Source organism: Cricetulus griseus, chromosome 8 (assembly GCF_003668045.3).
Source record: "Cricetulus griseus strain 17A/GY chromosome 8, alternate assembly CriGri-PICRH-1.0, whole genome shotgun sequence".
Classification (NCBI taxonomy): Eukaryota; Metazoa; Chordata; class Mammalia; order Rodentia; family Cricetidae; genus Cricetulus; species Cricetulus griseus.
The window spans coordinates 13,784,270-13,837,811 of NC_048601.1; the positions used below are offsets into that span (position 1 = coordinate 13,784,270).

At 45.9% G+C, this 53,542-nt stretch overlaps 1 protein-coding gene and 1 pseudogene across 1 annotated transcript; both read left to right on the forward strand.

The window, feature by feature from the left end:
* Window positions 1-9,804: 9,804 nt before the first annotated feature.
* On the forward strand, window positions 9,805-35,179 carry Hebp1 (heme binding protein 1). Its single transcript, XM_027429895.2, has 4 exons — window positions 9,805-9,990; window positions 21,218-21,356; window positions 23,430-23,610; window positions 34,641-35,179. The coding sequence occupies exons 1-4, from the start codon at window positions 9,913-9,915 to the stop codon at window positions 34,813-34,815; spliced, it is 573 nt and encodes a 190-aa protein (XP_027285696.1). The 5' UTR covers window positions 9,805-9,912; the 3' UTR covers window positions 34,816-35,179.
* A 7,501-nt stretch (window positions 35,180-42,680) lies between these two features.
* LOC100752220 lies at window positions 42,681-48,049 on the forward strand (annotated as a pseudogene).
* The last annotated feature ends 5,493 nt before the right edge of the window (window positions 48,050-53,542 follow it).

The following is a 53,542-nucleotide window of genomic DNA, read 5'->3' on the forward strand; positions in this document are numbered from 1 at the left end:
CCTCAGATACAAGTGATCCCCATGCCCTGTGCCTAGTGTATCTGGACTCTATGCGCTAACCTCAGCCCCCCCTCCCCCAGTAGTCCTGTGGTGCCTGTCTCATTATCAAATCATCTGTTGTGAAATTGTGATGCATGTGTTCAAATAACCTTTATTCTACTTAGTAATGGCCTCCAAGCACGAGCAATTCAGCTGACCAACAAGAAGCTGTATGTTGTACGGTTAGTTTTGTGGAGTTGATTCTCCCCTTTCACCAGGAATCAAACTCGGGTCACCAGGCTTGCATGGCAAGCACTTTTACCCACTGAGCCATCTAGCTGCTGCTTCTTCTTCTTCTTCTTCTTCTTCTTCTTCTTCTTCTTCTTCTTCTTCTTCTTCTTCTTCTCCTCCTCCTCCTCCTCCTCCTCCTCCTCCTCCTCCTCCTCCTCCCTCCTCCTCCTCCTCCTCCTCCTCCTCCTCATCCTCCTCCTCCCCCTCCTCCTCCTCCTCCTCCTCCTCTTTCTTCTCTTCGTTTGTTTCTTTTTGGAGACAGGATTTCTCTGTGTAGCTTTGGAGCCTGTCCTGGAACTAGTTCTTGTAGACCAGTCTAATCTTGAACTCACAGAGATCTGCCTGCCTCTGCCTCCCGAGTGCTGGGATTAAAGGCATGCACCACCACCACCTGACCTGGCTGGCTTCTTTATTGTTGCTAATCTCTTGTTATGCCTTGTTTATAAATTAAACTTTATCATAGTTGTACATGTGTCTGAAGACACAGAGTTATATAAGATTTGATGCTCCAGGGTTCCCCAAATCTATTGGAAGTCTTGAGACATACTCTCTGTGGATATGGGGCGGGATGGCTACTATACCACACCTGGAAAGAATTAAAGACACCTTCAAAGAAAGAAAATGGGCAGTGATCATGGTCTTCATCATATCCTTTTTCATTTGCCTGTTTAGCTTTGAAAAAAGGACGGGTGGGGGAGCCTGTCTCCCAGAGCAGTGGCGGCTCACACTTTAATCCCAGAATTTGGGAGGCAGAGGATACAGACCTCGAGTTTTAGGCCAGCCTGTTCTACAGAGCAAGTTCCAAGATGACCAGGACTACAAAGGAAAATCCTGTCTCAAAAAACCGAAACCAAACCAAACCAAAACAGAAAAGCCTATCTCTGGCTTTTTGATACTACTGGGAACATAAAGACGGAACCAAGCAACAGCGCCCTCGGCTTCTCCTCCAGAAGTGTGATGTAGTAAAAGATGACAATGCATCTCCTGTTTGTTTGAAATTCACAGTTGGTCTGGCACATGACTCCTTTGCTCCCAGAAATAAAGTGGACCAAAGTTTAGATTTGTGTGTGTGCACGTACATGTGAGTTCGAGTGGACGTGCATGTGTGCATTCTTCCATGTTCTCTCTCTCTCTCTCTCTCTCTCTCTCTCTCTCTCTGTGTGTGTGTGTGTGTGTGTGTGTGTGTGTGTGTGTGTGTGTGTGTGTGTGTTTTAATGTAGATGAACATGGATGGATGTGCATGATGACCAGGGCTGCTGTCCTACCCAGCAGGGTACCAGGGATGTTGCATTGTGGAGCTGCACTGTCACCCTGACCAAGACTCAAGTCAGATGAGGTGTATCTACTGCTGAAGGACTGCAAGCTTCCTTCATGACCACAAGGCGTGTCAGGGGAGCAGTGATAACATCCCAAGTCAGAGTTACAGCTGGTACCCCACTCTGAGCTTAAGAGCATTGAGAGTTTGCTTAAACTACTTCCAATCTTACACACAACTCTTTTGGCTGGCCCTGATTTGGATCCACACATGGAAGGGAATCCTGAGAAAATGTCTGTTTAGCTAGAGTGTTAACTGTCTTAAGTATAGCAGAAATTATCCGAGAGTATAACTTTCAAACTCTATTGTGCAAAAGATTTACCAAACATTTTGGTTGTCATAGCTGTGTGATGAATCTTCCTCAAATGAGTCTCATAAAACAACAGCCTTTTTCTTATTCCCAGGGATCCTACGAATCAAGATTCAGTCTAAACACAGAGAGAATAACATTTCTTTCTGTATTTTTAAAGGTTTACCATTCATTCATTCATTGAAACATGGTTTCACTGTGCAGCCATGGCTGTCTTGGAACTCACTCTGTAGACCAGGCTGGCCTCAAACTCAGAGATCAGCTTGTCTCTGCCTCCCGAGTGCTGGGATTAAAGGCATGCACTACAACACCTGGCTGAGGATAGTTTCTTTGCTTCCCAGTGGTGCCATTGAAAAAATTAAATCGTTGAGATTTTCTAGATATTTGAGAGACAGTGTCCTTTAAAAAAAAAAAAATTCTGAGACAGGGTCTCAGGTTCTCCAGAGTGAAGCCACTATGCAGTTAAGCAGGACCTTGAACTCCTTCCTGAGCCTCCTGCCTCCCACTTCCTAAATGCTGGGACTGTAGGCATGTGTCACTACATCTGCGCAAAATAAGAAACTTCGGGGTTTTGTTGAAGTTTTGTGTATTCCAGGCTGGTCTTGAACTTGCTGTGTAGCTGAGGCTGGCCTTGAACTCCTGTCATCCTGCCTCAACCTCTTGAGTGCTAGGATTACAAGTATGAGGCACCATGCCAGGCAATTCTGTTTTTCTTTTTAAATGTTTTTAAAACCTTTAAAAACTCATTATCCAAGTACCTCTGAAAAGGTGTGAAAATCTGGGCTTTGGGGCATCCCCTTATGGCCTGGGATGGGTGTTTCCAGGGTTTGGGGTTCTCACTCAAAGAACTGAAATAAAGGCTCACACAAATTTGCAAAAACTAACAAGGAGACATTAAAACATGGTGATAGGCTGGGTAGTGGTGGCACACACCCTTAATCCCAGCACTGGGGAGGCAGAGGCAAGTGGATCTCTGTGATTTCAAGGCCAACCTGGTCTACAAAGTGAGTTCCAAGACAGCCAGGACTGTTACACAGAAAACCCTTTCTCGGAAAACCAAAAGTAAATAAATAAATAAACAAATAACATAACATAAAATAAAAATTAAACATAGTGACAGAACAGATCAGACACACTGGAGTAAGATACTCAGGGGCTCTGGGTGTTTAAAGTCTCCTTGTATGGGGTTCAAAGAAGGTTTGAGTGCTAAAGGCATAGTTCCGGTGGTTTGCTATTTTTTGTTTTTGTAAAGATTTTGTTGTTGTTGTTGTTTTGTTTTTCAAGACAGGGTTTCTCCAACCATCATTCCTTTGTGCACCTCAGCTGCAGGCAGTCGTGACCCAGAAGCGAAGGTGCATGATGGGTGGGCCGCGGGAGGCGCACTGCACTTCCTGGGTAATGCAGCTCTGATGAGTCACCTCCCATGCTAAGAGTAGGCTTTTCAGTCCACAGCTGCATGGGAGTCGTCCACGCTCCCGCAAATAACCTCACTGTTTCAGCACGCTGGGCTTAGAACCCTTCTTGTGCTCAGTCTGCACCCTGTGGGTGGATGGATGCTTCTTTGTGTTTCCCGAGGAAAAGTCATGCATCGTACATCCTTAGTATATTTCCTTCCTTCCTTTCTCTCTTTTTCTTTTCTGACAGTGTTCCACCATGCCCCCCTAGCGTTCACTGTGTAGATCAGGCTGGCCCCCAAATTCACAGAGATCCACCCGCTTTTGCTTCTTGAATGCTGTGACTAAAGCTGCGCACCACCAAACCCAGCTTATTTGGAAATGTGTATTTTCTTTTTTATAAACATTTCTTTCTGATATATTTATTTAAAGATTTATTTATCTATTACATGGTGTTCTGTCTGCATGTGTCCCTGCATGCCAGAAGAGGGCACCAGATCTCATTACAGATGGTTGTGAGCCACCATGAGGTTGCTGGGAATTGAACTCAGGACCTCTGGAAGAGCAGCTAGTGTTCTTAACCGCTGAGCCAACTCTCCAGCCCCAAAATGTGTATTTTCATCCAGGAAAAAAAAAAATGAAAAAAAAAATCTGGGTCCAGACCAGCCTAGACTATACAAGACCCTGTCTCAAAAAGTGTTTAATTGGTTAATTAAAACAAAATTTCAATTTCCCTGTGGCCTCTTCCCAGAGATTCTGATTTGTAGCCCAGGAATCTGCATTAAATCTTCCCAAGTGATGCTGTTAGCTGTGTTCCCTGGACACGTCCAGAGGGTCCCAAGTTCTTGTATCTTAGAGCAAAGAATTGGGCTCATGAATAGAAGCAAGCACAAAGAGAGACTTCATTAAGAAAAGAAAAAGAAACCTTGTTCTAGATTCCCAACTGTGGGGGAGGGGTTCGAATCATTATTTCATTGTTTTCTCAGAGAGAGAGAGAGAGAGAGAGAGAGAGAGAGAGAGAGAGAGACTGCTGAAGGACATAGACTAGAACAAAATAAAACTATAATCTCAATGGTGCTAGCACACTAAGGGTTGAGGCTTTTCTGTCACATAGAGTGAAGGATTTTGGTCACTGGCACAGCATGGGCTTTTCATCTTTTAAATTATATTTTATTTGTGAGCGTGTATCCACATGTGTTTAATGGAGAGGCCAGGGTACATGCCACAGTGTCTGTCCCCTCCCTCATTTTCTTCAAAATGTAAAGGAGTCACTTTTTTCTTTATCAATTTCTGCTTCCAGATTTTGTTGAACTTTGGGGAAACTGAACTGCTAGGTTTATGGATCTATGCATCCCGTAACAAGCACACCTCCACTGATCGTATCAGCTTTCCTGGGACAGGAGAATGGGACAGAGGTTAGGAAGGGTTTGCACAAAGGCTAGAAAATCACCATACAAGAAAAGCCAGCTGGTAAAGAGGAGGGCTGGAAGCCCTGAGGTAGTAACGGGGGCCTTCAATCCCAGCACTCAGGAGGTACAGGAGAGAGGATCTCCGAGTTTGAGGTTAGCCTGGTCTGCAGAGTGCTAGCTCCAGGACAGCCAGGGCTACACAGAGGAACCCTGTCTCACAAACACCACCCCCTGGGGAGTGCTGGAATACACACACACGTGCACACACACACACACACACACACACACACACACACGCACACACACACGCACACGCACACGCACACGCGCACGCACACACACACACACAGCCCTCAACTGAGGCCAACAAGAACAGGCTGGAGCCACCCACTCAGGAACAGATGCACCCACCCCAGAGTGTCTGAAGGTGAACTGTGCTCATTACACTACTAACACACCCCTGGTGAAGACTTACGGCAATGAAATATGCAATAAATGAAGTCATGTGCAGAACAACATGGAACAGAGCATGCACAAGAAAGCCCACAGGATGCAAACGACCTCAAAAATGCATGTACTATAATAGCCTAAACGTCAAAAGCCTCAGTGCAGTATTTGCTGCTTTCTTCTTCTCCGAAGCAAACCTGTTTGCAGTAAACCACCCCTGCTTGGCTATTATCAATGTGGCTCTGTCCAGTTCCTTGTTCCAGGACACAGGACCTGGAAGTCCTCTGGAGATGCCCATTAAACCCCCTATTTGCTTATATTGTACCCTTACTTCCTCATTTGTGTGAATGTTTTTTTATTTTTCCTTTAAATCCAATTTAGGAAATGACAACAATGGGACAGGGTTCCCTAACTCAGTCCTATTTAGGGGAAAGGTTATAAAATGGCACACCCTCAGAGGAAGGGATGATTCTGAGACTCAAGTCAGTGGAAGAAGGCTAAAATCATCACACAGGGCTGGAGTTACAGACAGTTGTGAATCATTCATCGTGTTGGTTGGCAGTGGGGATTCGAACCTGGGTCCTCTGGAAAAGCTGCCAGTCCTCTTAACCCATGAGCCATCTCTCCAGCTCCAACCATGAACTGCCACTAGTCCTCAAGTTCCTCTAAGACCAATGAGACCCTGCCCTACTAACTCCTACCCCACCCGTGATGAAATGTTGAGGAACCCATTCTTTTCTTTCTTTCTTTCTTTCTTTCTTTCTTTCTTTCTTTCTTTCTTTCTTTCGTTCCTTTTTAAAGACAGGGTTTCTCTGTGTAGCCCTGGCTGTCCTGGAACTTATAAACCAGACTGACCTCAAACTCAGAGATCTGAGTCTGCCTCTGCCTACCAAGTGCTGGGATTAAAGGCCTATTGCCACCACATCCTGCTGAGGGACCCAATCTTATGCTGGTCTTGTGCAGATAACCACAGTGCATTCGTTCCTCGGTGCAGCAGCCTTGCTATGGTCAGAGGATATCTTACAGCTGTGCCTTTTCCCATCCTCGGGCTCTTAGGAGGGATGCAGTTGTCCTCATAGGTTTGAGTCCTCTGCTATCATGTCTCTGTTGCACATTGGTCAGTTACGGTTTCTGCATTAACTGCCGTCCACTACAGTAAAAAGCTCGAGTGAAGGCTGAGCAGGACACTAATCTATGGATATACACATGAGCATTTAGAAGGCATGAGGATAAACTCTTACAGAATACCTAACATGTTCAGGCTTTGTGGCTGTCTTTGGAGAGACTGGATTCCAGTTTCTATGACTCAAGTAGGGAAAGGCTTTCCGGTTTCTAAGGTTTGCATCAGAGGAGGAAGTGTGAGAGCCTGGAGGCCGGCAAAAGGTCAGGGAGAAACGTGGCTGCAGAAGTCTTCATTTGCAGCTACCTTTTTCCAAACTCTCTCCATGTTAAACTCTCTCCACACATCCAGCCCCTTGTTTCCTGAACTCACATTTCTCCCTGAGTCTCATTTCCAAGGATACACCCAGGTTCCGTTGTAGCAGTTACTCTGATCAACTGCAAGCCTCTTCGTTGCTCTTTGTACCCTAGGTACTTATGTTAGTTTCAAGGGCAGCCAGGCTCTGGCCCTACAGCATCTTTATTTGCATCCTATCATACTATTGACTTTTCTGGTTACTGAGACAAAATACCTAACATAAGCAAGTTGAAGAAGGAAGGAGTCGGAGCATGGAGCTGCTGATCGTTTTGTGTCCGCAGTCAACAAGCACTGGGAGACGAATGCTTTGGCCCAGTGCCGGTTCTCCTAACCCATAGCCCATGGAATGGTGTGCTCACATATAGAGTAGTTCTTCCTGACTCACTTAATCTAATCTATACACGTTCTTACAAGACCCACCCAGAGGTTTATTCCCATGGTTATTCTTAAACCCATGAAACTGTCAATCAAGATTAGTTCTTAACCACTGAGACATCTTTCCAGCTCCCAAACGTCCCATTTTTCTTAACAGATTAGTTTGTAAGAAAGGAGACATAACCATGAGCACAGAAAAAAACATTTTTTTAGTTTTATTTACTTGTTTATCGTTTGGACTTATTTGTTTTATGTGTATGAATGTTTGGCCTGCATGTATATCTGTGCACCACGTGTGTGCCTGGTGCCGCTGGCCTAGAAAAGGGGACTGGGATTGAACCCCAGTTGTCTGTAAAAACAAGTGCTCCCAACTGCTGAGCCAGCTCATTTATTTATTTATTTATTTTTCTTGTTTGTTTGTTTATGAGACAGAGCCTAAAAAAATATAAATTAAAAAAAAGAAGAGACAGAGCCTCACTTTGTAGTTTAGGCTGATCTGAAACTCACTATATGCCCCCAAGATGGGTTGAACATTCAGCAAACTTACTGCCCCACTCTTCAGAGTGGCAGAATTTCAGGCATGAACTACCACCCTGGGTTTTCATGAATCAGTTTCTCTGTGGAGTCCTGGCTGTCCTGGAACTTGCTCTGTAGATCAGGCTGGCCTCTAAAGCAGAGATCGGCCTACCTCTGCATCCCAAGTGCTGGGATTAAAGGAGCACACTACCACTGCCAAACCACAAATAAATAAACCTTAAAAGCAATGTAACAAGCTGGTCATGTGATACCCATCTGTGATCCCAACACCTAGAAGGCTGAAGCAAGAGAATGAAAAGTTTAGGGCCAACCTGGGCTACATAGTGAGACTGTAGTTGAACCAACAAACAAAGCAACACGGCGATCTCTTATAAATCAGATTATAATTTAATGTATGTAGGTGCATTTAATAGTCAATTGAATGTCATAGTTTTACTTAGTAACATTTTGTTTCTTTCTTAATGGTACTTAAAAATATTGCCTCTTAACAATAAGTGGCACTTTAGAATCAAGAAAGTATGAAGTAATTAAACAGCAACTTGTTTTACACTGATGTAGAAATATCTGTCATCAAGACATGGGAAAGCCCCTTTTGTGTGCAGTTAACAATGTGAATATTTCTTCCCACCAAACTTGAGGGCATTGTTACAGTCATTGTCACTGTTTCTGCTTAGCTCAGGATCCACTTCCCTTTCTCAGGAAGGCGATACATTCTCAGCTGGCTCAGCAGCTTCACACACCAAACATTCAGATAACAGCTCAATAGCAGCCAGCTTATCCATTTCAGCCATCAGGTTTAAGGTGGGTGAACAAATGTCATATGGGCAGGGCATTAGAACAAAGGCACCTGTCCTAGTGTCCATAGAGACAAAGAGTTTGAAGGGTCTTTTCAGAGAAACCAGATACCAAGGGGTCAAAGGGTATGGTCCTGAAGGGTCATTAGTTAGGGTTTCCATTACACCAAAAGCAACTAAACTATTTCTTCTTACAACTCTCAAGACACACTCTAGCACCTAAGGTTGGAACCTGGAGGTGGAGACTGAATCGAAACCCATGGAGGGGTGCTGCTTACTGATTTGCTCCTCATGTCATGCTCAACCTTCTTTCTTAAACAACTCAGGACCACCTGGCCAGCGGTGACACTGCCCACCATGAGACGTGCCCCCAACATCAATCATAATCAAGAAAGCGCCCCACAGACTTGCTGACAGGCCAGCTGACGCAGACAGGTTCTCAGCTGAGGATCCTCTTCCCAGACGGCTCTAGCTTGTATCAAGCTGACAAAAATAACGAGGACAGATAGCAGATGAAACAGTGGGTTTCAGGGTGACATTTTTACATATAGCATTTGCATATATTTGCACATATCGTACTTCGCTCATATTCCCTCCCTCCCTCCCATTCCTCCCCCCCTCTATAAGATGGACTTGTGTATGGGAATGCCTGCTAGCGATACTAGGAGTACAGATAATATTGTAAAGTACGTAGCGAGAAACGGGCACTCACAAAATCATAATAAAATCAACTAGGCTATGAATGACTGAATGAGCTGCTGTTTGGATAAGGAACGTGGAACTTGTGGTTAACACACAGTGTCAGGACTGGAGAGATGGATCAGCGGTTAAAAGCACACACTGCTTTACAGAGAATCTGAGTTCGGTTCCCAGCACCCACCTTTGGGACTTCCTGGGATGTCCTCCTGTGAGATTAGCAAGCCCAGCATTCCGGAGGCTGAAGGGGGAGGATCCTGAGGCCAGCCTAGACTGCATAGCAGGACCCTGTCACAAAATAACAAACACGGATCTCTTTTTAAAATCCTCTGAGCCAGGCAATGAGGTAGGAAGATGGTGACTAAAGAAAGTATACCCTGTTGGGAAGTGGTGGCTTTAGGGTTTTAGCACTTCTGAGGCAGAAGCAGGTGGGTCTCAGTGAGTTCAAGGCCAGCCTAGCCTACAGAGCTCTAGTTACAGGACAGCCAGAGTTACACAAAGCTTGTCGCAAAAAGAAAGAAAGAAAGAAAGAAAGAAAGAAGGAAGGAAGGAAGGAAGGAAGGAAGGAAGAAAGAAAGAAAGAAAGAAAGAAAGAAAGAAAGAAAGAAAGAAAGAAAGAAAGAAAGAAAAGAAAAGAAAGAAAGAAATCAAACTAAAAGTGTATGTGGAGTGGAATGAGGTGCTGCAGGCCTGGACCAGCGCCGCATCCAGGAGTCAGACCTCTTGTGTGGGTGGGGCCTGCAGAGATCCCGCCCCGGCCACGCCCCATACCGCCGCAGCTCCGCCCCAGTCCCCTGACTGCTCACTCCCAGCTCGCCCTGTGAACCCTGCTTCCCTGCTCGGCCGGCCAGAGTGACCGTGCAATCGTCCAGATCCCTCGGCGACACCATGTTGGGAATGATCAGAAACTCGCTGTTCGGCAGCGTAGAGACGTGGCCTTGGCAGGTTCTGAGTACCGGGGGCAAGGTAGGCCCGCATGGCTGCATAGAACCGGAGGACTGCGCAGCCGTCCCCACCCTGGCCCGGGTGGAGCCGGGGTTGCAGGGCTGTGGGTGGGACTGACTGTGACCAAGCTGCGTTCCTGGGGCAGGCGCTGGCCCTGGGAAGGAGGGGAGAATGCGGTCGGGCTCGGCTAGAGCAGGTCACGAGAAAGGATCCATCTGGGCGAGCGGGACACCGCCTGTTGAATGCCTTCGTCCACTTAAGCATTCTAAACCGCCTGAACTTTCTCCTCTCTTAGCACAGAGACCCACTCTGTCCCAGGCTGGCCTGGCACTAGCTGTGTAATCCAGACTGGCCCTGAATTCTGTGGCAATATTCCTGCCTCAGCCTCCCGGGTGTTAGGGTTACAGGCTTGAGTCGCCATGCCTGGCTACATTCTGAACAATTTTGTTTGCAAGAGACTTGGTTGCAGAGTGACTGACAGAACGAGCGCAGAACGACTGACCACCCCCCCCCCCAAAAAAAAAAACTAGCAAGCAAAAACAAAGCAAACAGCAACAAAATGCAAAATAGGAATAGAAACGGAGTGTGCTGCAGGCGTGTAGGTTTGGGCGTGCAGGCTCCTGCTAGGGAGCCACCAGGGACCCTTCAACCTGTCTTGGCTGTGCAATGCAGCGTGTGTGGGAGTCCACAGTCAGGAGCGTGCTCGGAGGCTCAGAGCTATGCGGTTGCTCATGGCTTATGGAATTGTTCGTGTTGGATGTGTAGAATGCGTGAGGAGACATAATCACTGTGTTCGACCTAATTTGCCTCAACACTGGAGTGGGCAACGCGTCTGCTTTCCTGAAAATTGGGAGTTGGACAGTGTTATAATCCTGCAGGTGGATATTGTTTTCCTAAGCTATATTTGATTATCGATTGGTTGGTTGATGCTGGGAATTAAACCAACATCATATACTGCTTCACCGCTGACCTATACCCTCAGTCTGACAAGTGTCTCTGTGCAATCAATCTTTATAATAGTTCTGGGTAAAGGCCTGTGTTACTTGGGGGCCAAGTTCTAGAACCTACTACAGTGAGCCTCACACATAAGCCCAGAACACCACTCTAGACTAGGCTCAGTCATCCAGATGCCCAGCAAGCCTTCAGTCCCTCTCTGAGAGTCTCCCCAGCTGTATATAGAACAAGCAGTTGAAGAGCTAGCTGATCACAGGGGAACACACATTCAAAGGTCTTCACCAGGCAGGCCGATAATGAAAATGAGTGGGACTGGCTGGTTAGATTATAGGGCCTGATGGCACTGAAACTTGTTGAAAATGCTTTACCACCAAGTGACTTCCCAGGACTGGAGTTGCCAAGTTAAGAAAAGCCAGACGCCCAAGTTTTCTGTGAGAAGTCCCCCAATTTAAAATTAATGATTTTAACAAATAGCACTCTTTTCTGTGCCAACTATGTGTGGGCCATGCACCTTGAAAATGAATAAAGAGTGGACAAAACCAAGCTGCATATGATGGCCCATGCCTACAACCCCAGAACTCAGGAGGCAGAAGCAGGAGGATTGCCACAAGTTTGAGGCCAGCCTGGGTTGCATCGTTGAGTTCCAAGCTGTAGCTGTATAGCAACAGAGTGAATCTACCAAGGAGTTCTGCCTTCACAGAGCTTTTGTTCTAGTGGCTAATGAGCAAATAAGAGATACACACTATGGGGTATGCAGAGGACCTGAGTTCAATTCCCAGCACCCACATCAGGCAGCTCACACCCAAGTGGTAGGTATCTGCCCAACGACTTGGTGTAGTTATCTCACTGAAACTTCAAAAGACTTTGTTAAGACTTGAACTAAGCCAGGCATGGCTATGCCTGTCTGCATTCCAGAACTCAGGAGTGAAGGCAGGAGGATAATAAATAAGTCACTTACACCTCAGCCACTCTAGCCCTGGAGTCTTCAACTGTAAGGAAAGACTAACACTGCCTTTGTGACATTTTATTAAATGTTCAAAGATACATGGAAGCTTTGTTTTTGACATACAGAATCAGGGTCTGGGTCAAAATCCCTTGTCTACACCTCTGGCAGGTGGAAAGTGCACTCCGGGGGCCCCTTGTGGTTTAGCCATCCACATGTTCAGGACTGATTCCAACCAGTCCTTATCAGGCTCTTCATTGCTCAGGGAGGGAGGGAGGGAGGAGGGGGCCCTCTGGTCTGGGTTGGGTGGGTCCTGAGAATACTTGGAGCAGGTCTGATAGGAATTACTGGTGTCCTTTGGTCCAGCCTGTACAAATATGTCAGGACCAACAACCTGGGTTTGAGTCCTGCCCCCCCCATCTTCCCACTGTGGCCTGGTACTTAACCTCTTGTTCCCCAATACCTCTAAAAATGAAGATTAAAGCACTAACCTCCCATGGGCTTGTTGGAGACATTGAATGAATTCATGTTAAGTGTTTCAAGTAGTATCAATACATAGAAAGTTCTCTTTTGGGTTAGTAATCCTTTTTTTTTTTTTTTTTTTTGGTTTCTCTGTGGCTTTGGAGGCTGTCCTGGAACTAGCTCTTATAGACCAGGCTGGTCTCGAACTCACAGAGATCGGCCTGCCTCTGCTTCCCGAGTGCTGGGATTAAAGGTGTGCTCCACCACCGCCTGGCTTGTGTTAGTAATCTTAACACTTCCTTCTCACCAGAGAGTAGGCTTCTAAAATCATCACAGGGACCAGAAAAAAAAAAAAAAAGACCTTTAGAGGACTGGAAGAGCCCAGAGCAAGAGGCAGTCTTGTATGGTCTTTGGAGTTTGCCCCTCACCCAGTTTGCACAGGTTGTTGAATATCGGTGTTTTGTGACCACGGGTGCAGATCCTCACCCAGTATCTGGTTGAGAGCCTCGCCAGTGGGAGGTGGAGAAGGAGGGTGTTATGTTCCATGGAACAAGCAAACACTCTGGGGTGGGATAATAAGAATTCAACGTTGACCTACAGACCATCCCCTGAAGCCCCAGACACACCTGCAAAAGCTGTAGTCAATTGCAGAGTCAGTTGAATTAATTTAGAGTAGTCAAAACCAGTAGGCCTTCGGTTCACCATCACGGGGCTCAAGGCTGTGAAAGCCAACTGTTCCAACAGTCCAAGGTTTCTGTTGGTATTGTCAGCCCTTCTCTCTTGCCACATCCTACTAGACAGTCTTTGTTCCAGCCACAGCCACTTACTCAACATTCTTCTTCATGGTCCTACTGTTCTTTAAAAACATTTTTAGAGATTTTATTTATTTTTATGTGTATAGGTGTTAGACTTGAATGTATGTCTGTGTTCCATGAGTGTGTGTGCTGCCTTCAGACTAGAATTACAGATCACTGTGGGCTGCTGTGTGGGTGCTGGAAACCAAACCTGGGTCCTCTGGAAGAGCAGCCATACTGTTAACCACTGAGCTGAGCTGAGCTGGGCCATCTCTCCATCCCTGAGGTACTGGTTTTTTGTTTTGTTTTGGTTTGGTTTGGTTTGGTTTTGGTTTTTCGAGACAGGGTTTCTCTGTGGCTTTGGAGGCTGTCTTGAAACTAGCTCTTGTAGACCAGGCTGGTCTCGAACTCACAGAGATCCACCTGCCTCTGCCTCCCGAGTGCTGGGATTAAAGGTGTGCATCACCACCACCTGGCTCCAAGGTTCAGTATCTCTAATCATCAGCATTTTGGTACATTTTAGAATAACTGTTTGTAGCCAGGAGAAGTAGTGTATTGCCTTTGTTAGAATCACTCCAGAGACTGAAGCAGAATTACAACACTTCAAGGTCAACTTGTGCTATACAGTGAATTACAGCCAAGGCAGCCTGGGCTATAGAGAGATACCCGGTCTCCTAAGAAGCAAAATAAACTAACTAACTAACTAACTAACTAACTACAACTAAACAAATTTCTGATGTCTTCTCACTATCTACTCGTAAGTCCTGTCTTAATAATGTCTAGTCTCAAGTCTGCAGCATCTGCCAGAGGTTTGCAACAGGGTTTATTCAAAGAAACAAACAGTGAACATCCCAGTGAAGATCTGGAAGTCCCCAAAACGTCACTGTGACCTACTGGAACAGGAAAGCACGCATACAGAGCCCCCAGACTCTCCTAAGTGGCCCTATGCTGTGATTTAACACTGGCTTGGTGCACTGTACCCCTTCAGATGACAGCCTGCTATCCTCTGGCTTCCCTTTTGCTAGACCCAGTCTTTCCTGATATCAGAAACTATGATGACTGGGAAGATGGTAGAGTCATCCATTGTTTGCCTTACAAACATGAAGACCTATGATGTAACCCCCTGAACCCATGTAAAGCACATGTTTATGGTCCCAGAACTAGGGAGACCAAAATATGAGGATCCCTGGAATTCACTGGAAGCCCTACCTATGCATACTTATTGACTTCCAGGCCAATAAGAAACCCTGTCTCAAAACAAAAACAACCAAGAGGCCTGAAGAGGTGGCTCAATGGTTGAAAGCAGTGGTTGTTCTTGCAGAAGACCTTGTTCAGTTCCCAGCACCTACATGATGGTTCACGGCATCCGTAACTCCAGTTTAAGGGGATCCGATGTCCTCTTTGGTTGTCTGGGTACCAGGGATGCATCTGATAGATATATAAACATTATTCATGCAGCCAAACTCTCATACACATACGTAAGTAATTTTGTGCTTTTTTTTTCCCAAGAGTTTCCCTGTGTAGCCCTAGCTGTCCTGGAATTCACTCTGTAGACAAGGCTGGCCTCAAACTCAAGAGATCTTCCTGCCTTTGCCTCCCAAGTGCTGGGATTAAAGACATTTGTCACCACCACCCAGAATAAATTTTTTAAAAGGCATTTGGATCCTGATAAATGGTATCTGAGATTGTCCTCTTATTTACACACACAGAGAGAGGGGAGGGAGAGAGAGAGAGACAGAGAATATGAATAAATCCAGGTCCTTTTGCAGGATGATTCAGTCCATAGCAAATATTCAGTACCTGCTGATTATTTTCATAGAAGGAGGAAAGAAAGCCCAAATAATCAGTTGTCTCTTTTTCCAGTAAGTTCTTGCTGTTAGCTTCCCCACTTGTTACAGAAGTTAAATGAATAAAATGGATTCTGAGACTTTCTTCAGAGTTCGTCACCAACATACAAATGTCTGACCCAAATAACACAAACACTGGCTCAAGAGAAGCAGAGTGCCGAGTGTGTCCCCACAGCCTTGGAGTCCTGAAGGAGCACCAGAGCAGGGGTTAGGAGCAGAATTCTATTTCTGGTTCCACCTTTTAGCAACTGGGTCTTCTTGGGCAATCCAGTCTGTCTGATTCTTCATTTCCTTCTGGGTAAAAATAGTTAGGAGAACTTCACAACCATTTGCAGTTCTGAACCTCTGAGATTCATAGTTGAGTTTCGAGAAATTAAAACATGACAAGTAGCAGAATTAGGGTGTGAGGGGGTTCACAAAGAGAGGAGTGCCATAGAGTGCTCTGCTGTGGTACTCCCACAGTTAGCTCTGGAAGGCTGTTTGCAAGTGTCAGTCTTACCAGGTGGGAGCTTTGTCATGGGTCCTTGGTGTTACCAGATGAGATGGCCCAGGGTCAAGGCTGTTTAGCTGCCCCTTGATTCTTAGTTGAATGAAGTTCCCCTGTCTTATAGGAAAGGGTTTTCTTTCTTTCTTTCTTTCTTTCTTTCTTTCTTTCTTCCTTCCTTCCTTCCTTCTTCTGTCCTTCCTTTTCTTTCCTTAATTCTCTGGCATTTGCATGCATGTATATAATTAGTCCCAGTTCTTTGCATTCCTGTTACCTTGTCTCATCCTCCAGTCCTCTTCCCCAAAGTGCCCTTCCTGCTTTCACCTCTCTCTCTCTCTCTCTCTCTCTCTCTCTCTCTCTCTCTCTCTCGTGCTCGTGTGTGCATACACGCGCACACACACCCCCAGCAGGGTTTAAATAGCATGGGTGGAACATGGCATCAGTGGCTACACCACGGAAGAAAATGATACCCCTTCCTCCAGCCACCATGAACTGTCAGGGCATGAGAAATATTTACTTTTGAGGCAGATCTCAGGCAGCCCAGGCTATCCTTGAACTCAAGTATCTGCTCCTCCTGCCCCTGTTTCCCCAGTGCTAAAATTGTAGGCAAGTACTACCACAGCTCTGGAAATGTGAGGCAAGCACTCTACCACTGAGTTACACCCTCAGCCTCTGAACGGGAGCTTGAACATGAATTCAACCCTCAGAGTTTGCGTTAAATTCTCCTGGCTCTGGGCGTGGTCAGCGGTATAAGTATCCAGAATCTCTCCCTACAGTGGTGTACGCCTTTAGTCCCAGCACTGGAAGGCAGAGGCATGTGGGTCTCTGTGAATTTGAGGCCAGCCTAGTCTACATAGTAAGTTCAAGACCAGCCAGGGCTACATAGTCCCCCCACCCTTGGCCAAAAAAAAAAAAAATATTAAGATAAAATGTCCCTGCCCTCTTTCTCATTACTCACTCACCTACCTTTAATTTATACTACTAAAACAATAGGAGTTTTGCATTAACAAATAGGAGTTTTGCATATGACATTAAAGTATCAAATATACTTGTTCAAGCTACAGAGGCTTCTCAGCCCCACAGTCCTTCCTAAATTCTCTCTTCCCCTCTTTGAGCTCTAGGAGTCAAAGTCTCCCTGGTTGAGAATCTTCATAGTAGAATGGTACAGGGAACCCTGTACCCTTTAGTCAAATAAACACCTAGTGATTTACATGATGTGAAATTGTGTGGTCTAGCTCTTGTCCACAAAGTCTTTATTTTTCAACTACAACAGTGTCCTATTGCCATACAGTAAAATCAAAAGAGGCAAACTTTAGTTTTAGTGCACTGAGATAAAATTCACTCAACCAAAATAGAAGGGAAAAAGACTAGAAAGAAAAAGTAGCCAGGCAATGGCGGCGCACGCCTTTAATCCCAGCACTCGGGAGGCAAAGGCAGGTGGATCTCTGTGAGTTCAAGACCAACTTGGACTACAAGAGCTAGTTCCAGGACAGCCTCCGAAGCCACAGAGAAACCCTGCCTCGAAAAACCAAAACCAAAACCAAAACCAAAACAACAACAAAAAAAGTCATGTCCGTCACTATGGGTGAAGTGTTGTTTCTGCAGAATGTTGGTTCAGCTTCATGTATATTCATAATAAAACCTGACGTCGAAATATTTTTCTTTTTGTGGATTGTAATTTTTTAAAAGTTTGAAGAACAAGCACAAATAAAGTTTGAGAAATGCTGATTTCCTGGATGTCCAGGAACACAAAATGGTATCGTAGAAGACATCACACGGCAAGGTGAAGAGGACAGGGTGCAGAAGGAGAGCCGCATGTTTGCCCTGAGTCTGAACACCAGGGAAAGGTTAATGGCCAGAGGGCAGGGGCTCCGAGCAAAGGACAGAAAGTGAGGAAAGGCTTTGTGTGGGAAGAGAGATTGCAACACCTTGAGGTGTGAGCTGGGGCGGCTGGGAATGCAGCTCTGTGGTAGGACTGTTAGAACAGCATTGAAAGCCCACACAGGAAAACTGTTGCCCTTCTAGTCCAAAGATCGGGACCTACCCCTGGAGCCATGCCACTGTCTCTTCCTTAAGAGCGCATGCAGTTGGGCAGGCTAGCCACCCAGGCCAGGGGCCAAGGGACCACCCTCCGGAAGACAGGTTTGCCATAAACCATGCTTAAGAGATTGGAGGAATACTTAACGCTTTAATAAAATAAAAACACACTTTTCCTTCCCAGAATTCCAGCCCTGAGTAGCATACAGAGCTGTAGTCAAGCCTGCCCACTCTTCTGGTTTACTAAGAAAAGCACAGTTTCCATCCAGGCAGTGGTGGCTCAAGCCTTTAACCCCAGCACTCTGGAGCCAGAGGGAGGATGTTTATGAATTCAAGGCCAGCCTGGTTTACACAGCAAGTTCCAGCATAGCCAGGATAACACAGAGAAACCCTGACTCAAAAAACAAACAAACAAAAAAAAAACAAAAAAAAAAAAAAAGGAAAAGAAAAGCACACCTTTCTCTTTACTTCTCTGTCTCTCCCCCCAAACATGTTTTCCCTTTGGTTCAACCGCGCTCCCCTCCCCACCATGTGAATGTGTAGTACTCTCGTTCTCATCAGACTTTCTTGTCAGGACCCCCAGCCCCCAAATAATGACATGGAAACTTATTATTAGTTAAGAAAGCTTGGCCTTTAGCTTAGGCTTGTTCCCAGCTAGCTCTGATAATTTAATTTAACCCGTTTCTATTACTTGATGTATAATTTAAGTTAACCGTTTCTATTACTCGATGTTCTGCCATGAGACCTTTACCTCTCTCCCATTCTGTGTGTCCGACTAACTCCGAATCTCACTGGCATCTCTCACGTGTCTAGCTAAATTAATCTCCAGTTCCTCTCTCTCACAGAAGTCCTGCCTGTTCTCTCCTGCTTAGCTATTGGCCATTCAGCTTTTTATTAAACCAACCAGGAGGTTCATTGGCAAAGATATATATTCACAATGTACAAAAGGATTAGCCCATAACACAGATGGCCTCTGTGTGTGCTTAAGTCAAACTGGTATGGCTCTTTCTTCATTTTCTGCTCTGTCTTCCTCCTTCAGACTGCTGCCAAGAGTCATAGCTCACCTGCCCTGGGGTTTTTCTCTTAAATGCCACTAATCAGGCTTCCTTCAAGTCTGTTTTTAAGTTCTTTTATAAATGAGTCTAAGAACCTCAAGAAGGGACCCCCACTTCTTCAGTAATGTGGCATCACTAATGGGGCATCACAAACTTGATGGTTACAACTTCTTGGGTCCCAGCTCCAGCTCCAAAAGAAATAAATACACAAATAGAGAGAAGAGGGGCAGTGGCTAGCTCAGTGTTAGAGCTTCACACACACACACACACACACACACACACACACACACACACACACGGCCCCAGGCTCCCTCTAGACACCAAAATAAACAAAACGGAGTTAGCAGGTGTTATTGAGTAGAAGTTGTTGAAGAACATAGGTGTTGCTTGTGATAAAACTGAGGGCCTCACCCACAATAAGCAAGCACTGTACTGCTGGGCTGTACCCCAGCCCCCTATCTTTTCCTGACTCACAGCTACACGGCTGTACTTGGGGTTGTCCGTTTTTGGAGGACTCTAGACATTGATGCTTTTTTTTTTTTTTTTTTTTTTTTGCTTGTTTTCTCCTTTCTGGGCTTTTCTTTACTTTTCCTGGCATTTCCTAAATATTGAATTTATTTAGTAGTGCGTGCGTGCGTGTGTGTGTGTGTGTGTGTGTGTGTGTGTGTGTGTGTATTTAAAGCTGGATTCTGCACAAACGAAAGCAAGATAGCTTGTTTTCACCCTCTTCTACCCTCCTTTTAGACCTCTTCTTCATCTGTAGTCCCCGTGCATGTCACGTGTGTATGCAGTTCTTATATAATTAAATTTAGATGCCACACGTGAGGAAATGTGATCTCTCTCTCTCTCTCTCTCTCTCTCTCTCTCTCTCTCTCTCTCTCTCTCAACATTGTGAGCTCCACTTCCATGCATTTCCCTGAAAATGTTGTTGATTCCCTATTCTTTACTGCTAAGTAAGACCGTTGTCTATACCACAGGCTCTGTGTCCGCTGCTCTGTTGGTGGGCACCTAGGCTGGCTCCCTGTCAGGGTTACTGTGAATACCGCGGTAACAGGCACCGGTGTGTGGATGTCTGTGGTGTGCTGACCTGGGTTCCATCAGGCGTATTCCCGGGAGGCGCATAGCTGGGTCGTGTGGTGTTTGAGGACCCTCCACACTGGTTTCCACAGTAGCTGAGCCACTTTGCCTTCCACCAGCAGGGTAAATGGTTCCTCTTCCCCTGCATCCTCATCCTTGCCAGCGTATGCTGTCATTTGTCATTTGCTTGCTGCTGCTGCTGCTGCTGCTACTGCCACCTCCTCAGCTTTCCCCGTGTTTATAGCTTCTTTGGTAGTCTTATTTGGTAAAAGGGAGCATTTGGGGGGGGGTGTTATTTTTTTGGTTTGATTTGTTTTAATTATTAGTTTGGCTTTTGAGACAGGATATCATGTAGCCTAGGCTGGCCTAGAACCCCTGATCCTTCTTCCTATACCTCCCAAGTGCTGGGGTTATGGGAGAAGCCCAGACTTCACTTCTTCTCTTGCTAAATCCCTTATCTCCATCTCCTACATTGTTATTTTCTTAACTTTCTGGTATGTTCCCAGCAACATTGTCTTCTAACCTTTCTAGGGATTTTTTTTTTCATATCAGCAGAATTTTTTTTTGTTTTTTGTTTTTTGTTTTTTGTTTTTTCGAGACAGGGTTTCTCTGTGTAGCTTTGGAGCCTATCCTGGCACTCGCTCTGGAGACCAGGCTGGCCTCGAACTCACAGACATCCGCCTGCCTCTGCCTCCCGAGTGCTGGGATTAAAGGCGTGCGCCACCAATACCCGGCAGTTAGCAGATTTTTAAGAGATTTATTTATTTATTTTTAATTATGTGTATGTGAGTTCAAGTAACTCCGGAGTCCAGAGGCATTGGATCCCCTGGACCTGTAATTAGAGAGAGGTGTGAGCTGCCCACATGGATGCTGGGATGGAAACTTGGGCACTCTGTAAGAGCAGCACACTCTCTTCACACTGAGACCCCTCTCCAGCACCCCATTTTCCTTTATTTCTTTCTCTTTTTTTAATCTGCAAAAGCTTTTGATCTTTTGGTGTTCCATTTTTGCAATGTTTCCAGTATTCCGAGGTCCAATAGCTTCTCTAGCTCCCTTAGAATATCAATCATAAAATAATCTTTTGTCTGTTGTTGGGGGGTAGTGGTTTTGCCTTGAGACAACATGTCATGTAGCCCAGGCTGGCCTTCATCTTGTTATGTAGCTGGATAACTTTGAATGCCTGTTTTGTCTCCTCCTCCCAGGTGCTACAGTCACAGGCATGCGCTATCCCTTCCTATAAGATTTTTAAATAGCTTCTGACATTCTACATTTATAAAAAAAAACCTCAGACTCAGCCAGGGAGAGGGCCCATGACTTTAATTCCAGCACTCGGGAAAGTGATGTATCTCTGAGTTTGAGGCCAGCCTGGTCTACACAGTGAGTTCCAGGACACTAGGGCTACGCAGACAAACCCTGTCTCTAAAAGAAACAAACAAACAAAACAAGACAACAACAACAATAATAAAAATCTCAGAATCTGTTTCTTATGGCACTTCGTATGCCGTCTGCCTGCACAGTCACCGCACCCACTCTGAGGAGTTTCTTGCTGCTTTGAGCTCCTTTGTTCCCACTCACCGTGTCTCCTGAATCTCCAGGAAGAAGTCTCCTATGAGGAAAGAGCCTGTGAAGGGGGGAAGTTTGCCACTGTGGAAGTGACAGACAAGCCTGTGGACGAGGCTCTCCGGGAAGCAATGCCCAAGATCATGAAGTATGTAGGCGGTACCAATGACAAAGGTGAGCACCCCAGAGGGACAGGGCTCTGTGTGAGCGCATGTTTTCCCAGGAAATACCAGGGAGTGGCTACAAATACCTGTACCTGCCCGTTCCAACGTCACATGCAGGAAATTCATGGCAGGAAGCCCCGCTATCAGACCGGCCTGATGTCAGCCCGGCCTGCCTCTCACTTTTCAGTGTTCTCTGTCACTCAATTCGTGGTTCTTTCCAAGTACAGAGAGCTAGGTGTGCACTCTTCTTTTTTTAACACTACAGTGTTTGTTGTGTCCTTGGATTGGGTAAGTGGGCAAAGCACTCCCATAGGAAGTTGAGCTCCATACAAGGCATGGTTTTCACCTGACTGGAAACTGCTAGCACCAGGTTGGAAACCTGTCAGCCCTCAGGCTGTTAGCTGTGAAGGCCGGTTGAGCTGTTAGTGCTGCAGCCCCAGACTCAGCTCTGATGGGTGAAGATCTGTGGACTCTTAAGCCAATCCTGGCTTTGGGACACAGCAGCCCTTGCTGGCTGCCCCTCCTCTAGCCCAGTTTCTAAAATGATTGGGCTGAAGTTTCATGTAAGGTACAGCATGGGAGTGTAAATTGTAATTTTACTTTATTTCTTTTTGGAGGGTAGGAGTATCGAGGCGGGGTTTTTACATAGCCCTGGCTGTCCTGGGACTTACTGTGTAGAGCAGGCTGGCCTCGAACTCGCAGAGATCCACTTGCCTCTGCCTGCCGAATGCTGAGAGGCCTGTGCCACCACACCTGCTGGTAAAATGTTGGACTCACAAGCAGCTTTCTGACTTCAGTGACCTGTGGAGTCCCTGCAAACTAGTTATGGGTTTTAAAAGAAAATGAAAATAGGGACACTGGGTTTGATTTTTTAGTATTTCTCATGTTGGTAGTTGGAAAGATGGTAAAAAAACTGTTTTTAACCATGGTAATATTTCCTTGGAGCAAAGTAAGCAGGCTTTGGAAAGTAAGTTGACCTGCTAGAGGTTAAGAAAATGTTTTTCCTTCTTAACTGTTAAAGTATCTATGTAGGTGAAAACATGTATCAACACAACACAATGGCTAATTTCCTCTCCCGTTCTAGCTCACACACTGTTGTGTCTCTTTAGAGCTTCGAAGTGCTAGGGGGTGGAACCCAGGGCCTTGGGTGTGCTAAGCCAATATTTTACCAATGAGCTATATCCTCAACACTTGGATTCTGAGTCAGGATCTTGCTGTATAACTCAGGCTGCCTGGAATTCCTCTCCAGTGCTGGGATTACAGGCGTGTGGCACACATCAGGCCCTTTGGGAGGCCTTTTAATATAAACAGAGTATTCCTACATTGCATAGTTTGTCTCTTTCACTTGTTTTGTAATTGTACTCTGTGGTTAAACAGTCTTTAAGCATGGTTCCTCATACCTGCATTGTATGGCATCATGTGTCCATAATTTACTCAGACTCCTGTTTTGACCAGCTGCAAACTATGCTGCAGGCAATGTCCTATCACCCATACTTTCCAGTATTTTGTGCTTTCTCTCGAATATGCAGATCCTGCTGTATCCATTCTTGTTATGTGTCACCAAATAGTTTTTGCTTGTTTGTTTCTTCAAGCACGGGTGCTGAGAGATGGCTCACTGTTCAAGATTAATTACTGCTCTTGCAGAGAACCCAAACTCAGTTCTCAGCCAAAGGAAAGGCGGGAGAGATGGCTCAGCCCCTGAGAGCACTGGCTGCTCTTACAGAGGAACAGTGCTCAGCTCGCAGCACCCACATGGTGGTTCCCACCCATCTGTAACTCCAGGTCCAAGGGATCTATCTACCACCCTCTTCTGGCCTCCACAGGTGCTTACACGAACGTGATACATGTAAGCTCAGAAGGCACACATACAAACATATAAAAATAAATAGTGCCATCATACTCTTATCTCCAAAATATAAAAGTAAGAGTTATTTATAAGCACAAGTCTAATTATATATTCTTAGTGTCTGAAATGTTTGTTGCTCATTAAAAAAAAAAAAATTGCCCTGGAAGAGAGATGAAATTCATGGCCTTCAGAGGCTCTGTCTAATGCCTGCTTCTCTCTGTGTTCTGATGTCTTCAGGAATTGGCATGGGGATGACAGTGCCAATTTCTTTTGCCGTGTTTCCCAATGAAGATGGCTCCCTACAGAAGAAACTGAAAGTCTGGTTCCGGATTCCGAACCAATTTCAAAGCAGCCCACCGGTTCCTGGTGATGAAAGTGTGAAGATCGAAGAGCGGGAGGGCATAACTGTCTATTCCACGTAAGGAGACACTTCTTAGCATTCACCTGCAGCCTTTTCAGTGAATGTTCATATTGGTTTTTCTCTGTTGCCTAATTCATTTCAACAAAGAAACCCTGAATCGTGACAATAACCCGCTTTAATTTCCTCAGGCCACAGCACACATGCATTTGCAGTTTATCTGGATAAATGCTTTGGCCTGTTGCAATATTGATAGGTAGGACTGGTCCCCCCATCCTAAGCTTAAGATGAATACCCGCCCACCTGCATTATCCATAGCAGGGTCTCAGGAAAATCACGGGATATGTAAGTCAATCGTAGCTTGGGCCCATGGATACTCAGGATATAATAGCTGGGGAACAAGATTCACACCCCACACTTCCTTTAAATGAAGAAGGGTAGGGGTGTTTGTCAGAGCTGAACAGCCAGGCCCTGCTTGTCCCTGGTCTGTGGCCCTTTAAGCAAAGAACACATCCACTCACTTGTCCTTCTGGTTGTGTTTCGAGGACTCCCTCACAGTCACATTTCTTCGCTGTAGTAAGTGGGGGGCGGGCAGACTGTTGCCTGCTTCTGTTTGTTTTACTTTCTTGGTGCCAGGAATGGAGCCCACAACTCCGTGCTTGCTAAGCTTGTACTGTACCACCCTGCTACTCACTCCGGAGCCTGGTGCATGGTCCCTAACCTGCCCTGTGAGTCAAGTCTCTTAAATGACAGATGACTCCCCGTTTGTCAAAATCGCACTGTATGATGGGTGCAGAAGACCAGAATCCTCTTCAGTAGTAGCCATAAGTTGGGGGTTGGGGTCTGCTCAAGACCAGCTTCATAAAAATCAACCATACAAGTGATTTGTGCTGCGCAGAGTTTCTGTCCACCACAAGCCCACCACCCGGTGCAAATGTGACCAGTAGGCTTCTCTGTTCCAGTTCTTCCTCTGAGGGTGGGACTTCCTTCCCCAGAGCGAGCTTAGACTCATTCCTTAGAGCAGGCTAGAGTGTGAGGACGCCTGCTGTGGGCGATCTACGGCCGGGTGAACAGAGCCCCCTAGAGGACAGAGGTGGAATGCAGCCGTGCTGCTGCCCATGGAACCTATTTTCTTTCTAGTCCTCCTCGTTCAGACTCGCTAGTCTCTGTGCAGAGACATAGAGAACTCTAAGCTGAGTCAGGACTAAGGTAGGTAACTGAGGGACCCAGGATGCAAAAATTTAAGGGAACACTTATTCCTACAGTCACCCAGGTCCAGGGTGAGCGCCAAAAGTAAGAGCTTCCTTAAATTTCAGCCCTAGATGTCTACTGGTCTCACTGACATATCCAGATCTGTCTTGCCCATTCTCCTCCCTGCAGTTTGAGAGATGGCCTGGCGCAAAGTGTGATTCTCAGTTCTGCTACATAATAGCAAGATCGTGCTTTAGAAGTCACTAAGCCTCTTTAAGGCTTAGTTTCTTTCCCCATGGGTTAAGCACTGCTGATATAACCAACATCCTGGGGTTACTGTGAAAAACTGCCTATTGGTACTCTCTAAACCTTATTTGTAAGTTATTTGATGCTGTGGCCTATTATTCTTTATCTACTAATTATCTGGAGATTGACACAATCCAATCAGTTCACCCCTCACCCCAGCCCCAGTGCACGCCTTTTATCCTATGGTCCAGCCCTGTCTCAGAAGCCACATCTCTTCTGAGTGACTGGTGACTCCACATTTGTTAAAATCCAACTGTGACAGGCACCTAACCATTACAGAGGAGGACAAGCATCTTCAGCTGTGGTAGCCATGGTTGCAGATGTGGCTAATCTCTAACCATGGGTCCACCCAGACTCAAAATGATGAGTCCGTACTGTATAGTTACTGCTCTGTTGCTGTGATAAAATCCCAGGGCTGGAAGTGACTTATGAAGGGAAGAGTTTATTTTGTCTGATGCTTCCAGGGGGAGAGACCATAAAGGTAAGTTTGCATGGCAGCAGGAGGCCGTAGCTAGAAGCTGAGAGGTCACAACCTCAACAGAAAACACAAAACAGAGAAGTGGATGGGACAAGGCTATATACTTAGAGCCCACATCCAGTGACATCTTTCCTCCAGCAAAGTTTCACAATTTCCCCAAACGGCACCACCAACTAGGGACCAAGTGTTCAAATACCTCAGCCTATCAGGGGAACATTTTGCACCCACACCACCACAGTATAATTGGTTTTGTCTCTAAATATTTTATGGGAATTTCTATTCTAAGCATGCTCTCCTGCTGAGCACAGCCCCAGCCACCTGAGAAAGATAGAGAGCGACAGATAGTGAAGGCATTTGCATCCGCCACTCACTGCGGATGGTCAACCCGGGGACAATTTTGTGTCCTATGATGACTCAGAAAACACCCTCAATTACTTTTTTGAGTAATTCCAGGCGTTGTATGATTTCATCCATTAAATATTTTAATGGGACTACTGAATTTTTCAAAAATGTATATAACCATTATACCATACTATTTCTAAATGTTAACAGTAATTTGTAAAATTCTAATAATATAAGCTAGTTATTTATCTAGGTGCCAAGCCCTGGCAGGGATTCCTGTGTCTCTAGGTACTGAGCCCTGCTGGGAGCTCCTGTGTCCCTAGGTACTGAGCCCTGCTGGGAGCTCCTGTGTCTCTAGGTACTGAGCCCTAGTGGGACTCTTGTCTGCTAAGCTCTGTTCCCTTGGAATTGTCTGCTAAGCCGTAGATGTTCCTGCTTATGTGCCTGTCCCTTTGGAACTTATTAAATGATGTCCTTTGTTAACATCTTCAGTTATCAGCTGCTATACCTGGACAAACGCAAGGGTGCCCTCTTCTCCTATCTGGTTTTACAAAGATAGAGTCATATGGAAAGAACAGGATATGTGATTGTCACCTTCTCTTCCTTAACTAGTTTCTAGAACGATTTTTTTTCCTTGATGTCTTCCAAAGGCAGACATCTTCCTCTCTCTGCTTTTTGTTTGTGTGTTTTGTTTTTACTATCCACAGAAACATACAGCTTTAAACATGCTGGATGCATTGCACTGCTTTGCACTTGTTCTTTGTTGGTTTTTTGTCGTGGGTATAAATGTAGGGATGGGTATACTGTGGGGAGAGTGTGAAGGTCAGAGGACAGCTTCGGGTGTTGATCCCTGGTGGTCTCTTTGTTTAGGACAGACTTTCTGCTCTTTTTCCACTACACACACCAGGCCAGCTGGCCTGCAAGCTTCCTGGGAGTCTCCTGTCTCCACTTCCTGTCCCCCCCACACTGATATTACAGGTGCTCTTGCTATGTGCATCTGTGGGGAGTACAGAGTCAAACCCAGGATCTCGTGTGAGCACTTTTTACCACTAAGCCATTTCCCTAGCCCCTCCCTCCCTTTTCGTGACAGAGTATAGGATCCCACATTGGCCTTGAACTCACTATGTAGCCAGGGATGACCTTGAACTTCTGCTCCCCATGACTCCACCCTCTGAATCCCAGATTACAGGTGTGCACCACCTGTAATATCAGGCTCCACCTTCTGAAGATTACAGGTATACACCAGCATATCAGGCTCTGAGGATTTTATTCTCGTTGACGCTCAAACTCATTTGGGGCCAGGAGGAACCACATTTTGGTTTCACGTGGGTCTCTTCATTCTTTTGACACACCTCTCATCAGCTTCGGCATCTTCCTTGCTCTCAAGCACATCTTAATATTTCTTGCTCTCAAGCTAGAGATAACCACCCTCTAAGGAACCTGGTTCCTTATGATGGAAAAGGGCATTTAGGTAAAAGGCAGATTAGGACCACAGAGATGGCTCAGAGAGTGTGAACATTAGCCCCACAGCCTGCTAGCCTAAGTTTAGTTCCCGGAACCCACATGGAAACACAGTGGCAGTGGCAATGCCTCTGTAACCTCAGCACCTCTGTGATGAGTGGGAGGTGAAGACAGGAGAACCATCTAGACGCTCATAGCTCTACACAGTAAAGCATCAAAATCAAGAAGCCGTCACCTCAACAAAGCGGAAGGAGAGAATCAGCTCCCCAAAGTTGTCCCCTGACCTCCACATGTGCAAATATGCGCACACATACACAGCACACCTGTGCACACAAATAAATAGATATTAAAGGGTTGACTCGGGGGCTGGAGAGGTAGATCGGTTGCTAATGTTGCTTGCCATGTAAACCCGAGGACTTGAGTTCGAATCCCCAGCACTTAGCCAGGTGCTGCAAAACACATTTTTAATTCCAGTGCTGAGGAGGCAGAGACCTCTGGTGCTCATTGGCCAGCCACTCTAGCAAAATCGGTGACCATGTTTAGTGAGAGACAATTCATAAAATAAGGTAGAGAGTAATAAGGAAAAGAGCCTGTGTTACCCGCTGGCCTTCACACGTGTGTGCATGCACACCAGCATATCCAAACGTGAGCACACATACAAAGTGAATCCTCAGAAGGGAGGGAGGCAAGGAGGGAAGGACGAAGTGAGCCAGGTCTATGGATTTCTGTGAAATCTAAAAACATAAAGGTGGCGTGTTATCTATAACCCCATCACTTGGGAGGATTACGAGTTTGAGGCTAGCCCAGGGTACACAGTGAAACCTTGCCTCAAACAAACCAAAACAAAATCTAAAAGTACCAAATATTGCATGGATTTATCCTTGCTCCATGAATGAATGTTTGTATAACTGAACATAGAATTTTAACTTATCATGAGATTATTCCTAGGTTGGCCACATGGTGTCGCTACAAATCAAATGTGCCGGAAGCAAGGTTGACAAGACAAAGAGCAGGACTTTCTAACCCAGAAGCACTATTTCAAATAATGCAGGGAGGATGGTTGATGGCTAAATTCTTTTTCTACAGCCGTATAAGGGTGTCCACAGAAAGATTACATATTAATTAGCAGGACTTTTTAGAAAAATGCCTTAGGAAAAAAAGTAACACTATCTGAATACTTTTTTTTTTTTTTTTAAAGTCTTTGTGTGAGACAGGGTCTTACCATGTAGCCCTGGCTAGCCTGGAACTCACTATGTAGCCTGGAATTCATAAGAGATTAAAAGTATGCACCAGTATAACTAACTCTCTCTCTCTCTCTCTCTCTCTCTCTCTCTCTCTCTCTCTCTCTCTTGCCACACACACACACACACACACACACACACACACACACACACACTTGTTTGGAGTAGAGGTGTGCATGCAGGGTCAGAATTCAGCCTTCAGGAAATGGTGCTCTTTCCACCACGTGGGTTCTGGGGATTGAACTCAGGTCACTGGGCTTAGCAGCAAGCACCATTACCAACTGTACCATCTCACAAGCGCTATCCCAATAGTTTTAGGAATAGAATTATCCTCACACTAGCACCTGAGGTGACCTTCCAGACTATTGTCCCTGCTTTGTCCACCAAGGTGAAAGCTCAGCCCCCACAACTGGACTCTCAGCAAAGACTGACAGCAGAAGAAACTGGTGACATTAGTGAGACTGTCACCATCTTAATGGTGTCACCATCTTAATATTTGCAGAATGAAGTGTTGGTGCCAGGGGTACTGGCTCATGCTAGTCACACAACACTTAGGAGGCAGAGGTAGGAGGTCCACCATGAATTTGAGGCCACCTGGGCTACATAGTTAAGTTTACTGCGCCATCCTGGGCTACAGAGTGAGACACTGTATCCAAAAAGAGAAAAGGAAAGAATAGAAGTTGGAAGGGCAAGCGGTGTGGCTCAGTGATAGAGAGCTTACCCAGAATGAGCATGGCCCTTGGTTTGCTTCGCAGCTCTGCAAACAATAAGGAAGAGAGAGGGAGCTGGGAACCAGGAGTTTGTAGTCAGGTGACCAACATTACAGTCCCAGTTCACTCAACACTCATGACCACAGAACTGATAGCATATGGTTCATACGGTTTCCATGTCTGTTTGACAGACGTAAAGAATGCCTAGCCTGTTGTAATGATGAGATAGGATCATATATGTAAATGCCCACACATCACCAGTTATATTGTGTTCCCATCTAATCTCTGTCTGACCGAACAGTGAAAGCTGATGGCCAGCACGCTTCACTTCAGAGCTGAGGTTCTCAACCTTCTTACAGCTTTCACACTCCGGCCTGGGCTTTGTGCTCAAGGATGTGCCTGCCACCCACTTGTTCAGTCTGCTTGAATGAAATGCCCCCTTCCCTGTGAACTGAGATAGAAAGTTACTCTTCTGTACTCTTCATGCCTGCTACATAGCTGCTGCATAGCTGCTGGTTAGTTTTTGTCAACTTGGCACAATCTAGAGTCTCCTGGTGTCTTAGTTAGGGTTACTATTGCTGCAATGAAATACCACGGCTGAAAACAAGTTGGGGGAGAGAAGGGTTTGGTTTGTTTTTGATTTGGGTTTTTTGTTTGTTTGTTTGGTTGGTTGGTGTTTTCTTTTGGTTTGGGTTTTTTTTGGGGGGGGGTGGTTTTTCGAGACAGGGATTCTCTGTGTAGCTTTGCAGCCTTTCCTGGCACTCAATCTATAGACCAGGCTGGCCTTGAACTCACAGAGATCTGCCTGCCTCTGCCTCCCAAGTGCTGGGATTAAAGGTGTGCGCCACCACCCGGCTGTGGGAAGGGTTTGTTTGGATTCTGCTTCCCCCTTGTAGTCCATCACTGAAGGAAGTCAGGACAGAAATTCACGCAGGGCAGGAACCTGGAGGCAGGAGCTGATGCAGAGGCCATGGAGGAGTGTTGCTCTTCACGGCTTCTACAGCCTGCTTTCTTATAGAACCCAGAACCACTTATATAGCCCAGGGGTGGCCCCATCCACAATGGACTGGACCCTCCCCTATCAATCATCCATTAAGAAGAGGCCCTACAGGCTTGCTCTTCTCTGATGACCATTGCTTGGGTCAAGCTGACATGAAACTAGCAAACACACCACCTGGGAAGAGGGAACCTCAATTGAGACATTACCTCCATTAGATTGGGCTGTAGGGAGGTCTCCAGCAATTTTCTTGATCAATGATTGATATGGGAGGGCACAGCCCACTGTGGGAGGTGCCAGCCCTAGGCTGTTGGTGCTTGGTGCTATAAGAAAGCAGGCTGTGTAAGCCATGGGTGGCAAGTCAGTAGGCAGGATTCTCTATGGCCTCTGGTTCAGTTCCTGCCTCCAGGTTCCCATCCTCCCTGGGTGATGGACCGTGATGCTGACAGACTGTCATGCTGACAGACTGTCATGCTGACAGACTGTCATGTGGAAGTGGAAGCCTTTTCTCACCCTTTTCTCACCAAGTTGCTCTTGGTCAGTGTCTTGTCACAGTGACAGAGGGAGAAAGAAAAAGGAGGACAACAGCTAGCTCTCTGCAAACTGGTGTTGACCTCTTAAAGGTTTAGATATTAGATGGTCAGTTTCAGAGTCATTCCATTTTTCCTTCCTCACTGCCTGTTAGCATCAAGGCACCCTGAAAGATAACATGGGGTGCATATCAACCCCTTGACCGACAGAAAGCCTGCCTCTTAGCCACCTCCTTACTTCCCTAGTCTTTTTAGTTAGTCCCTTATTTCTGGAAGTGTGTGTGTGTGTGTGTGTGTGTGTGTGTGTGTGTGTGTGTGTGTCTATGTGTGTCTGTGTGTGTGTCATCTGTGTGTCTCTGTGTATCTCTGTGTGTCTGTGTCTTTTGCTTCCATGGTAACCGCAGTCTCTATTCTGACGTTGGCTGAGAAAAATACAGTGCCCTGGAGGACAACTTCTTTGAAAACAAGGAGTTAGAAACGTATTAAGAGGCTTACAAAAACAATTGAAGCACTGTATTTCCTTTTGGGAGCTGGGAGACTTTACGAGCATTCCTTAGAGCACACTCAAGCATGTTTATGAACTCAGAGAGCTGTGGACACTGAGTTGTCATCCTGCAGGCAAAGGCGAAGCTGAGACTGGCAGAGATGAGGTACTTGTTGGTGGTGACAGGCTGAGTCAGCCCATGCTGGGCCTCCTCCGTGAGAGGGGCTGTGGTCCTGGGAGGACCTGGCTATCTGGCTTGTTTGTGTCTTTCTGTGATGGGGCCATAGTGAATTGGTCAAATGAGAAGAGAGCACATGCCCGTGTTTCTAGGACCCTCCCTGTTTGTTTTCTAGTCGTTTCCATGGTGAAGCAAGAGGGAACTTTTACTTTTATTGCAAGCATCATGTTTTGCCCAGGAATAAATGTGAAGAAGCGGGGGTTTCCAGGAGTGAACTTATTAAATTCCTGAATGACAGCATTCCCTTTGTCACTCTCAACTGGGTCTCCTACTCCCAAGAGTCCTTTGGCAGGTCCTATCCCTATAGACACCACTGAACTTTTCAGCTCTCCATGCAGCATTGGTACCTGGAATCACTCACTCCTCCCCGTGACTGTAGCCAAGACCACCTGAGTCGAGACACCTGTGCTTCTGCTACCAAACCCAGGGCTTTCCCAGTGAGCATCTCTGAGTCCTGGTCTTTGCTGTGTCTACGATTTTCACAGTGTGTAATAGCTTCCTTGCTGCTGTCACAAAATACCGGACAAAAGCAACTTACGGGAGGAAAGTTTTCATTGGCTCAGTTTGAGAGGCAACACAGCCAGCCCATCACAACAGAGAAGGCTGGAGTCAGGGGTGTGAGGCGTATGGTCACAGTGCTTGCATGCAGTCATTGAGCCGAGAGAGGTGGGCGCCTTGGATGCTCAGCTCGCTTTCTCTTTTCTTCCCTTTTGATTCAGTCTGTGAGGTCACACTGCCCTTGCTCATTTCCTCCTCAGTTAGACATCTCTAGAAACATTCTGACACACACACACCCTAAGGGGTGTCCCCTGGTTGATTCAAATTCAGTCAAGTTAACAAAAGTTAGCTGTCGCATGGTGACAGACATTCAGATACTCATGACAGACAGACATTCAGATACTAAGCTAGGAAGTGCTACGTGAGGGCTTTTGAGGTGGTTCCGATGGTAAAGGTGTTGACTGTCAAAGCTGATGAGTTTAATCCCGGGGATCCACACTGTGAAAAGAAAGAAGCAACCTGGACAAGTTGTTCTCAGCCCCCACACACCGTGGCACCATGCGAAGCACATGCGCGCGCGCACGCGCACACACACACACACAAACACACACACACACACACACACACACACACACACACACACAGTAAATAAATAGATAGATAAAGTATATGAGAAGATGACATGGGGACATATCCAGATACTGTACCTTTTGCATAAGTGACTTGAGTAGCTGCAGATTTTAGTATTTTTGCATGGACCTAGAATACCTCATAGACAGCAAGGGACAACTGTCACAGTGGTACCTAACTACTGGCACTTCCCCTAGGCAGTCTGAAGTCTTTTCTCCCTTAATTTCTCCAGTTGACTCTCAAGATTGGCGCTATCATCATCCTTACTTAACAAAGGACTCAAACATTCAAGATACTAAAGAACTTGACCTTGACTGGGAGCTGTAAAGTGGCAGGGCCGACTGGGGCGTGCACCCTAGGACTGGAGCGTGCACGCAGCTATTTTGCAATTAAGAACAATACTTCTGGACCCTTCAAAGGCAACCCTTTGGTTTTGATTTTTGTTTTTACGATTTTATTTTACATTTAATTAAGCATGGCTGTGTGTAGTTTTGTGACTTTGGGCATAGGATCTCCTAGAGCTGGAGTTACAGGAAGCTGTGAGTTGCTATGCGGGTGCTGGGAACTTAACTCAGGTCCTCTCAAGATCAAAAGGTGCTCTTAACCTCTACGTCACCTTGCCAGACCACCCAAAATTGGTAGTTGGGAGGGCATGAATTCATCTGTTTTCACAGAGCAGTTTCATATCAAGGCATAAGTAGAGGCTGTGGGAAGCCTACCACACAATGTTCCCATTGCTAGATCCTCTTTTATTTTTTTCACACAGGCAATTCCCAAACACAGACATTACAAAACTCCAGTGTCTCACGGGCCTTTATTGCTAGAAAAGCCCTTGAATCTTATCTTCTGTCTGCTAATCCAATTTCTTCCCCAGTGAGGCTCAGTGAAGCAGATCTCAGCTGTCTTCATCTGCTTTCTGCCCTTCCGTCAGCTTGCGTGAACCACGTTGCATTCAATTGAAATTGGTTTCATCTCCAATGTTCTTTGGCTGTTGTTTGGACATTAGGATGAGCAAACCCTCACAGATGAAGTCCTGGGTGACCCTGTAATCACCAGGCTGAATGCTTGCTTGCTGAGCGTGACTAACCGCTCATAAAAGAGCCAAGCATGATTCAAAGAACTCCACCAAAAATAAAGTATTATTTGGCCTCGTCTTGGCCTGGTTCGAAGTCAGATTTTTGAGTCACAAAGCCCATTAGCAATGCGGGTGTATCTGACTCTAATAAAGAGGTTAGTGTAGCCCAGATGTAGAGTGGTATATTTAGAGCTGGCTGCAGGATGTTTTGCTGTGGAGGCGATGACACAAGGAAGGGTCTAACCTGGAAAGGGACATCTTCTCTAGTCCCCATTTCTGTCACCCAGTCTGTGAGGAGTCCTTACTTCCTAGGAAAAGAAGGTTTCCCTAGCTTTGCAAAGACGAGGGTGGTCAGAAGAGGCTTCTTCGTGGGGAAAGCATGTGCAGCTTGCTTGCGTGGGGTCCCTGTCAAGACATCCTTGGGTCCCAGCTTTGGTCAGCTCTGATCTAATGAAGCCACCATGTGTCCCTGTTAGGATGTGCTCAGTTGTGACAGCTGTCTGCTTAGAAGACATACAGCTGCTACCCCCACCATGACAAGGCCACCATGGCTCTCCCTTCCTGCTGGTGACAGACAGGCTGAGGCAGCAGAGGGAGCCAGAGAAAAGGGTGACAGGCCCTGGGACAGTCAGCCTCCCATAAGGAGCGCTCGTATTTAGCTGCACCTGGTTCTTCGAGTTACGGTTTTTTAGTTGCCATGTTGCATGCAACACTCATAAGTGGAAGAACAGCAATCTTTGCTTGTTTACAGAGGAGATGAATGGGACCCCACGCCCACTCACCCACCCCACCCCTGTCTCACCTCTGTGGCATGCTTATCCTACCCATGGTCTTGCCTTCTCCCTAAAAGACTTGCCTTCCCTGCAAGATCATGTCCTTTCTTACCAGCTCTTGCTCTTCTATGTTCAGGCAATTCAGTGGTTATGCCAAGGAAGCAGACTACATCGCTCACGCCACCCAGCTACGTACTGCCCTGGAGGGCACAACAGCCACCTACCAGGGTGACCTCTACTACTGTACCGGCTATGACCCTCCCATGAAGCCCTATGGACGTCGCAATGAGGTCTGGCTCGTGAAGACATGAGTCATTCACTGAACTGAGAACGCCCTGGAAGTGTGCCACTGTGTCCCCTGTCTTGGGGTCAGGAGGGAGCAGTGCTTCTCCAGTTCCAACTTTCCTTCAAAACCCCTCACTGCCGGCTTTCTAAAACGAGCCGAGATTGGCAGCGTCATTCTTGTTGAGTTTTAAAATTCTGTGGCAGATCAGGAAATTCCCAGCAGGATTCTCTCTGCCATCTGGGTCACTGGAAACTGATTTTTAAAAATGATCTAGTTTGTATTTTTGTTAGTGAGGGAACATGTGATTTATGCATGAGCTTTTCATCTGTAATTCTTCTAAGAACTTTGTCTAGGGAGAAACCAAAAATACAAATCTTTGACATAAGCAGCAGAGACAATTCTAATTATTTCCTGGGTTCTATAGTCCCTTAAAAAAATATTTATTTGTGTGTGTGCGCGAGTGCGTGCTTGTGTGTGTGTGTGTGTGTGTGTGTGTGTGTGCGCGTGCGCGTGCTGGTGTCCTCAGATCCCGTAAGAAGGCCCAATGGAGCTGGCGTTACCGGAGACTGGGAGCCACCAGACTTGACTGCTGGGAACTGAACTCCAGTCCTCTGGAAGAGCAACAAGCACCACTGAGCCACCTCTCCAGTCACAAGGTCCACAGTCTTAACAGAGCACTGTTGATGGCGTCCACTGTATTTAGGGATCTGCAGAGCATCCTCCGGGGGTCCCAGAGAAAGAGGCAATCTCTGAGTGGATGTTTACCAGGGCTTCCAGGCAGCACATCTGTGAACAATAGCTGAGGATCGGGTTTGCAGCTGTGGTCCTCAGGGGTTTGCAGAAGTTTACAAAAGCAGATGGGAAGAAAATCACACTCCCACACACAACCAGCCCTGGGGGCAGGAAATTTCACCAGGAGGATTTATTCAGTGCGATGAGATGAGCTCAGAAAAGGCTCTAGTCCAGTTTCCTTAACTGAACAAGACAGGAATGAAAGATGAGTAGTTTGGCCTGTGGAGAGGGAGGGAGAGGGAGGAGGCTATGGGCGGGAAGTGGGGAAAGCAGCTGAGCTGGAGCAGGCTGTGGGTTAGGCAAGGCGGGAGCTTCGGGATGGAGAGGTGCAGCTCTAACTTAGACAACTGTAAAGATCACCCAGGAGAGAGTCAGGGGGCCCCTGTCAGGGTTTGGGGTTACTATGGGAACAGCAGGGGCTTTGTGCAGGGCTTAGCAGGGAAAGAAATAGATAGGTGGGCACAAGTGGGAAGTAAGGAGAGACAACAGATGATGACATGCTTGCTGGAGGCCTTCCGGGTCGCTTCTGGACTGCAGCCTTGACGGCCTCGTGCACTGTGCATGTACTCTGATGCTCACTTCACACACCCACTCTGTATTAAGGGTGGTGTCGTGACTCTCACACAGATGAGGAGGTAAGGCCCACGGGCAGAACAGAACCTGTCACACAGACGAAGAGAAGGGTGGTACAGGGCCCTTAGGTCATGTCAGTTTTAAGGTGGAAGCTTCACCCCAGCCCCTGGCATCCATACACCCAAAGAGTCTGGAATGTTATGGTGGAAGTTCACACAAGTCCCCCCATCTCCCTCCAAACCCTGCTGCATCTCAGAAAGCCCGCCAAATGATGGGCCCCTCCCCCAGAGATGCTCAAGACCACTCCCACAGGGGATTTAAACTGTGCCCCAGAGAACAGACTCACGGTGTTTCTGGTCTCCCTTTCCTGTCTCCTCCTGGGTGGCTGGAAGGCCATCCGGGAGCTTTGTATCCATTAAACGTGGGCTTTTTCTAACTAGGTTTGATTTGGTCTGATTTGGATTGCTGCATCAGTGGAGAGGTTTATCGGGGTGTGGAAACTTTTCAGTCAGGAAGGTGGGAATTTTATATATGTATGGTGTGTGTGTGTGTGTGTGTGTGTGTGTGTGTGTGTACACAGAGGCCTAAAGATGGTGCAGGAATCCTCATGACTGAGCAGCAAGTACTTTTAACCACTAAGCCACCTCTCCTGCCCCTGTTTGGATTTTGTCCTAAGCAAAATTAAAAGTTCTCATGTGGCATTAATGGGGAATGTGACCCCATCATATTTTAGAAGAAAATTTCCGTCCACAGTGCAGAAAATATAAGCAGGAGTGCGTGGCTGAGTCAGGAAGGCCAGCTTCATTGCTAAGGGAATAAACACAAGCCCCTCTCACTGTACTAAGACAACCGAAAGTGTCTGTGACCTGCACAGCCCTGTGTGGCTTGATCTCTACTTCCCCAGTCTCTAGTCTCTTCCTCACTACAGTCCAGCCTGAGTGACAGCAAGTCCTTTGTCACCTTTTCTGGTGGCTGGGTCTCACCGTCCCATTGATGGTACCTTGACCCCCTACCTTTTCAAAAAGGCCCGGAATGCCCCTGTCTCTAAATTACCCTATTCCACCCCCCACAACCGAGATATAATTTAGGAACAGTAAGTGTTAGAAGAAACTGGTGAAGTTTTCTTTTCTCCCACAGCAGGAAATACACACGTAGATTGGATTGAATGGCAGGGACTTGCTTTTTGTCTCAGGGTTGCAAGATGGCAGAAAAGGCCCAAGGAGAGGAAGCTGCACTTGCTGCACCGGAAGTCTCATTGTGTGAGAAAACAAGAACATTTTCCAGAGTTCCCACAGCAGAGTTCCACTAGCTGGCAAGGCCAACTTAAGCTGCAAGGTGTGTGAGCAACTTGGGGAGTGTGTGCAACTTGGGGAGTGTGAGCAACTTGGGGAGGTGAGCAACTTGGGGAGCGTGTGTCCTTGTAGCTGGGAAAGTCAGAGGCATATGAGACAAGTATTCAGAATGGCTTTGGGAGGACAATCAGCAATGACTTCAGGCTGAGGGAGGAAGGGAGGGAAGGAGGGAGGGGGAGAAGGAGGGAGGCAGGGAGGCAGGGAGGGAGGCAGGGAGGGAGCATTGTGCCTGGGGCAAGTAAGAGAAGGTTGGAGAGCTGTGAGGTGGATGAGGTCAGATCTCAGATCTCAGGTTTCTCCACCTCCACCCCTAGTCCCTCTTCACCTAGCTCTTCTCCCTCCCTTAGGAAAGCCGGAACTGGGGAGCACAGTCACAGTGGAGGGGAGGAGGAGGATTTTAGTCACCTACCTCACACTGAAAACCCAGGGTGTCTATATGACAGTGATGGAGCAAACAAGACACGAGAGATAAGAGCTAAGGAAGTGAAACACGTTTACCCCAATCTGTATTTAATACTGAAAATGGCATCGCGGTGCCCTCCTGCAGTCCCTGCCCTTCAGAGGCAAGAGGAATGGGAGTTCAAAGCCAGACTCGAGGAGATAAAGAGTTTGAGTGTAGTCTGTGCTACATGAGATTCTATTCCAAACAGGGGAAGCAAACAAATTAACAAAAACCCAAAACAGGCCAGGCAGGATTGCCACAAGTTCAAGGCCTGCCTGGACTGCATGCACGGTGAGTTCCAAACTGAGCTAAAAGTGAGATACTGTCTCTCAAAGAAAAAAAAAAAAAAAAAAAAAGAGGGAGGGAGGACAGAAGGAGAAAGAAGAGGGGGAAGGGAGGGAGGGGAAGGGTGGGGAGGGGAGGGGAGGGGAGGAGGAAAAAGTAGCTACCGGGCCCCAAATTTTTCCCATTGCCAATCTACAAATGAGGAAACTAAACAGTCCTGCCCCTGCCTACTCTCATCAGTATCATTGCCAAAACAGAAGCTGATTTTAAAAACTTTTGGTCTCTTCTCACTTCTCTCCCTGGAGTGCTGGAGTAGAGCACGTGGCTAACATTTTAAATGAGTGAGGCCTACCCTGGAAACAGTGACCGGAAGAAGGTAGGTGTCAATGACTAACTCCTCTCTAGGCTCAATGCTCAGAGTCACAGCTCAGGGCTACAGCTCTCCTGAACTGCGTGCACAGACAGGCTCTGCCTTCTCCCAGAAGCCACCACCTTCCTGTGGCCTTAATATTCCTTGCATTTTTGTGCAAGCTCTGTCCAATAAAATTTGTTCTGTGTGTACTGTGGGACAATGCCACACTCTTAAGCTTACATAAGAATGTCCTGGGGTCATGGGGTGATTCTATGCACAAACACAGGGAAGCCCTAGGTGAGCCCAGAGAGTTAGTCATTCGGGGAAGATCTCCTTAGTTTACACTTGGCTTCTCCACTCCTGAGCAATGTTCTTTGATCTTAAGCACAATAATTACAGTTTCACAGCAGGCCACATCGATGGGTTTATATTGGGGAATGCCACCGCACACACCACATCCATAGGTTTGTGTCAGTGAATGCTGTAGACTTGGCCTTTGAATTTATACCCTGAACTAGCCTTTCCCCAATTTTTGTTTCTATTGCGACATCACTCTATAAGAATCTGGAGAGAGACCTAAATAATAGCCACAAATGCAGGATCAGGGACTAAGCTCCTAAGGTAGAAATGACACAGTGGCCTGTGAGTGGGGCAAGAATTGGTGTTGTCTGTGAAGAGACATCACATAATCCAACTGTTAGACTGTTTTGTCTCTACAGTGAATAAGCTACACCTTCACCAAAAACAAACAAACAAAACACATCCTGGAGCTGGAGAAAAAGCTCAGCGTTTTCTTAAAAGCATTTGCTGCTCTTGCAGAGGACGGGGATTCAGATCCCAGCATCCACACTGGGCAGCTCACAACCGTCTGTAACTCCTCCAGCATGGGATCCAACTTCCTCTTCGGGCCTCTGTGGGCACACACACACACACACACACGCACACACGCACACACACACGCACACACACACACACACACACACACACACGCACACACACACACACACACGCACACACACACACACACACACACACACACACGCACGCACGCGACGCACGCACGCACACACGCACGCACGCACGCACGCACGCACACGCACACGCACACACACACACGCACGCACACGCACACACACGCACACACACACACACGCACACACACCACACACACGCACCACACACGCACACACGCACGCACGCACGCACGCACACACACACACATACACACACCACACTCACACACACTCACACACACACACACACACACTCACACACACACACACACACACACACACACACACACACACACACCACACACACACACACACACACACACACACACACACTCACACACACACTCACACACTCACACACACACACACTCACACACACACACACACACACACACACACACACACACACACTCACACACACACACACACACACACACACACACACACACACACACACACACACACACACGATCTTTAAAAATGATCTTTAAGAAATCAGTAAGTTGGCTCAGGCCCAGCCTCCTCTAACCCGGTTCTCTTCCTCCCTCCTGGGCCACCCACTCTCCGAAAGCACCAGGTGACCAGGGGTTCCCCTGACGTGCTCCCCCAGGGCCTCCTGCCCAGCTTCACTGTGCTCTCTCTGCTGGAATCCCCATCCCTCTCTGTCCTGCCCAAGGTCCAGCTTCAGCAACTTCAAAGTCTTCTCTGATTCCTCCGTAACAACCGCTTTCTCTGTGATTTCTGATCCCCACCTCACATCTGCTTCATAAAGATATGTTTGCTCTCAATAGAGTTTGGGGTGTAGCTTTATTGGAAGAGTAGCTGCCTAGCATTCATGAAGCCCTGGGTCTCATCCCCATCATCACATAAACTGGGCGTGATGGTACACACCCGTAATCCTAGCACTGAGGTGGTAGAGGGAGGGAGATCAGAAATCCAAGGTCATCCTTAGCTTCATAGCAAGTTTGAGGATGGGATACGTAAGACTCTCTCTCTCTCTCTCTCTCTCTCTCTCACACACACACACACACACACACACACACACACCACATGCACAGTACATAATGTACATAACTTTTTTTGATTTTTTTTATTTGAGTTACAAACAAGATTGAATTACATAGAATTCCCTTCTACCTCCCTTCCTCCCCATAATGTACATAACTTTATTAATATAGATTAATTGGAATTTTTTCAAAGAACTACTGCCAGGTAATCCCAGCACTCAGGAAGCTACCAGGCCAGCCTGGGCTACACATCATGACCCTGTTTCAAAAACAAAGCAAGGGCCTGGAGAGGCAGCTCAATAGTTAAGAGCATTTGTGGCTCTTGCAGAGGACCTGGGTTTGGTTTCCAGGACCTACAAGGTGTTCCACAGCTGTCTGCAGCTCCAGCTCTAGAGGACCTGGTGCCCTCTTCTGACCTTTGAGGGCACCAGACACATGAATGGTACAAATATATACATGCAGGCAAAACAACTGTTTTCCCTCTAAAGCAGAACAAAAATGAGCTGTTGGTAGCTATAACTTCAGACGCATTCTCTGTGTCCCAGGTACTAGCTCGTTTGTGTGAATGACCTGATTTTATCCTGTAAGGAGGTCATTGGCACTACTTTCTCTATTCTATTACAGATGAACTGAGAGGCTCGTGTGATGGCCCTAGGCTAGACCAGTGTGATGAGATGTGCAGCTCGTGGGAAGTGTTGGCAGGAGGATGAGGAGTTCAAAGCCATCCTCAGTTATACAGCACCTTTGAGGCTAGCCTTGGGCTACATGACATTTAGAAGCATGTCCTAGAACTAACTGAAAGAGTTTTGTATTGTTTTAGTTTGTTTGTTTTTAAGCTTAACTGCTATCTCCGGAGGACAGGAGAAAACACAAATCAATCAGATCACTGCTGGGAATCAGGACTGCTTCTGGGTGTCCAAGTTCACACAGCTGTTCATCTTCATCAAAGGCACATACCCTAAGGACACAGGGATTACGAGATGGCCACTGAGCACAGAGTAAATTATACAGCAGGACGAGCCACCTCCTACTCACCTGTAGGCACACGCCCTGCCTCACTCACTGCTCTTGAATATCCAGAGCCGTGCTGCCAAGCGGCTGAGAGTGTGAACCTAGCTGTCAAACTGCCAGGAGGCAAATTATTGCTCTGTTATATATCATCCATGTGGCCTTGGGCATTCTAGTCTGTCTGTGTGAGACAGGGTCTCATGTAGCCAACATTCACCTGACTACTCAAATCAAAACACTGAATGTCAACCTTGGAAGAGATATTGGCTGGATGCTCTCAGAGGGCATCTGTCTCCCCCATGCTGCTGTAACCTGAAATTAGCCTTCCCCAGGGCAGCAAGGCCATCCTTATCTGGGCAAGCCCCCATGCTGCCCTACCATCACCATCCAGCCAGTTCATGTAACTGCCTCATTACATGAGAGTCTTATTTTTTTTTTTTCTTCATGTATGTCTGTGAGAGGAAACCTGATGCTCTGGATCAGGAGTAACAGACAGTTGTGAGCCACCATGTGAGTGCTGGGAATTGGACCCAGGTGCTCTGGAAGAGCATGTAGTGCTCTTAACAGCTGAGCCGTCTATCCCGCCCTTAAAAGTCTCATGTGAAATGGATGAGTGTAAGAGGAACAGTGAAGACCTTCTTCAGGACTGAACATCCATGGACTGGAGAGGAACAGAGGGACCCTCTCCTGGATCACAAAACTCATGGTGTGGTTCCACTGAAAGACCTCAGAAGAGGTACTTTCGTAGAAGAAGACCCACACCCAGGAATCAGCGAAACCACGAACTCTGGATGCAAGAGCAAGAGGGTTTATTGATGGCGCCGGGCACCCGGGGACTTAGCTTTTTGTTAGGCTAAGCCCTGAGCCCCGGAAGGGGAGTCCTTTTATAGGGGAAAAAGGCACCGTAATAGTCCGGCGAAATGGCCTTTATCTTTTGCAGGTCCAGATGGCTGACCTTGGGACGGAGCGATCCGGCGGGGGCCGGGCCGGCCTTGCGCGGCGGCGGGGAAGTGCCGGCAGCTGTGGGGATCAAGGGTCGGGGGGGTGCAGGGGAGGATGTATTCCCCACGCGCTCCGCCAGCTGCACGCGGGGAAACTTAAAAGAGAAAGCTAAGGGCGGGGGTCTTTCACCACTAGCCATGCCTAGACAGAGTGAGAATTTATGAGACCCCGTGGAATCTGGCCAGTCCTCTTCTCTGCTCACCATGCTTCATTCAGTGTGCACCCTGCTTTTGTTATTCTTGTTTGTTTGTTTTGAGTTTGATGTTCTCAGTCTGCTGCTCCCTACTTGTACTCTTTTCCTTAGAAGTCTCCCCAGAAGGAACGCCTGCTCCTTCCAGAATTCTTCCATCTACCTCAGTAGCCAATTCCTGCCAGGTGCGAACCTTTGATTTGATGATGGGCCCTTTGTTTGTGCTCTCTCTCTCTCTCTCTCTCTCTCTCTCTCTCTCTCTCTCTCTCTCTCTCTCTTCTCCTTTTCTTTCTCTTCTGCCAGAGTATCAGATGTCAGCTCTCAGCCACTGCTCCAGAGTCGTGTCCTGCCTGCCTTCTTGCTTCCATTGCTTCATGTCATAGCCATACATCGCAGAGCAAAGCTTCGATCACCAGTAGACCGTGTATATGACGTAAGGTTATGTTACCCACGGGTGCACCTTAGTCTTCTTGGCTTAGTAAGTACTCTCTGTGATTGTATTGGTTACTTTTCTCATTGCTCTGACAAAACACCTACAGAAGCAACCTAAGGGAGGAAGGGTTTATGAAGGCTCACCGACTGAGGTGAGAAGGTGTGGTGGCAGGAGCGTGAGGCAGCTGGTCACATTGCGTCTACAGTCAGGAAGCAGAGAGAGATGAGAATGGGTGCCCCACTTGCTTTCTCCTGTTTTCATTCAGTCCAGGACCTCAGCCTATGGAACGGTGCCGCCCACATTCCAGGTGGGTTCCAGATGGGTCTTCACTGCGTGGTGAATGAATGCCCTCTAAGACAAGCCCAGCGGTGTGTCTCCTTGGTAATTACAAATCCAGTCAAGCTGACAGTGAAGATTCCCCTTCAGGGTGATGTTCAAGAGATGATAAATTTGTCAAGCAATGTGTTTCCTGTCACAGCTCTAACAAAAGGAAGCTTCCCCGTGATCTGTATAGCAGACAGCTATCCTGCCCCGATTATAAACTTACTTCAGTGGGATATCCGAGGACAAGGCCGGATGTTCTTCAGTGACATTATTCAGCCTTCATAAGTCCAACCAGGGCCGCCGTTGGCGTGGAAGCCTCCCAGCCAGTTTTGTGAGTCTATTGCAACCATGGCTGCTGAGTCTGATGCTTTACACTTCCAGTTTGAACAGCAAAGAGATGTGGTCTTACAGAAAATGAATCTCTTGAGACAGCAGAATTTGTTTTGTGATGTATCAATTTATATTAGTGATACAGAGTTCCAGGGGCACAAGGTGATTTTGGCTGCTTGCTCCACTTTCGTGAGAGATAAGTTTTTACTCACACAGTCAAAACACGTCAGAATCACCATTCTTCAGAGTGCAGAAGTTGGAAGAAAGTTGTTGCTGTCCTGCTACACAGGAGCACTTGAAGTGAAAAGGAAAGAGCTTTTGAAATACTTGACTGCTGCCAGTTACCTGCAGATGGTTCACATTGTATGTAGAAAAATGCACAGAAGCTTCGTCCAAATATCTGGAAATTGATCTTTCCATGAAAAACAACCAACACACTGACTTTTGTCAGTCTTCGGATACAGATGTTAAGATTGAGGAAGAAAATTCTGATAAAGACTGTGAGATCATTGAAATTTCAGAAGATAGTCCTGTAAACCTAGATTTCCATGTTAAAGAAGAAGAAAGCAACGCAATACAATCTACCGTAGAGAGGTTGACATCAGAGCAACGGGGAATGAAGTCACCAGAGCTCTCGACAGTGGACAGTGGGTTTAAAGAGAATGAAATTTGTATCCTCCATGTAGAATCGATCAGTACAGATGGTGTAGAGAATGGGCAGTTTTCACAACCTTGTACCTCCTCCAAAGCAGTCATGTATTTCCCTGAAACACAGCATTCACTGATCAATTCTACAGTTGAGAGCAGAGTGGCAGAAGTTCCCAGAAGTTGAGATAAAGGGCTATTTTTTCAGAATACTAATGGAAATCATGGCACAGTAAATGAGATCCAGAATCTGGTTGAGAATTTCTCGTTGAGGCACCAGTGCGCCAGGTGTCCAAGGGGCTTTCTTCACGTAGAAAACTATCTGAGACACCTTAAGATGCATGAACTGTTCTTGTGCTTGCAGTGTGGGAAAACATTTACACAGAAGAACAATCTCAACCGGCATATTCGAGGACACATAGGTATACGACCCTTTCAGTGTACTGTGTGCTTGAAGACTTCACTGCTAAAAGCATGCTTCAGGACCACTTGAGCATACACAGTGGGGACCAGCCATATAAATGCCATTGTTGTGATACGGATTTCAAACACAAATCTGCTCTCAAAAGCACTTAACCTCTGTTCATGGCAGAAGCAGTGCTGAAAAACTATCTAGGCCTGATCTCAAAAGACAGAATCTACTGTAATCAAATCATGAACTTTCTATATAAGCATAGGATTACTCTGTTAGGCATGTCTGTTTTCAAAGAAGTATCATTGGTAGTGTGCCCCCCAAACTTAAGCTTTCATTTTTTGTTCCTCCTACGTGTTAATTCATTCTGAATTTCTAATTTCAAAATTGTGAGTGGAGTTGTTAAGTTTGTGGGATACTACATTGTCTCAAACATTAGCTATTAGTCCTCTGTTCAGCAGTAATTGCTGATTCTGATTTGTAGTTTTTAGATTAGAGATTTAATGTTGAGTCTAACTGTATAGTAACTTTAATGAGTTAGAATGACAAGAAAATAGATTTGAAAGCATAGTGTTGTCCATTACTATCAATTTTGACAATAGATAGGACTAACAATTTTCTTTTTTCTTTCTTTTTTTTTTTTTTTTTGGTTTTTTGAGACAGGGTTTCTCTGTGTAGCTTTGGAGTCTGTCCTGGCACTTGCTCTGGAGACCAGGCTGGCCTCGAACTCACAGAAATCTGCCTGCCTCTGCCTCCCAAGTGTAGGGATTAAAGGCGTGCACCACCAACGCCCAGCATACAATTTTCTTTTTAATGTTTACCCAGTGTACTTGGATTATAGCTAGAGCATTAGGCTATTGTTTTAAACTAAAGGAGCACAATTAAGAGTCACAGGGGACCAGCAGAATGTCCTTAGCATTGCATTATTTAAATATTGGAAAGAATATGCAATTAGACCCTATTTCTGATTACATATAATGTAGTTGGATTAAGAATTCTGTGGCTAATGCAAGTATTTTGTTGGCTTAAATTAGAAAGTTATTTTTCTTAATATTACAGTTTTATTGATGACATGTGTTGTACTGTTTACGTAGTGTTCTTTGTTTTGTTTTGGTTTTGTTAACATGCACTAAAATTGACCTTTCTCTGAGAAGTTATATTTCTGTAAATTTAACGTAAAAATAATTTTCTGTAGTTTGGATACAGAACAGTTCCACCATCTTCCAGAATGCCCTTATCCTGCTCCTCCACCGTCCACCCTTCCAACTCTAAATTCTAGTAAGGGTTCATCACTATAATTTGTTCAAATCTGGGATGATATGAAAGTGGAATCTTCTAGTATGTTCCCATTTGGTATTTTTATTTTTACCTAATATAATGCCTTCGAGCTCCAAAAAAAAAAAAAAAGTCCAACCAAAGTTGAAAATCCAAAAATCCACATTAGTTAGATTGCTATGGTTGTTATCAACAGGGACTTGTTAGTCATGATTTTAATGCTGGAAATTTTTCATTAATATTAATCGTAACAACACAGGAGTCTTCCAGTCACATTTCATTTTAAGAATTCAGTGAAGTCATTTCCTATTCACCAAGTTTAATCCAATTATTCACTTGGAATTTTGAAAAGAAAATGAATATCCAATTCATATGTTTTTATTTCTTCTGGAAAAAAATAACCATTTACATCCTGAGAGAAAAATAAGATACAGCAATATTTCTAATTATTTCATTCACACTGACTCTCTGTCCCCTTCTGTGTGTTGCAACAGCTAGGGAACACACAGAAGTTATAATCATTCCCTTTATGAGAACAATTTTAACACTCCAGAGCATACGCCCTTTCAGGGGAATGCCAGTGCCTGTGGGTCTATTCGTTTCTATAGGGATAAAAGCCTTTGGCTTTGACAAAGCTATTTTAGAACTCTGTCAAAATGAAAGCTAACATGATAACAAAGCAAAGAGTTCCCTCCTGTCGACAGGGAGATGAATTCAGCACGGAGATTCAACTGGACAGTGGGAACAAGAAGACCATTTCCCAGGAAGCTTGCTTTGGTGATGGCAGCTGGCAGGCTGGGCTCAGCTGGCACTGCTGACCGGAGAAACTAAATGTGGACTCTTGTGTGGCAGCTGTGTCCCAGGAGAGAGCATTTGGTGACCAAGTAATCCAAGACGCCATGCAGGTGCTGCAAGGCTTTGACCTTGCTTGGGAATTTCTGCGTGATCACTCCCCACTATATTGTACTGACTACAGGCAAATGCCTAGGCCAGCCTAGATTTGAGGGGGGAATAGACCCACCCTCTTGGCAGTAAGAGTGTCAGATAATTAGGGCCATCTTGAAAACTGCCCTGTCTTCCAAAGTCCTTAAATGTGTTTGGCATATCAAAGCACATTGTCTATCCTGTGATTTGATTTCATTAAGAGTACAAATACCACCTAAATATGCCTTCTTATTATCCAAATGCCATGTCCAAACATGTTTGCCAAGTGAGGTAGTTTTGTGTGTCTTTGAGTACTTTGTTTAATTGTTTGGCTACTTGGTTTTTTTTTTGTTTGAGGCAGGATTTCATTTTGCAGCTGACACTGGACTCTAACTCATTTTGTTGCCCAGGTTGTCCTTCTGTCTTTGAACTCCAACCAAACTTCCAGCCTCCTAAATGATGAGATTATAACATGAGAGAACCACCATTCCCTGCTGAGATAGCTTTTAACTTAAAGCATGTAAATAATTTTTTAAATTGGGGAGGGGTGTTTCAGGAGCCCACTCAGACCATAATAGGGCGTTCCAGGTGACTGAGAACTGCTTGATCTGGGCTCTGGGAACTGAGCTCAAACCCTCTGAAAGATCAGTACGCATGCTCAACTGCTCAGCCATCTCTCCAGCAACACTCTGGATTCCGAGTTTGTGCATCGGTGTGAGTGTCACTCTGAGACTTAGTGGGTTTTTTTGTTTTTTGTTTTTTGTTTTTTCTTGTGAAAAACAGAAACTTAACTGTGTGGTGGGGAGGTGGATATGGCCGGCTCCAACACCTGAACAAAAGATCTCTGCAAGTTTTGTGTACTGGCACCTCATCTGTTTCCATTAAATCAGTAAAATCTGACTTAGTGTCAAAACCTCATTATGAATTAACCGCTGGTGTTAGTCATTTTTAAAACTCTGCCATGTATTCTAATTTTATTTCTTGTTCATTTTACGGTCCCTTTATAGTTTTTTTTTTTTCACTTTAAATATACAGTCTGTAATGAACTTTTCTAAGTGGGAGATGATAGCTAGTTGAGGTGTGAATGGAACATATTTAAACGAAGCAGTAAGTGATAAAGATTGTTCTAGCCGTCTGTGTCCAGTCTAACTAAAAGTCCGAGCACACTGAAGCCTCAGTACTTGTTGACATTTAACCTCGAGCTCCACACCAGGCTGGAAGCTTATAGAGAACATTGCTTCATTGTGATTGAAGACAATACAGACTTGATGGCTGATGGCGGTACACTGCCTAATTTATCAGCTGGCTCATCATTTTATCATCAAAAGCCCTAGAAGAAGAAAAATAAAAATAAAGCACCAGCTGTGTAACCCCAGTCAGTATACATGCAGCCAGGAGGTGCTTATGAGGCTTTTGCATTAATAGAAGCTGACAGCATACACATTAGTAATAAGTATGGGTGCGTTTCCTTTGGAAACAAATGGAATATTCCTTGACAGAATATCATGTCCCTGCCACGGTGTGCTTTCTTATTTTGGAGGCTTTAAGCTTTCCTTTTTATGAATTTTATTATAAATAATACTACCTGTCACGTTTGTTAAGCCTTGCACAGTTCACAAGATTGAATCTAAATAATCCCTGCTCTGAGGTCCTATATCTACGTTTTCCCTTCTAGGATGTAACTTAAGTAAAATTAAATTTTTACGAATCAACATTTTACTCCGTAGCGTCAGATTGTCCCTTCTAGATGTAGCAATTGAATTTGAACAGACCTGCAATATTTTTCACGTTATCTGCTTTCTTCTGATAATAAAGCAGCCCACGGGGCTGGAGAAATGGCCCAGCTTGTAGAAGTGCTGGCTCCTCTTGTAGAGACTGCAGTTGGGTGCCCAGCTTCTATATCAGGAAGCTCACATCCGCCTGCAACTCCAGCTCCAGGGAACCCACCGCCTTCTCCTGGCTACACACACACACACACACACACACACACTAACACAATTCTTTTCATAAAACCAACTCATTCTAAAGGAGGGTATATTAGTGCCACTGAAAGACTGTAGTAGTCACAAACTAGGGAGAAAACATTAAAATAACTTTCTTTTCCGTTTGCAGGGTTTTTTATTGAATCTGAAGAAGTGTGTGCCATATGTATGCCCATGCCTCCAAAGCCAGAAAGGGGCTAGAGTTGCAGGAAGTTGTGAGCCACTCACCCAGCCTGGGTGCTGGGAACTGAACCCAGCTTTTGAAGAGAGTAGCCAGTGCTCACTTAAATTTTGTATGAGATTTTATTTATTTTTATTTTAAGTGTATAAGTGTTTGCCTGTATGTGTGTCTGTGTACCACATATGTGAGTGCTTAAGGAAGCCAGAAGCAGGCCCTAGATCCCCTGGGACTGGAGTTACAGATGGCTGTGAGTTGCCATGTAGGTGATGGGGATTGAATCTGTGTCTTCTGGGGAAGCAGCCAGTGACCTTAACCACGAAGCCATCTCTCCAGCTCCCAACCTTTCAAAACAGAACCGGACAGCCAGGTCTTGTGGCCTACACTGGTAATTCCAGCACTTTGGAAACTGAGTGAGGATACAGCGAGAAAGGCCAGACTGGGCTACAAAGCAAGACCTTCCTGTTAAAATAAAATATAAATAAATAATTTTTAAAATACTCTGACATTCATAAATGAGTGAGGCTCAGTTGATTTTAACAGTTAATAGTCCAGATTAGCTGCTGTGGTACTTCATAGCTATTTAGTATATACAATTAAACTGTGTAGTGTGTATACACTAATATAATTTTTTTTTTTTTGGTTTTTCAAAAAAAAAAAAAACTTGCTTTGGAGGTTGTTCTGGAACTCGCTCTATAGACCAGGCTGGCCTCAAACTCACAGAGATCCACCTGCCTTTGCCTCTCGAGTGCTGGGATCAAAGGTGTGCACCACCAACGCCCGGCTACACTGATATAATTTGATACAGACTAATATAGTATTTGAAAAATAACAGAACGAGATGCCTAGACACAACTGTATAATTTCTGAGACTCAGTGTAAAATGGAAATGTGTGGTCCTGCATAGAAGTAGATATGTTAGCAGCCCTTTCCAAGAGCACCCTACCTAACCCACACAAACACGTGACCCAGCTGAGGCTCCACTGTAGACCCGGGAGGCTGCCTGATCCAGGGCACTGGCAGTGAATTGACTAGATACTCAAGAACTTGTCTATGGGAGAGACTGTGGGAAGCTGGATCATGCTTGATGGCTTTAACACACACACACACACACACACACACACACACACACACACACACACACACGCGCTATGGCCCCATTCTACTTTGTTGACCAAACATAAATCCAAGACAAAGGCATGAAGAATTTCACGATGGTGACTCCAGAGCATCAAATGTCGCACACAGGGACCTGGTGAGGAGGGACTTCTCTTTTACAACGCACCAATTGTACCTTGTGGACATCAACAAACCAAAGAACAAACAGTCCTTTCTTGGCCCATCTGCCCTGTCACAGCCTCTCCTCATGCAGCAAGTTGGTAGCAGTGGGGTGAGGAGCATGGGGCTCACTCTCACACTCTAGATTTGTTTGCTTTTTTTCTTTCTTCCAGTCAAAATTCACAATTCCTACCTAAGGACTGGAGTCTTTCTAAGGACCTGTCCCTAAGAGGTGGGACACGTCAGAGAATTCAGCCTGGGACCACAGCAAGAACATGACTGGGAGTTGGAAACTGTCAATGCAAAAACCACAGCTGTCATCTTAAAGGGAATATGAGATAGTTTAGATTACCCCAAAATTCCATGTTCCAATGTGGAAACAGTTTCATGGAGTTTTTATAGGACAAAGTCATAAATCAAGACAAGTTTCAAATAAGTTGGTGGGTAGAGAGAAATGGGGGAAGCTTTTCTATGGGTCCAAGATGCTACCTGGGCTTTTGGGTTGGTGGAAGCTAGTGGTCTGCTACATTAATAGATTCCAGAAGATTTTTATCTATTAGTTACAAGACATTAGTTCTGACACAGAAGTGGGCAAGGAATGGCTGCTCTGGAGGGCTAGAACAAGCTCAAGATAAGATAATTAATTGGCCTCTGAACCTGCAACATTCCAGCCTCTCCACAGTACTGCTGTTCTAGTCAGTCAACCAGTCTCTGCAGACACAGATTCTTTCCCAGTCGGAGTCTTAGTTCACACACCCTGGCTGTCTTCTCTGACAATCCCACGCCTCGGGCCCTTGTGTTGGTCTGTCTAGCCCTCGGCATCCTTATTGGAAAGTTCCTCCTGTTGCAGTGTTGGCTTCCTCACTCTTATTGGAATAGTTAGACTAGATGAGTGCTCATATTCTCTCCCAGATCAATCCCTGGGAGAGGGCTATTTCTGGCAGAGGGCACATGGCCTCTTGACTGTTTTGTCTCCATTTTTAATGGACTGGCTATAATCGATGTATTTTGAGTCATCAAAGCCGTATCTTAGCTGTTTGTTCTGATGCTGTTAGCGCGTAGAAGCCAAAACATATGAGGTGTGAGTAATTTGGATATGTGTTGGCAAAATGGGCCTCCATGCCCAACAACAGATGGGTCCATTCTATCACCCCAGATTTTTAAATAGTGATAATTAATACTTAAGCCAGGTCCTTTTATCTACGGTGCTCAAAGGGCTTTGTGGTCATTAACCCATGAGTTTACCTGCCTCAAGCCATCCTAAGGTCAGGAGGCCTCTTCATACAACAAAGAGAGAGGGCCATGACTAACTGGCAGAAAGGTGGGGGAAGTGGAGGTCACCAAAATAGTTCACCTGGAAAATTCAGTAGAAACTTCTCCTTTGTCTTCTAGCAGCAATTCCACCACTCACGGGGCTGCTGCATGGATGGATTCTTGTGGATATGAATACGGTCCTCGGCAGAGCCCAGTAAGCTTTAGCCTTACAGTGACAGAGGGGCAACGGTGATGGTGAAAGCAAATGAACCAACCTGGAAGGTTCTTCTCTCAAAGGAGAAGCTGCCTCTTTAAAGTTAGGGAGGCTCCTAAGACAGAAGCTTTTCAGAAAGAACCTGTCAAGGGTTTGTTAAAGACCCGAGGTCTCCTCAGGTGGTCTCCATTAAGAAGCACGGGCTGAAAACCACACTGTGAAAGAATGTCTTCTCAGAAATACTGGATTCACTTGCATCATCAAACCACGCACCTGGCAGATGCTCCATCCACATGGGGCCAGGTGCTGTGGAATAAAGACGGAATTCCTGATGCCCAAGCAGCTTAAACCTAATCAAGGAAGTGAGGTTCATACCGACAAGTTGACAGGTTTCTTTTTGGTTTGTTTGGGGTTTTTGTTTGTTTGTTTTTCAAGACAGGTTTCTCTGTGTAGCCCTGGCTGTCCTGAAACTCGATCTGTAGACCAGGCTGGCCTCAAACCCAGAGATCTGCCTGCCTCTGCCTCCTGAGTGCTGGGACTAAAGACATGCACGACCTTGCTTGGCTCATGATGACATATTTCTTATTCATTGTTATTCATTTATTTACTTTATTTATTATGTACTACCTTACATATTTACCGACACATTAACTCATAAATTAGGCCCCAAACGTTAGGATTTCTTCTACTTTGAACAGAATGTATTCTTAGGTTTTGTAGAGTTTGGTAGGAGGTAATCAATGAGGACTGGATTGAGCCAGGAAGGCAAGAAGGATCTAGGAGATATGATGAAGCAGACCTTAGAAGAAGGGCTTAGGTGAGAAACAAGGTACATGGAGATGAAGGTAAAGGGTCATTCAAAACAGAAACAGCATCTAAGATGAGCTGAGTGGATGGGTCTTTTATCTTTTCAAGGCTCTGGGAAAACAAACTTGGCTAAACCATGCAATCTGGAGATCTGGGTGGAGTATGATTGGATGGAAAAGGTAGAGCCGAGTCCCAGGGTATCTCAAAACCAAACTAGGTGCACTAATGTGGGGTCTTCACATGGCATATGGGGAAAGACTCACAAAGGAAACTAGAGGGTCATTTTGTAGGATTATATAAGTCACCATAGAAAAAAAACAAAGTATGTTATTTCGGCATCAGCTGGTGACCTTGAGTTATGAATTCCTTCATCTCTGGGCCTAGGAATGCCCAGATGCAATGAGACCCAAAGCAAGTGTGTTAATGAGGCTGAGGAGAGTAAAGATGAGAGATTACAGCCAAAGCCCTGGGCGATACCAAGAATGGTTTGTCCAGGAAAGAGACCATTCACAGTGAGCAGCCAGGGTCTCACACAAGGAAAGAGCAGAGAAAATGGATTCCCCCTAATCTCACAGTTTCATCTACTCTCAGCTATTTGAAGACCTGGGGTAGGTAAAGTTGCCCTTTTATATGTCCAGATAAAGTCATGGTACTTTGTCAAAGGGGAGCTCTACAGAATC

What these genes read in the sequence shown, in the direction of transcription:
- Hebp1 (XM_027429895.2), top strand. Translation starts at nt 9,913, where the DNA reads ATGTTGGGAATGATCAGAAACTCGCTGTTCGGCAGCGTAGAGACGTGG. An exon ending in TTCTGAGTACCGGGGGCAAG is followed by an intron (nt 9,991 to 21,217) that starts GTAGGCCCGCAT and finishes CTGAATCTCCAG; the next exon opens with GAAGAAGTCTCCTATGAGGA. An exon ending in GGCATAACTGTCTATTCCAC is followed by an intron (nt 23,611 to 34,640) that starts GTAAGGAGACAC and finishes TTCTATGTTCAG; the next exon opens with GCAATTCAGTGGTTATGCCA.